The sequence below is a fragment of the Procambarus clarkii genome, chromosome 87 (genome assembly GCF_040958095.1).
Source record: "Procambarus clarkii isolate CNS0578487 chromosome 87, FALCON_Pclarkii_2.0, whole genome shotgun sequence".
Classification (NCBI taxonomy): domain Eukaryota; kingdom Metazoa; phylum Arthropoda; class Malacostraca; order Decapoda; family Cambaridae; genus Procambarus; species Procambarus clarkii.
This window is the reverse complement of record NC_091236.1, coordinates 19,018,049-19,084,838: the sequence shown is the minus strand read 5'-3', so window position 1 is coordinate 19,084,838 and position 66,790 is coordinate 19,018,049. Positions and strand designations below refer to the sequence as shown.

At 39.4% G+C, this 66,790-nt stretch overlaps 1 protein-coding gene across 1 annotated transcript; it reads right to left on the bottom strand.

Moving 5' to 3' along the window:
• Window positions 1-7,892: 7,892 nt before the first annotated feature.
• On the bottom strand, window positions 7,893-16,609 carry LOC138358860 (zinc finger protein 492-like). Its single transcript, XM_069317208.1, has 3 exons — window positions 16,318-16,609; window positions 8,183-8,557; window positions 7,893-8,014 (listed from the first exon to the last, which is right to left on the bottom strand). The coding sequence occupies exons 1-3, from the start codon at window positions 16,607-16,609 to the stop codon at window positions 7,893-7,895; spliced, it is 789 nt and encodes a 262-aa protein (XP_069173309.1).
• Between the last annotated feature and the right edge of the window lie 50,181 nt (window positions 16,610-66,790).

The following is a 66,790-nucleotide window of genomic DNA, read 5'->3' as shown; positions in this document are numbered from 1 at the left end:
ATTATTTCTTTCATTATTCTTTCCTCTTTTATATGTTCACTGTGCATGGTTGATTTGTAATATAATTTTATTGGGGGTGTTGTGGTTTCTGTTCTAGGTTCTGAACTATACCAACGGTCCAAGTGTCTTCTTATAGCAGCGTTTATTTCCGCGTTGCTATATCGTGGATACCGTGGATACCGTGGATATAGCAACGCGGAAATAAACGCTGCTATAAGAAGACACTTGGACCGTTGGTATAGTTCAGAACCTAGAACAGAAACCACAACACCCCCAATAAAATTATATTACAAATCAAACATGCACAGTGAACATATAAAAGAGGAAAGAATAATGAAAGAAATAATCCGTAAAGGAGTAAAAAGCACTACTCCTAACCAAAACATAAACCTGATAATATTCTACAAAACCAAGAAGACTTCCGAACTCCTTATCAAAAACAGCCAGAAACCGACGGAGAACCCTCTACAGCAGTCAAGCGTTGTATACATGTACACTTGCCCCCACGAAGGATGTAACCTTCAATGTAAGTACATAGGTATGACGTCGACCAAGCTGACGAGGCGTTTGACGTGCCATCTTCAATCTGGTGCCCCTAGGAATCACATGAGACAAGCCCATGACATTACTCTAACAAGAGAAATGTTGAACAAGAATACCTGCATAATAGACAAAACCCAAGATTCAAGAAGATTACAAATTCTTGAGGCAATTCACATAAGAATAGAGCGATCTACCATGAACACCCAAATCACGGAACTATTTACTCTACCCACCATGAGAGTAAGGACAAGACAAGAACATATCGATGCCAACACAGAAGACAATGTCCAACATAACAGGCCAATTACACTGGATTAATCTTTGTGTTTGGATAGGAGATGCCTCGTATGGGCCAATAAGCCTTCTGCAGCCCCTATGTTTATCCCTTATGTATCCCCCCATGTTTTCACCTTCATTGTATTATCATCTGACCTAATGCGGGTATAAAATCAACTAGTAATGTAAGATCTGTTCACTTGAGAATGAACCATGGAAGTTCGAAACGTCGTGCAAATTATACAAATAAGTGTAATACACTCTATAGTAAATCACTTCTTTTCTTCACCTTAAAAGTACGAAAATGAGTTTTGGAGAACTCCTATTTGAATTAAGCCCTGATGCTAAGAAAATAGTTAGAGGGATAGAAGCCCTAAACCAGAATATATATATATATATATACATATATATATATATATATATATATATATATATATATATATATATATATATATATATATATATATATATATGTCGTACCTAATAGCCAGAACGCACTTCTCAGCCTACTATTCAAGGCCCGATTTGCCTAATAAGCCAAGTTTTCATGAATTAATGTTTTTTCGTCTACCTAACCTACCTAACCTAACCTAACCTAGCTTTTTTTGGCTACCTAACCTAACCTTACCTATATATATAGGTTAGGTTAGGTTAGGTAGGGTTGGTTAGGTTCGGTCATATATCTACGTTAATTTTAACTCCAATAAAAAAAAATTGACCTCATACATAGAGAAAAGGGTAGCTTTATCATTTCATAAGAAAAAAATTATAGTAAATATATTAATTCAGGAAAACTTGGCTTATTAGGCAAATCGGGCCTTGAATAGTAGGCTGAGAAGTGAGTTCTGGCTACTAGGTACGACATATATATATATATATATATTTATATATATATATATATTTATATATATATATATATGTCGTACCTAGTAGCCAGAACTCACTTCTCAGCCTACTATGCAAGGCCCAATTTGCCTAATAAGCCAAGTTTTCATGAATTAATTGTTTTTCGACTACCTAACCTAACCTAACCTAACTTTTTCGGCTACCTAACCTAACCTAACCTATAAAGATAGGTTAGGTTAGGTTAGGTAGGGTTGGTTAGGTTCGGTCATATATCTACGTTAATTTTAATTCCAATAAAAAAAAATTGACCTCATACATAATGAAATGGGTAGCTTTATCATTTCATAAGAAAAAAATTAGAGAAAATATATTAATTCATGAAAACTTGGCTTATTAGGCAAATCGAGCCTTGCATAGTAGGCCAAAAAGTGAGTTCTGGCTACTAGGTACGACATATATATATATATATATATATATATATATATGTCGTACCTAATAGCCAGAACGCACTTCTCAGCCTACTATTCAAGGCCCGATTTGCCTAATAAGCCAAGTTTTCATGAATTAATGTTTTTTCCTCTACCTAACCTACCTAACCTAACCTAACCTAGCTTTTTTTGGCTACCTAACCTAACCTTACCTATAAATATAAGTTAGGTTAGGTTAGGTAGGGTTGGTTAGGTTCGGTCATATATCTACGTTAATTTTAACTCCAATAAAAAAAATTGACCTCATACATAGAGAAAAGGGTTGCTTTATCATTTCATAAGAAAAAAATTATAGTAAATATATTAATTCAGGAAAACTTGGCTTATTAGGCAAATCGGGCCTTGAATAGTAGGCTGAGAAGTGAGTTCTGGCTACTAGGTACGACATATATATATATATATATATATATATATATGTCGTACCTAATAGCCAGAACGCACTTCTCAGCCTACTATGCAAGGCCCGATTTGCCTAATAAGTCAAGTTTTCCTGAATTAATATATTTTCTCTAATTTTTTTCTTATGAAATGATAAAGCTACCCATTTCATTATGTATGAGGTCAATTTTTTTTATTAGAGTTAAAATTAACGTAGATATATGACCGAACCTAACCATCCCTACCTAACCTAACCTAACCTATCTTTATAGGTTAGGTTCGGTTAGGTAGCAGAAAAAGTTAGGTTAGGTCAGGTTAGGTAGGTTAGGTAGTCGAAAAAACATTAATTCATGAAAACTTGGCTTGTTAGGCAAATCGGGCCCTGCATAGTAGGCTGAGAAATGCGTTCTGGCTACTAGGTACGACATATATATATATATATATATATATATATATATATATATATATATATATATATAATATATATATATATATATATATATGTCGTACCTAGTAGCCAGAACGCACTTCTCAGCCTACAATGCAAGGCCCGATTTGCCTAATAAGCCAAGTTTTCATGAATTAATTGTTTTTCGACTACCTAACCTAACCTAACCTAACTTTTTCGGCTACCTAACCTAATCTAACCTATAAAGATAGGTTAGGTTAGGTAGGGTTGGTTAGGTTCGGTCATATATCTACGTCAATTGATGATGATGACACTTTTCAAAACGCTTGTGCTCTCTAGAGTGGAGTACTGCTGCACAATGACAGCCCCTTTCAAAGCTGGAGAAATTGCTGACCTGGAGAGCGTGCAGAGATCCTTTACTGCTATAATCCACTCGGTAAAACACCTAAACTATTGGGACCGACTAAAGAGCCTAAATCTGTACTCCCTTGAGCGCAGGCGGGAGAGATACATAATAATTTACACATGGAAAATATTAGAGGGGCTGGTCCCAAACCTGCACACAGAAATAACATCACGTGAGACCAGAAGACATGGCAGGATGTGCAGAATACCCCCGTTGAAAAGCGGAGGTGTAACAGGTACTCCGAGAGAGAACTCTATCAACATCAGAGGCCCGAGACTGTTCAACACGCTTCCGCTACACATAAGGGGCATAACTGGCAATCCCCTCACAGTGTTCAAGAGAGAACTGGATAAGCACCTCGAAAGGATACCTGATCAGCCAGGCTGTGACTCATACGTCAGACTGCGAGCAGCCGCGTCCAACAGCCTGGTTGATCAGTCCAGCAACCAGGAGGCCTAGTCGACGACCGGGCCGCGGGGACGCTAAGCCCCGGAAGCACCTCAAGGTAACCTCAAGGTAAGGTACACACTGAAGATACTGAGGGGCCAAGTACCAAATATACACGGTAAAATAACAACATTCTGGAGTGAACGATATGGAAGAAATTGCAGAATAGAACCAGTGAAGTGCAGAGGTGCCATGGGCACAATCAGAGAACACTGAATAAACATCAGAAGTCCACGATTGTTCAACATCCTCCTAACGACCATTAGAAATATTGCCGAAAAACCTCGGGTTCACACTCCCTGAGGTAGCCATCATATAACTATAAAAAGGCATATGTCTTCACTTTCACTTCAGTTATAGTTATGCTAAAGTATTAACATGCAGCTTATATTTCTGTCTTTATTACGACATAGAAAACTTCGTTTATTACAATATCTAGATTAAATTAACACTGATCTTCGAAAGGTCGTATTTCCCATTGATAGGGAAAGCGTCGGCAAAGAAACCTTGTTTAAAATATGAATATCTTTCCTCTCTAATAAGATATAATCACTGTGATGGATTCACAAAAACTATTTTATCTCTGCCTTTCTAATAACATATACAAATATAATCTTTATTTGTGAATCTTTGTTAATTAAGCAATTTATCAGAGAGCGTATGGGGTTCGGTGTTCAATGAACGAAAAGGATATAAGTAGTTTAAATAGCGAACGCATACCAACGAATAACGCTAGTATCTATATAACAAAATTCTTGTCCTGTGGAGTTTATTTAACTTCCAGACACATTTTTTAAATAAATATTAAATATTTAGTGGCTGTTTATGAAAGATATTATTATAAATATGCATTCTACTTGTTAATAAAACCAATTAAATTTGCAACAATTTGAGCCAAGAAGTACGACGACTGGATCACTGTGTACAGGAGGCTAATATGGCAGCAAACACTCTCTAGGCTATCATACATCTAGGATAAGTCGCTCCACAAAATGGTCGCTTGGACCGTCGACTTCCTATGGCGCCACCTGCCACATATTTACTTCTAACTTCGTTATGAAATTTGATTATTTCAGAGTAAAAATAGGTTTGATCAGTTCTACATGCAGCACCAACATTATAGTGAGTAAATATACCATATTTCTTCATTACTTTCGTTATGCTAGGAGGATTTGGGTAATTCTATGAACCCGCCCGAAACGCTACGCGTGGTCCGTCTAATTACCACAAGCTACACAAGCTTCAGAAAGCTTCCTGGCAATACGTTAGTAATGAATAAATATGATATATTTAATCATTATAATGTTGGTGCTGAATGTACAACACGAAAAAACATAATTTTAATCTGAAAAAGTATCTTTTTATAAATAAATTAGACGAAAATAAAAAGCTGGTGACGCCAAATCAAGTCGACGATCCAAGCTTCGGTTAGGTTACGTTAGGTTTAGTTTGGGTAAGTTAGGTTAGGTTAGGTTAGGTTAGGATAGGTTAGGTTAGGTTAGGTCAGCCTAACCTATCATATTTATACATTACTAACGTATTGCCAGGAAGCTTTCTGAAGCTTGTGGTAATTAGACGGACCCCGCTATGCGTACTAGTGGCTTTGGGTACTGTATTGTATGAACTATCTCTATCTTTAAATCCAACATTATGTATGTAACTCAATGAATGTACCTTTACCTGAATAAAAAATCTAAATCTAAATCTAAATAAATGAGGATGAAATTAGGTACATTTTGGTTTCACTTTTTAATAATGTATAGGTTGTACAGCTTTTGAATTCATTAGGAATTGAGTTTCATAGACTAGGTCCCATTATTTGAAAAGAGTGTTTGCACATATTTATTTTGACTCTGGAGATATCAATGATATATTTATTTCTGGTGTGGTGATTGTAAGTTGTATAACATATGTCAAGGAAGATGTTTCAGATCAGGACCAATATACAGTACAGTAATTGTTGATACTCTCTCAAAAATCATATATTATGTTCCTCACTCTTTTGTCCTTTCAATATACCACCCTGTAATCTATTCCCAATCATATGGCACCTGTGCATAGGGTTCAACCACTGCAAATTACTTCAAGCCCATCATCACCTAGCAAAAAACTTCTATCAGAACTATAACAAACTCTGTCTTTATAAAACACACAGATCCTCTGTTTAAATCCCTAAATATGCTAAACATTACTCACTCCACACATATTCTCTTGTGCTATTTAGATGTTCAAAACCTTATTCCAAAATGCTAATACTGATCAGTTCTCAATACTTATACTGATCTAAAACTCTTCCTTGATTGATGTAACAGTACCCTTGAGCATCCCACCAGAAATAAATATATCTATGATATAACTGACATAAAATATTAGTTTGATTGCCAGTAAGGATAATGTAACTGCCAGTGATGCTAATACTGAATAATGAACAGTCATGCTAATATAACTGCCAGTCAGTTATATTAGCCTGTCAAATAATTGACAGGCTGATGAAATCAGCAGACAATTATAGTGTAACTGATAGTTAGGCAAGAGAAATATAAGTTTTTGACTCGGTTATCAAAGCCAGGCTGTTTACTATAAACTCTTGCACAGGAATGTGATAAGGTAATTCCTTGATTAATATACATTTCTTCTACCAATAAAAAAAAAGACTCATCTTGAACATGTCTTAAACTATGTTCTTCACCAGCTCCAATACTAAATAATATCACAACAATAATGTCCAAACAGTACAGTGACTATATAAATTAAAATTACCCTAAACGCTATGCGTGTCAGTGGCTTTACAAGAATTTAAAATCATCAATGCTATGTTCTCTCATAAACCCAGTTTACCTTCTTGTATATAAATTAACAAATAAAATATATATTACATTTTAAATTAATTTCTAAAGAGAACAAATATAAAAAAACACTTTTGTTATTGAAATACTGTATAAACAAAAAACACATTTAAAATTTGGTTTAACCTTTACAAAAAGAAATAAATATTTCTTTACTTATAAGCAATTTTGAGTTTGTCTACAGTGACAGCTTATTTAGCTCTTGCTTGGTCTACGAGGAGTACCTAACTTCTACATTGACAGCTTCTCAAGTTCTGGCATGGTTTCTGAAGAGCATCTTTCATTAATGAACAAAATAATACAATACCTTTAGATCTTTACCTGTCATAGTGAAGCGTAATTCTCAAAAATATACACATTACAAACTCTGAAGAACATCCAACTGTGTGATAGCACAATGAAGCTAAATTTCCAAACTGTATAATATATTCAAAATAAAAAAGTTAAATCAAGAGGTTTATTCGGGTAAAATTACATAAATAGGAGATGCGTTACAAACATAATGTTGGATTTATGGATAAAGCTAGTACATACAATAACTCAAGCCACTAATACACATAGCATTTCGGGCAAGGTGTGGGGAAAACACTTAGACTAAAGCTTAATACTAATTGAGATTTAAGTATAAATTGTGTAGAAAAAAGAAAAAAAAGGGTGGGGGGAACATTGCAAAAGTCAGAAATTTTACAACTTGGTCAACAGTATTGTTTGAAAATAGCAGGACAGGTTGACATTAAGGGGGTGAGGTAGGTTACATGGAGTTTATTAGGTAGAACTTAGTTTTCTCTTAAACTGGTTGAGAGAGGTACAGCCTTTGACTTGAATGGGAAGGTCATTACACATTCTGGGTCCCTTGATTTGTGAAGCATTTCTAGTTTGGTTAAGGTGAACTCTTGGAATATCAAAGAGGTATTTGTTTCTAGTGAGGTGCCCATGAGTTCTGTTACAATCTTCTAGGAAGCATTGAAGGTCAGTATTGACATTACAGTTCTGAGTTTTAAATATATAGAGTACACATGAGAGGATGTGCAGTGACCTAATATCTAACATATTATTAGATTTAAGGAAGGGTACCGAGTGCTGTCTGTGTCCAGAGTTTGATATTGTTCTAAAAAAAATCAATGTGTTGAGCTTTGTGTTGAGTAATTAGAGGACATAGATTACGTTAAATTATATTATATTAAATGTAATTAAATGTATATTATATTTAAGTTAGTGTACTAACATGTGTCTCATTATAGTTCAACATTTTCTCAATCATCTCCCACACTGAAAGTGTTTAGCTTAGCACCTGAATGTATTAGCCTGTGTTTCTTCATATATCCCAGACGATTGAATCTCTTCCCACACTCAGGACACGCATGAGGTTTGTAACCTGAATGCACTAACATGTGACATATTAAATTTCCACGTTCTCTAAATTTTTTGCCACACTCGGCACATTCAAAACGTTTTTCATCCGTATGCACCAACCTATGCCTCTTCATATCTGCAAGACACCTGAATCTCTTCTCACACTCTGGACACCCATAAAGTTTATAACCTGAATGCACTAACATGTGAGTCTTCATACTTCCAAGTTGATTGAATCTCTTTCCACACTCTGGACACTCATGAAGTTTATGACCCGAATGCACCATACTGTGTCGCTTCAAACTTCCGAGTTGACTGAATCTCTTCCCACACTCTGGACACTCGTAAGGTTTATGACCAGAATGCACCATTCTGTGTCGGTTCAAACTTCCAAGTTGACTGAATCCCTTCCCACACTCTGGACACTCGTAAGGTTTGTGACCTGAATGCACCATCCTGTGTCTCTTCATACTTCCAAGTTGACTGAAACTCTTCCCACACTCTGGACACTCATTCGGTTTGAGACCTGAATGCACTAACATGTGACATATTATATTTCCACGTTCTGCAAATTTTTTGCCACATTCTGCTCATTCAAAACGTCTTTCATTCGTATGCAACATTCTGTGTTTCTTCAAATCTCCAAGACGTCTGAATCTCTTCCCACACTCTGGTCACGCACGAGGTCTATGACCAGAATGCACTAACATGTGAGTCTTCATACTTCCAGGTGGATACAAGACACTCCGTACATTGACAACATCGCACACTAATATTTTTACCACTTCGGACACCAGCTTTCGATGTTTCGCATATGTGTACGTGTTCCACATTAAAACGACAATATAATGCTATTAACAATTAAAATCTTCTATTTAACAGGCATATAGTTATTAAATGAAGTTTAGTGATGTAATAGACAAAATCCGGAGTTGGTAAGGACGCCGCTCGCCAGCGTAAACACAACACACCCGAATGCCCACAAACACGATACAACGCACGAAACACAACACTTCTGTCAGTTTTTAGATAAACTCCTTTTATATTTATTATGTGTGAGTTATACTTGTATAAAATGATAACTATTATAGGTAAGCGCCTAATATTTAATATTAATCAATAAAAAAGAAGTCAGAAGCCACACGCCTGTCTGTACATGTCTTTTGTGTAAACGTATTTTGGGCGCTCATGTACTTGTGCGCTAGCTGGCGTTCACAACTGTTCTCGCCTACACGCATTAGAATTAAACAAACGAATTTATTTTTTCATTTATATACAAGAAGAGAAGGCTACCCTTGAGTCTGTAATATTCATCTGATCACTGGTCTCCCATTTGGTCCTCATTGCTTTATCTTACTATTATTGAATGTCAATAACCGTATTATGCAATTTCAATTCCTTCTATTTCTTTCTTTATTATGCACCCCATACCCATCCCGTGGGCCGTGGTGTAAAGGATTACAGAGGCACATAATCGGTTCAGGACCTGAACCCTCTAGTTCGTTTAGCTAAGCAAATAACAATGTTTGACGCTAGTTACAAAATTATTAATGTTGTATACACATGTACACACACGTACACTCATACATACATATATATATATATATATATATATATATATATATATATATATATATATATATATATATATATATATATATATATATATATATATATATATATATATATATATATATATATATATATATATATTTCATTGAATATGACCGCATATTCTGTATTTATTATTTTCTGGTTTAGGGCTTCTATCCCTCTAACTATTTTCTTAGCATCAGGGCTTAATTGAAATAGGAGTTCTCCAAAACTCATTTTCGTACTTTTAAGGTGAAGAAAAGAAGTGATTTACTATAGAGTGTATTACACTTATTTGTATAATTTGCACGACGTTTCGAACCTCCATGGTTCATTCTCAAGTGAACAGATCTTACAATACTAGTTGATTTTATACCCGCATGTAGAATATTATCAGTAGAATATTACCTGATAATATTCTACAAAACCAAGAAGACTTCCGAACTCCTTATCAAAAACAGCCCGAAGCCGACGGAGAACCCTCTACAGCAGTCAAGCGTTGTATACATGTACACTTGCCCCCACGAAGGATGTAACCTTCAATGTAAGTACATAGGTATGACGTCGACCAAGCTGACGAGGCGTTTGACATGCCATCTTCAATCTGGTGCCCCTAGGAATCACATGAGACAAGCCCATGACATTACTCTAACAAGAGAAATGTTGAACAAGAATACTTGCATAATAGACAAAACCCAAGATTCAAGAAGATTACAAATTCTTGAGGCAATTCACATAAGAATAGAGCGACCTACCATGAACACCCAAATCATGGAACTATTTACTCTACCCACCATGAGAGTAAGGACAAGACAAGAACATATCGATGCCAACACAGAAGACAATGTCCAACATAACAGGCCAATTACACTGGATTAATCTTTGTGTTTAGATAGGAGATGCCTCGTATGGGCCAATAAGCCTTCTGCAGCCCCTATGTTTATCCCTTATGTATCCCCCCATGTTTTCACCTTCATTGTATTATCACCTGACCTAATGCGGGTATAAAATCAACTAGTATTGTAAGATCTGTTCACTTGAGAATGAACCATGGAGGTTCGAAACGTCGTGCAAATTATACAAATAAGTGTAATACACTCTATAGTAAATCACTTCTTTTCTTCACCTTAAAAGTACGAAAATGAGTTTTGGAGAACTCCTATTTCAATTAAGCCCTGATGCTAAGAAAATAGTTAGAGGGATAGAAGCCCTAAACCAGAAAATAATAAATACAGAATATGCGGTCATATTCAATGAAACATGTTTGAAAGAAAACCTGCTGCCAGTATACACCAATATATATATATATATGTATATATATATACATTATATATATGTATATATATACATATATATATATATATATATATATATATATATATATATATATATATATATATATATATATATATATATATATATATATAATTATACCAGTATAATCTAATAATATATACTGGTCTAATAAAATAATTAGACCAGTTAATACTCTCACTCATTGTGTTAGGATATGTTAGCTTGATAAAACTGACTGTTCATTGTTGAGAAATGTGTTAACAAACAATATATCTGACTTATCAAGACTGTAGCTTGCTTAACAAAAGGAACTTTTTTTAAATTTGGGTTCAGTTTAACTACCGCTCAAGGGATGAGTAATTGGGGCATAATAAAGGAACTAAGCTGATAAAATGAAAGATGGGAAAACAACATTAGAAAGATAAACTCGAGAGACGTTTCCATGTTAACTCGAAAATTATTTGAGGAGCAAGACGGACTGCGGGTCAAGCAATTGGTCTTTATGCTATCGTGATGGGGGATCAGCCATTACACGTGTTAATGACTCTTGTATAGTTGTGTAGTTAAGGACATCAGGGTAAAGGGGTAATGGGCATTGTGGTTGATTGTTCTACCTGGGAATCCTCCAATGTTTTATATCTTATGTATGTATGTATGTACTAACCTAGTTGTGGTTGCAAGGGTTGAACTTTGGCTCTTTGGTCCCGCCTCTCAACCGTCAATCAACTGATGTACAGATTCCTGAGCCTACTGGGCTCTGTCATATCTACACTTGAAACTGTGTATGGAATCAGCCTCCACCACATTACTGCCTAATGAATTCCATTTATTAACTACTCTGACACTGAAAAGTTCTTTCTATAATCTCTCTGTGGCTCATTTGGGTACTCAGCTTCCACCTGTGTCCCCTTGTGCGTGTACCACATGTGTTAAATAAATGTATGTATGTATGTATGTATGTATGTATGTATGTATGTATGTATGTATGTATGTATGTAAGGAGAGAGAGAGAGGGAGAGAGAGAGAGAGAGAGAGAGAGAGAGAGAGAGAGAGAGAGAGAGAGAGAGAGAGAGAGAGAGAGAGAGAGAGAGAGAGAGAGAGAGAGAGAGAGAGAAAGAGATGAAGATCGAGACAGAGAAATAGATATAGACAGAGTCAGGGAGAGAATGTTAGACACAGAGACGTATAGATAAGGATATGCAAAGTCAGTGAGAGAATGACAGAGATAGAGCGAGGAAAGAGACAGAGAGATAGGCTGACACAGAGAATGTCAGAAACGAGGAGAGGCAGAGACAGAGGGACAGGGAGAGGAGCAGAGGGACAGGGACAGACGGACAGGGCCAGAGGAGGGACGGGGGAACAGAGGGGGAGCAGTGGGACAGGGAGGGAGACAGGGACAGAGAGGGGGACATGGACAGAGACAGAGGGACAGGAACACAGGGACAGAGACAGAGGGACAGGGTCAGAGAGGGGGACCGGGGGACAGAGGGAGGAGAGGTGGGCAGGAGACCAAGAGAGAGGGGACAGAGGAGAGACAGGGGATAGAAAGAGTGGGCAGGGGGACAGAGGGAGGGACAGGGACAGACAGAGAAGGACAGGAACAGAGGGACAGAAAGAGCGGACAGGGGGACAGAAAGGGTGACAGAGAGAGGGACAGGGGGCAGAGATAGGGACAGGGGAAGAGAGACAGGGACAAGGGGACAGAGATGGATAGGGGGACTGGAGGAAAGGGAGGGGGACAGATGATGGACAGCGGGCACAAAGAGTGGGCAGGGGGACAGAGAGGTACAGGGGACAGAGAGCTGGACAGGGGGACATAGAGGAACAGGGGGACAGAGAGTGACAGGGGGACAGAGAGAGGAACAGGAGGACAGAGAAGAACAGGGGGACAGAGAGAGACAGGGGGGACAGAGAGAGACAGGGGGGACAGAGAGAGGGACAATGGGATAGAGAGGGACAGGGGGACAGAGAGATGGAAAGGGGGGACAGGGGGACAGGGGACAGAGAGGGGGACAGGGGACAGAGAGGGGGAAAGGGATCTGGGACAGAGGACAGAAAATGTGGGCAAGGGGACAAAGTGAGGGACAGGGGACAAAGATGGACAGGGGGACAAAGATGGACAGGGGGGACAGGAGGAAAGGGGGGAGATGTATGAGGGGAAATGTTTGCGGAAGAAGGAGAAGGGGTATTTAGAACGGTAAGTTAGAGAGGGTGCAACTAAGGCCCATCATTGAAAAACAAATGAGCTGCATTGCAATAGCAGGAGCCACGCACATCTTTAGCCTGCGTTGTTGAGACATTGTCAATTAAGCGGTGTCCAATAGCAGTATCTTCGGTATTTAAGCGATACCTTAAAAAATACTGGAAATATTGAAAGATATTAATCCAGATATTAATCCCCTTGTGCAACGCACACAAGAGGCAACAGCTTCTAGCTCTACAAGCGGCAATATAAAATAGAGAATAGGCGATTGTTTTCACTCATAGTGTAATAAACCCACGGACCCACCCACCCGCTGAAGCCGTAAATGCCAAGGTATTACTTCCGTTTAAAATTAAGCCGGAATAATCCTCAGGTATGTGGAGGATGTGGGAGGCCTTTGATCAACCACCGACTTCCTGCCCCGTCGACGGGGCCATCAGCCCTCAGTGTGCCCTAAGCCAAAATAATGTGAAACATGTATGTGGGTGTATTAAATATTTTAATTTATTATTTCCAAGATTTAGCTGTTAGCTCTTGGACCCCGCCTTTCTAAGCGTCGGTTGTCTAATGTACCGACTCTCGGCCTCTTTTCCTCCATCATATCTAAACAACATATATTTTTATCTAACACACACACATCCCCAAGATGCAGCCTTTAGCAGCTTCCTGACTTTCAGGTTCCTATTTACTGCAAGGTGAATAGAGGCATTAGTGTGTGTATGTTTGTGTGTGTGTGTGTGTGTGTACGTGTGTGTGTTTGTGTGTATACTCACCTAGTTGTGGTTGCGGGGGGTTGAGCTCTGGCTCTTTGGTCCCACCTCTCAACTGGCAATACACTGATGTACAGATTCCTGAGCCTACTGGGCTCTATCATATCTGCATTTGAAACTGTGTATGGAGTCAGCCTTCACCACATCACTGCCTAATGCATTCCATCTATTAACTACTCTGACACTGAAAAAGTTCTTTCTAACATCCCAGTGGCTCATTTGGGTACTAAGTTTCCACCTGTGTCCCCTTGTTCGCCTACCACCCGTGTTAAACAGTTTATCTTTATGTACCCTATCAATTGCTCTGAGAATTTTGTAGGTAGTGATCATGTCTCCCCTTACTCTTCTGTCTTCCAGTGTCATGAGGTGCATTTCTCGCAGCCTGTCCTCGTAACTCATGCCTCTTAGTCCTGGGACTAGCCTATTGGCATACCACTAAACTTTTTCAAGCTTCGTCTTGTGCTTGACAAGGTGTGTGTGTGTGTGTACATGTGTAACACACACGTACTTATGTGGTACGTATGTACTACATAATTGTAAGGCGTTTGCTGAATTAGAAAAGTCGGCTAGCAGTCCACCCTTAACGACACAATTAACTCATTACATAAAAAAATACGTGGCTGTGCAACAGTGTGTGGGAATTGGGGAACTGGTGTGCATTTAGACGACTGGTGAGGACCAACAATGACGTAGAAGGATGGCACTAGCGTCTGAATCAAAGGGCAGTGAGGGACAACTTGGCTTTATATATTTTAATCCCCTTACTATACCGTGAGGCGTCCCTGGTAACCTTGCAATACCAACTGGTTTCTGATCAAAAGCTAAAGTCCAGTCGCCGCAAGGGCAATAAAGAGAAACAGGAACATTTGTGGAAGCTTTGGGACCGTTACGAGGAAAAACAGATAAGCACCCCACAGTTCCTCAAGGAATGTTCGCGTTTTATCCCAGGAAGTGCCTGAACTAGAATTAGAAAACAGCAGTCTGTTTACTGCTTGTTATATAACTTAAGTTAGTTGTAAATGATAATGTAAAAATAGCCACTGAGAACTGATGAGTTGCCCAAGACTTTTGCTCGTAAAGAGGGAATTGATTACAAACTTGGACTGCCTTTGAGCAGCCTGAGGGCAGCAATATCCCAGGAACATCAACTAAATTTCGGAGACTTGAGGCAAAGTGAAATTCAAACCAGTTACTCCATCTATCATCATTCTATTATGCAGGAAGAACCGCACGTCTATGGGTCATCCAATAATGTTAGCAGACTTCTAGATGTTACCACTGCTAGACTTAGGCTCGGCTACAAGTACCTCTGGGAGTTTGTAACATCTGCTGATGTAGATTTGACTAAATGTAAACTCTGTCAGCAGAACTATTCGCATCCTTTGCGTCATTATATAATGGAATGTGAAAAATCGCGGAATTTAGAGATAACACCATCAATAGTGTCCAAGAAATGTGTAAGTACTTCATTCATAATGATGTGCTGCTCGAAATCTTAGCGAAGTATCCAAAATTTGCTTACTGTAGGTAATGCATGCACATGACTGTAAAGCTGCCGCCCAGTTGGGTGGGTGTGCAGCAAGACTAGTAACTGTGTGACTCACCATAGATGTAAAGTGCCTTGTATAGTGACTGTTGTGAGCCTCTTGTTGATCACTTGTGACACAAAGATTATTGATGTGTGTATTTGTGTAGGTGATTAGATATGTGTATGTATATATGTATACGTATATATATATATATATATATATATATATATATATATATATATATTTATATATATATATATATGTACATGTATGTATGAGAGTGTGTACATGTATATATATAATATTAATAATTTTGTAACTAGCGTCACAAATTGATATTTGCTTAGCTAAACGAACTAGAAGGTTCAGTTCCTGAACCGATTATGTGCCTCTGTAGTCCTTTACACCACCGCCCACGGGATGGGTATGGGGTGCATAATAAAGAAAGAAATTGAATTGAATTGGTCTGATTAAGACTTTATGACCATGTAATCTATGTTTTGCTCCACTACTTACTGGTTGAGTATGGGGTGCATAACAAATAATAGCCTCCTTCGGGGGCGCCTTGTTTCTAAAGGTGTTAGTCTTAAATCCTTTAATCTCAAATCTTGCTACAATGTACCTCTTAATATATGTTATGTACTCTCGCAACCCAATGTACCTTCTTGTATATAAATAAATAGATTTCAACTGTAAGGGGATATGGTTTGCACCTTGTTATTCTAATAATGGATAAATAATTCTAATAATGGAAGCGCTAATTATATGAACAAGTGCCATGTATTTATTCAGACGAGAACAACAGCGAACACAAACCAGCGCATATACGAACGGAATGGTTTGTATGTACAAACTTCTCAGTGAACGAAGTTATTTATTGCCCGGTATCCGAAATTGCAATATACGACTTGACCAGTCCCCTTCCTGGATAGACTGAATCTCTTCCCACACTCTGGACACTCGCGAGGTTTAAGACCAGAATGCACTAACATGTGAGTCTTCATACTTCCAAGTTGACTGAATCTCTTTCCACACTCTGGACATTCATGAGGTTTATGACCGGAATGCACCATCCTGTGTATCTTCATATTTCCTAGCACACTGAATCTCTTCCCACACTCTAGGTACTCATGAGGTTTCTGACCTGAATGCACTAACATGTGAGTCTTCACACTTCCAAGCCGACTGAATACCTTCCCACATTCTGGACACTGGTGAGTTTTCATCTTCTTTATGATAGGTGTAGTTTGCGTGTGAAGGTTTTTTCCTCCAGATGTCGTCAGGGTCCAGCGTCAATGTTAACGGTTAGACAAGGCTGGAGTGTTGTTTCTTAGAGTTAGACTTGATGTGAATACTTGGCGGTCAATGGTGGTACTTCTTCTTAATGATAGGTACAGTTTGTGTCTAGATTTTAAGCTCCTGTCTGGACACTGGCCAGCGGCTGCTGTTGACAAAATGGCACCCGCCTCAATTACAAGCGTTCTAATATTTGTTTTTGGTTACATTCTTTTATTTCCTGCTTCTTGTTTTTTGCTTATATTCGTTTTCTGCCTTTATCACCTATATTTTGATCATCTTTTCCAGTTAAGGAATGTACTTGAAACACTTTTTTAGATAATACCATACAATTTAATACTTTTTGAAGAAATCAGTTCTCTCCTGGTGGATGGAATCCAGTGGAGACAAACTCTGACTCCATTATTGATTATTTATTATATTTGTCTCTCTTTCTCTCTCTCTCTCTCATTCTCTCTCTCTCTCTCATTCTCTCTCTCTCTCTCTCTCTCTCTCTCTCTCTCTCTCTCTCTCTCTCTCTCTCTCTCTCTCTCTCTCTCTCTCTCTCTCTCTCTCTCTCTCTCTCTCTCTCTCTCTCTCTCTCTCTCTCTCTCTCTCTCTCTCTCTCTCTCTCTCTCTCTCTCTCTCTCTCTCTCTCTCTCTCTCTCTCTCTCTCTCTCTCTCTCTCTCTCTACCTTCTTCTCTCTCTGTTCTCCCCTACCCTCTTTCTTTCTCTCTCTCTCTCTCTCCTCTTTCAATCTCTCCCACCTTCTCTCCTCTCTTTCTTTCTCCCTTCCTCTATCTGCCCCTCCTTTCTTTATCTCTCTCTCTTCCCTCCCTCCTCTCACCTCCCCTTCCTTTGTCCCTCCTCTGTTCCTTTTCTCCTCTCTCTCTGTCCCTCCTCTCCCCCCTCTCTCTATCTGTCTCCTCTCTCTCTCTCTCTCTCTCTCTCTCTCTCTCTCTCTCTCTCGTTCTCTCTCTCTCTCTCTCTCTCTCTCTCTCTCTCTCTCTCTCTCTCTCTCTCTCTCTCTCTCTCTCCTCTCTCTCTCTCTCTCTCTCTCTCACTCTCTCTCTCTCTCTTTCCCAGGCGCCTGACAGCTGTGTGGACACCGCTTTGGATTCGTAGTCCTGAGGTTCCTGGTTTGATCCCCGTTGGAGGCGGAGACAAACGGGCAAAATGTTTCTTTCACCCTGATGATGCCCCTGTTACCTAGCAGTAAATAGGTACCTGGGTGTTAAAAAGCTGCTACGGGCTGCTTCTTGTGGGGGGGGGGGGTAACAAAAAGGTGGCTCCAAAAAGTTATATCATAACATTTATAACACGTTTTATACTCGTCTTTACAAATTCTCAAAACACGTATATTAAACGTAATTTAAAACGTGTCCAAAACAATGAAATGTCATTTTTAGCACGTTAAGAAAACGCGATAATGTTTGGTGGGATTACCTCTCTTTTTGGCAGTTCTTCTGCAATTTTATCTCCTCTTATTTAACTAAGAATTATTCTGGATTCTATCATTACCTCCTTTTACAACAAGGTATTAGTTTATTTTAACTGCATTAAACTGCAGTATGTTTTCCCGCAATTTAGTTTCCTCTCATTTCCAGAATCTTTTTTTTATTCCGCTTGATGCTGACCTCTGGTTAACCTCAGCATATTATTCTGCATTAGTCCCCCCCCCCTTCCTAACTCAACTGCATAAATTTTATGGATTTCTTCTTTATTCCAATTATCCGCAGTACTAATGTCCTGGCATTTTATACCCCTCTTTTCTGCAGCTCATGGATCCGCTTATGTTGGTAGGCCAAAAATTGCCTCCTTTACAGAGGTAGTATTAGTGCTCGCCTGCATTTTACTTCAGTTCAAGCCCTCTGGCAATTCTTACACAATGATTTATTATGCATTTCTTTTGCATTAATTCTGATTTGGTTCAAGTATTACACACTTACTTGTGTAACAGTCTCCTCCTTTGGTTTTCCTTATACGACCCCAGAGGGTTGTTACTGTTGGAAACCTTAGTATAACAATTCTTAAGTTATTATGGAACAGTATTAAAGAAATTCATCTTGTCATTTAGTTTATTCATTATTAATGAATTCCATCTGTCAGTTTAGTAGACATCTTCAAACAATTTCTTATTTGGAAATGTTTGAAAAATTTATTTTATCATTGAACAAGTAATATTGAGAAACTTTGACATTCCTATTCAATGCAATTTCCCTTTACACACATTCTAAAGGCAATTCTTTTAATGATGCTTATTATTTCAACGATGCGTGTTATTGAAGAACTATTGCTGTATACCACATCACTTGCATTTAAACAAACAGCTGCCCCATATTCGTTTGTATTGCAGGTCCTCCTTCAGTTCCCTGAGATGGACTAATCTGGAACGACAATGACTTCATGGCAAACACACGTGCTGCACACACCCACTGCTTCCTCAGTAAGATTCAGACATCTAAGAACCGACTACAGAACGCCCTCGTGGACCAGCGAAACCTGAATGGAGCCTGAGGGCGAGGAGTACACCGCAACTTCATACTGGAAAGATAATACTTAACTTACCGCAACTTCACCCTGCAACTGAAAGGACGATACTCAACTCACAACAGCTTCACCCTGCAACTGGAAGGACGATACTCAACTCACAACAGCTTCACCCTGCAACTGGAAGGACGATACTCAACTCACAACAGCTTCACCCTGCAACTGGAAGGACGATACTCAACTTACCACAACTTCATCCTGCAACTGGAAGGACGATACTCAACACACCGCACCCTCGATGAATGGTGAACACTGGATGGAACCCGAGGGCATGCCACCCTAAGGGCGTGTCACTACGGGCAGGCCTGCAGCAACAATGCCAGCCACGGGGTCGACCCTGGGCAGTTTGAATCTGTGTAGAGGAGTTTTCACCTCCCACACCCGCCCTGGGGCCAGCTTTGAGGGCTAGCCTCTGCGAAGGCGGGCTAGACCGACATCGACATCCACGAGGCCGACATGGCATACATACTAGGGGCGGAACACAGCAATAACCACTGCAGGACGACCGCCTCACAAGAACATACAGTAGTCTGTCTTGCCTATCTATACTCCAGATGGCAGTCTTGCCTATCCATACTCCAGATGGCACTCCATTGATCCCATCCCAGATGCTGCCTAACTATCAGCATCAGTCTCGTATGGCCGAATTTGTATCTTTTTTTCAGTTCAGGACAACCTATCTGTTTTTTAACGGCAGAAACGGGAGTATGGGCACGGATGCGCACACAGAACAGGCAAGTAGCAATTGTCAAGGAAGCAAGCAACTTCACACGGCAAGGTGGCTAACCCCGATGTAGTGGGGTTATTGCCTACGTTATCCTACCATACACCTAGCCACTTTGTTCTCATCTTGGCATACACACAACACCTACATCAGAAGGGACACTTACACTAACCCTGTCAAAGCAGTCAGCTAACGCTTGTCCTTCGGGGGTGAAGGTTGTGCGTGCTCCAGCTGCCTGGCAGATGGAGGTGCTCTGCCGGAACTCCCAAAGTCTTATAATATGTAATGCCATGAATAATGTTTACCTATAATAATTGTAATTACCTTCGTAAATACATTAGTGTAAATTTAAATAAAGGAACATGTAATTAGTTATTTTTAACTAATTACATGTTCCTTTTTTAACTAATGTTACATGTTCATTTTTAACTAATTACATGTTAAATTACAATTTAACTAACTATGTATTCATTTAATATAATAATATTAATAATAATAATTAAAAAATAATAATAATGGTAAAACTTACTGTAGTGTCATAGTGCTTGAGTGAAGGCGAAGGAAAGACCCAATAAATGTGTGTATTAATAACCAAATTTTCGGATTTAACCTTCATTCTTTCTCAATGTGTTATATACAATGATCTGATTATACATTGTTCTGTTGTGAACATTGTATACAGTGCCTCAGGATATATATCCCCACAACAGTTAACTAACTTCCGGGGCACCTACTTACTGCTAGATGAACAGCAGTTCACCTAGCAGTGAACACCACCTGCCAGCTCACCTAGTAATGAACACCACCTGCACATCACATGTGAGGTAAGATGGAGAGAGCAAAGTATACAATATTTCAAGTATTAGAATCAAGATATATTTAGTATTCAATGATTTCCAATAAAGTTTCAATAATATCTTTATTGCACTTTATCATCATCATCACTTACAGAAAAAAATTAACGTAAAAATGTAGTCATTTTTACACAGAGTATCACTATTAAGAACCTTTTTATAAACCACAATATGTTCTATATCATCAGAAATTCGGAAATTTAACATATATTTTCATATATTTGTAATTAAAGTATTTATTTAGGAAACATGTATTTTAGTTACCCTAGTTAGCTCTGAGAACACACCTCTGGCAGCAAGAATTTCTTCCCACCAGTCTGAGAGGTGCTAATGAGACCAGTCTCGACCCACTGGACAGGTCATGAACAACAGTGAACTTCAGCACCATCTATGCCAGAGGAGATACAGAAAGTTCTTGATATCATTCAAATTGTCAATACCAGAGCAGAAGACATAAGTTGAGTGATGTCAAAGGAATCATTTTGACTGACCGAGCCCAACTGCATATATTTGTGGCTTCCGTACCATAAAGTTACCGCCGCGATCAAGGATAAGAGACCAGATGTTCCCAGTATACAAAGCCACACTTGCTATTAGTTCATATAAGCTGACAACTTACCGAGATAAAAAAAACTTCCTAATGATATATATACAATTAATACAAGAAAAATGTTTAAAACGTGATTATAAATGTTTTATGTGAAACATTTTTAATGTAATTTTTGTCCCTGATATTCGGGCTCTTTATTATGCTTCACCTTGAGGCAAAGCCCAATACCTTACACCATATTGATGCTCTGTCCACAGATCATTCCCTCTCTCAAACCATATACACTAATGGTTCCCTACACTGACCCCGCGGGTGCAGCTGCAAGTGCAGCTGTCCTGTCAATGGGTGATATGGTATAATTTTCGCGGGGAGTCTATATAAACAATTGGGCTTCTACCCATCAGACAGAACTTTTTGCCTTGCTTCTTGCACTAGAATGTGTACAAATCTCCAAACTTGATGCATTAATTGTAATTGATTTTCTATCATCGTTAATTGCGCTTAACTCTTTAAGACACAATTGTAACATGACCGTGTCTGAAGCTAGACAGAGAAAACACAAAATTATTAGAGATGATAACAGAATCCACTTCATGTGAAATATATTTTTGTTGGCCTTCGAAACTTAAAGAATGGTCCAGAAAATAGCTACAAAAGTTTAACTCAAGTGTAAAGATATTTCAGTTGATACCTAGATACTTCCAATAAGTGTAAAGATAAGTGCTGCCGATTGTACCCTCATCTATTCAGATCCAAACCGAAACGCAGTGAATAATAATGTAAATAACAAATTTAAAAAGTCCACTTATGGAAGTAAACCAACAAACTAACACTAGCACTAACATACAAAAGACCGACTACATTTTATTTGGAAGTAAATCCTCAAACCAAATTCAACTTCAGATAAACAATCTGAAGGATGAAGGATTTTAACATTACGAATAAAAATTAAGGAAAGTTCCTTGACCTATACATAGACAAGAGACTGAACTTCAGCATCCACATACAACACATATGTGGGTGCTGAGAGAGAGAGAGAGAGAGAGAGAGAGAGAGAGAGAGAGAGAGAGAGAGAGAGAGAGAGAGAGAGAGAGAGAGAGAGAGAGAGAGAGAGAGAGAGAGAGAGAGAGTGAGAGAGAGAGAGAGACAGAGAGAGAGAGAGAGAGAGAGAGAGAGAGAGAGAGAGAGAGAGAGAGAGAGAGAGAGAGAGAGAGAGAGAGAGAGAGAGAGAGAGAGAGAGAGAGAGAGAGAGAGAGAGAGAGAGAGAGAGTGAGAGAGAGAGAGAGAGAGAGAGAGAGAGAGAGAGAGAGAGAGAGAGAGAGAGAGAGAGAGAGAGAGAGAGAGAGAGAGAGAGAGAGAGAGAGAGAGAGAGAGAGAGAGAGAGAGAAGAGAGAGAGAGAGAGAGAGAGAGAGAGAGAGAGAGAGAGAGAGAGAGAGAGAGAGAGAGAGAGAGAGAGAGAGAGAGAGAGAGAGAGAGAGAGAGAGAGAGAGAGAGAGAGTGAGAGAGAGAGAGAGACAGAGAGAGAGAGAGACAGAGAGAGAGAGAGAGAGAGAGAGAGAGAGAGAGAGAGAGAGAGAGAGAGAGAGAGAGAGAGAGAGAGAGAGAGAGAGAGAGAGAGAGAGAGAGAGAGAGAGAGAGAGAGAGAGAGAGAGAGAGAGAGAGAGAGAGAGAGAATGAGAGATTGAATAAGTGAGTATGTAAAAATATACACTGTGGACAGGAAGCTTATGCATGTCTGTTCGTTAGGAGTATATCGAGGTCCACCTCCAAGGTCGAACTACTGACCTTCTCCACATTCACCTGGGCAGTATTAGTGTCGAAACACCAATCATAGGAGCAGGAGACAGTAGCTCTATTAACTACTTTACATACAGCATAAGGAAGGATTCCAGAAACAAGAAATCGCAGTGGTTAACTGCTTCTCGAATCCTTCTTTGAATGTAGATGTTGCAAGTTTCATTGAGAATGTAAGTAAACAATAAAGAACTAAAGGTACAAATTAAATCTGGAGTAATAGATGTGTATGTTACTTATATTCATATAAGCACAGACCTTGCGGTGTTCAGAGTGGGGACAGTGTTTCCACCGACCCTTGCCCACAGTTGGTAGAAACCAGGACAATTTAGCAATCATCTGAAACTGCGGCATCTCTTGCCGAGTCCAATTTAGACAAACTATTTACGCATTTCTTGAACGTTTGTTAAAGAATTGTCTCTGAAGTTACATATCTTTTCGCATTCCATCACATACTAACGGAGGGTGTGTGATTAATTTTGGTAACACAATTTACATTTGGTCAGGTCTACATCAGCAGATAATGAAAATTCTCTGAGATACTTAGAACCTAGTCTAAGCCGAGCAGTAGTAATATCTAGGAGTCTGGTGATTTTGTTGGATGATCCATAGTTGATGTAGTAATTTAGCTCAACACAACACTTGAAGAGCGATAATGCAAATATTGTTGACAACTAAGTGGACATTCCATCACAGCTTAATATACATGTATCCCATATTATACGCTTTCGAATACATGCAAGTGAAATATATATATATATATACAGACATTACGTGTGCAACTTGGTCATAGTGCACAACAATAATGGTTCAATCAACTTCTTTTAGTTTGGTGTAATCCCACTGTCAGTAGCTATTGTAGAATACTCTGGCAAGTAAACAAGAGAGACGATGCAAGATAATTCATAAAAAAAAAATCATTCCATATGTTCGGACCAGCCCTGAAGTCTTAGAAAATATAGGCATGACGGTTAAGATCCAACCTCCACGAGAGGTTTATCAGAGTATGCTTATGGAAGAATCAGGTTTAGCCTCAAGAGACTTCCAACAGGTAATGAGTAAAAAATACCATGTCAAGAAAAAGGAACGTAAACCAATCCATAGTCACAATGTTGCTGATGACGTTTTAAATGTAATTAAAATAATAGATACACCTTATTATTTACAGGAGATAATTCATGAAAAGAACAATGTCCCTTGTGTGATATTGTATTCCAAGGAACAATTTGAAGATTTCAAACATTTGTGTACTGTAGGAAAAGAAAACCCTGATGTCATCAGTGTTGACAGGACTTTCAATCTTGACCCTTGTTATTTAACAACAATTGGGTACAAGAACACTACTCAAATACTAAGAGAAACATCAAGCAACCCTACATTCCTCGGGCCCATGTATTTACACTTGGATGGGGAATTTTTAAATGAAATTTCTGTAAGGATAAGAATTTTTGTGGATAAGTAAGTCCCATCCCACTGGGATGGGACTTACTTATCATTTTTCTCCTAATTAAGCAGCAACTCGCAGATTGTATTAATAACTCAAACGTAATGAGTTGTAGTGATCAGGAAATCGTTTTATGAAGAGGCACTTATGTGTTGTTTTCCGAAGGCAACATTGTTATTGTGTAGTAACCACTTGGAGGAAAATGTTCAACACTATTTGACTGATAATATTGGTTGTACAAACACCGAGAGGATTTAAATCCAAAACAGAATTTTTGGTAAAGCTGGACTAGTAAGAAGTGATTGAGAGGATCAGTTTGAAAGAGGAATCAACAATCTCATATGCTACTTTTACAAATACCCAAAGTTCAAAGATTATTTTGATAGTTAAATAATGATATACTACTTTGATTAAGTTCTGAATAGCGATCCTTCATCATAATTAACATATGTATATATATACACTTCTGCTTAGTGTATTAAAATGACTACTTTTTATGTTAATTTCGTTCTGTAAATGATGATGATGGTAGGTGCAATAAAGGTAATATTGAAACTTTATAAGAAATAGTTAAATTTTAAATATATCTTGGTTCTCATACTGAAAATATTGTATACTTTTCTCTCTCCATCGTACCTCACGTGCGATGTGCAGGTGGTGTTCATTACTAGGTGAGCTGGCAGGTGGTGTTCATTGCTAGGTGAACTAGGTAACTCGTCAGTCTCCGTGGTGTAGTGGTAAGACACTCGCCTGGCGTTCCGCGAGAGCTATGTCATGGGTTCGTATCCTGGCCGGGGAGGGTTTACTGGGCGCAATTCCTTAACTGTAGTCTCTGTTTAACGCAACAGTAAAATGTGTACTTGGATGAAAAAACGATTCTTCGCGGCAGGGGATCGTATTCCAGGGACCTGCCTGAAGCGCTACGCGTACTAGTGGCTGTACAAGAATGTAACAACTCTTGTATATATCTCAAAAAAAAAAAAAAAAAAACTGCTGTTCACCTAGCAGTAAGTAGGTACTCGGGAATTAGTTAACTGTTGCGGGGATGTATATCATGAGGCAATGTATGCAATGTTCACACCAGAACAATGAATAATCATACCATTGTTTACAACACATTGAGAAAGAATGAATGTTAGATCCGAAAATTTGGCTTTTAACACACTTACACATTTATTGGGTCTTTCCTTCACCTTTTTTCAAGTACTACGGCATTACAGTAAGTTTTCCATTATTACTATAATTAATATTATTATTTTTTAATTTTTATTATTATTAACAGGAGGAAGGGAGATTGGTTCACATGTCAACATTTCAATGCCCCCTTCTCAGGGCTGGGGGTGTGGGGGTGCACAATAAACTACCCACTTCCGACGTCAGTGTGTCGAAGGTGGAAGTAGAGTCTATGCCATTTGTCATGATCACGTTCAAGTACAAATATGTTTACTGAGACAAGAAAATACATCTCAAAGGGAGTAGTAGTAGTTCAAGCTATTTCTATTACCCCCCCCCCCCTCTACTTCAAATCCCTCAAGGAGCGCACAAATTCAGGCAGTACAAATCCTCAAATCACAATACAAGAATCCCATTTACACATTGCAGGTTAATATAGTAAGCACAGCATATAAATGTTCAACTCTTCAGGTAAAATGCTTATAGCTCCTAAGTATTCTGTCTATCTTACCTTTATTACACATCCAAACAATTTGATGTGGTACACTAATTATTTCCTTATTTCTATAGTTATCAATAAGTTGAGACTCTAATACATAATTATCTAAGGTGTGAGCGTGCGGCATACTACATAATTTACATTCCTTATCCTTTTTACTGACATGAACAGCGAATTGACAGATATATTTGTATCCTACTCTTATTCTCGTGTAAATTGAATCCTTTCAAGTAGACTTTCCTCAACCTAAAGTGAAGGACGAATTTGAATTTATTTTTCCGTACTGCTTAAGTGCGTTACTACTGTTCACCATTAACATTCTGTTAACCTTTTCTTCATCCTCTTGGATCATCTTGATTCTTGTTTAACTACAGATCACAGAATGAGTATGGGTTGCTCAAACTACTGGTGACAGGATAAGTATGGGTTGCATAATAAATTACCGTGCTGAGGATGAGTATGGAGTCAAAATCAAATCAAATCAAAATGCTTATTCAGGTAAAAGTACATATATAGAAGAACAAATCCTCAATGACCATGACGAGGGTTCGAACATCCGTCCGAGATGATCCCAGACGCATCCTTAATCGACTGAGCTACGACATGGTTAAAAGAATTGCAACCGGGATATCATCCAAATTTATCACAATTCCTGCAGCCTCTCCGAGACACAAACCAGGGTTTTACACAATTCCCCCCCATGCACCCGAGCGCTGTCAATAGGCTGTTCTACCTCTTTTCCTTTTACCGTTACTTTGCATATATGAAAATGAATTACACAAATGACTGGCTTGTGTGCAGGCCTTCACACTCCCTGAGCTAGCCATCAAGTAACTATAAAAAGGCATATCTTCACTTTCACTTCAGTTATTTTTATGCCAAAGTATTAACATACGGCTTATATTTCTGTCTTTATGATGACATAGAAAACTTCGTTTATTACAATATCTAGATTAACATGGATCTTCGAAAGGTCGTAGTTCCCATTGATAGGGAAAACGTCGGCTAAGGAACCTTGTTTAAAATATGAATATCTTTCCTCTCTAATAAAGTATAATCTCTGTGACGGATTCACAAAAAACTATTTTATCTCTGCCTTTCTGATAACATATACAAATATAAACTTTATTTGTGAATATCTATTAATTAAGCAATATATCAAAGAGCGTTTAGGATTCCGTTTTCAATGAGCGATAAGGAAATAAGTAGTTTAAGTAGCGAACGCATACCAAAGAATAACGTTAGTATCTATATAACAAATTATTGTCCTGTGGACTTGATTTAACTTCCAAGTACGTTTTTTTAAATAAATATGAAATGTTGTGTACGTATTTATAAAATATATTACAAATACGCATTCAACTTGTTAATATCACCAATTAAATTTGGCACAATTTGAGCAAAAAAGAGCGACGACTGGATCACTATGTACATGAAGCGATATGGCAGCAAACACTCTCTAGGTGACAATATATCTTGGATAGGTCTCTCCAGAACATTGTCGCTTGAACCGCCGACTTCCTATGGCGTCACCTGCTAAATATTTACTTCTAATTTTGTTATGAAATTAGATTATATCAGAGGCGTAATAATAGGCTTGATCATGTTCTGCATTCAGCACCAGCATTATAGTGAGTAAAATATATCATATATCTTTATTGCTTACGTAATGATAGCAGGATGTGGATAAATTTGGGTGGATTTGGGTAGATTTTGGTAATTCTACGGACCACTACAAAAAGCTTTACTCTTATCTAGCAAAACAATTTACTTAGCTCTTGCCAATATGGTCTCACACCCCAAAAAAGCCCTAATGATACACTGATTAGTATGATTAACAGTTGGTCGAGTGATTAAAGTGCCCGATACACCATAGTGCAAATTGCTCCTGGCTGTCTGGGTTCAAATCCTTCTGGGCTTTGGAGTTTTAAGTTGCATATTGGCTTGGAGACAATTCAAACTCGTTCACATTTGTGTTGCTCACGTGGCCCTACAAAGTGAGGTGATTCGATGAAATATCTATGCCCAAGCTTACCACCAGTTGCTGTCGGGTCATTGGGGATATAGCCTTGGCCCCCAATGAATTTTGTACAGTCACGGAGGTAGAGTGGTTAAAGTACTGTGTACGCCATGGTGCACAGTGATCCTTGCTATCTGGGTTCGAATCCTTCTGGGGTGTGGTGTTTTCAGTTGTATACTGGCTTGGGGACCATTCAAGCTTGTTCACATTTGTGTTGCTCACGTGGCCCAACAAAGTGAGGTGATTCGATTAAATATCTATGCCCAAGCTTACCAACAAGTCCTGTCAGGTTATTGGGTTATAGCCTTGGCCCCCAATGACTTTTGTACAGTCATTGTTAGTCGAGTGGTTAAAGCACCACTTGTAAAGTATCGAGTTTTAAAGTACTCTGGTGACGTCAATGAGCCTGGATCCCAATTCCTTGAGGAATCCCAAGGCACTCTTACCCCAGGGGCCATGCGTCTCAGATGTTATGAAAACAAAGATGTATTGACCTTCCAGTCGCCTGTACTTGAGTGATTTTGCTGTTTTCCTGTGATTGGCCGCCACACCTGATTGATCAGCACCAAAATGTACATAGGTGTCAGCCAGAGTGGATACACATGTGTAGTCTCACACCAATTGTTAGCTCATTTTCCAGGAGTATATGCCATCAGGGTGATGCCATCAGGCGAAGTGCGGGGTCATTCGGGTTTTAGTCCCCCTAGGAGGCGAGGTTCTCTGCTGGGCACAGTGCTGAGACGAAGCTCCTCTTGCCGACGTCATTGACCTCGTTGTGTCTTGCATGTCAGCCCTTTGTGCTTCCGCAATGCATCCCGTGCAGTCCGTATTGGTCGGCTTCCACCCTGTTGCAAATACACATGTATTCAGTGTGAATTGGGGCACCAAGACGGAAGGCCACTGCTACACGAAGGGATTCTGGATCTAAACGCGTGCCCATTGCCGACATGGGTACTGCCTGGAGGAAGTCTCCTGCATGGGGGGCCTGCACTACTCTGAGGCGGGGTTTCACCTTGTCTGATGTTGCGGCGCTGAGCATGGCATCAGCTACTTTTTCCACTAGAGGTTGGTCCCAGCTGGACTGTTTATGTTTTTTTTTGTTGGCTCTATAGTGGTTGCTGGGGCTGCAAGAGCATCCCACTGATTTGAACATTCAGTGAAAGCAGGATCGTGTTTTCCTGCTGAATCACTCAGGGTTCCAGGTAGGATATCTCTGACGAGGTCGTGCGATGCATGGGAGGAGGAAAGGAAGGCTGGTAGAGCAATCTGGGAGGCTGTGCGAACACCAAGGCCGCCGAGCCTTAGAGGGAGGGTTGCTTGCTCCCACTGAAAGTCGTCCAATTGCAGGTACATACCAGTTGCGTTGCTCCTGGGAGTATGGGTTCGAGTCACTTCTGGGGTGTGAGTTTTCAGTTGCATATTGTCCTGGGGACCATTCAGGCTTGTTCGCATTTGTGTTCCTCACGTGTGCCCTAAAAAATGAGGTGATTTGGTAAAATGCTATGCCCAAGATTACCATCCGAGTGCCGGCGGTGGGGTGGTTCAAATAGCTTCGGCTATCACCTCATTTTGTCCGGTCGTGATGGTCAAGTGGATTAAGGCGTCTTGTACATACCAGTTGCGTTGCTCCTGGGAGTATGGGTTCGAGTCACTTCTGGGGTGTGAGTTTTCAGTTGCATATTGTCCTGGGGACCATTCAGGCTTGTTCGCATTTGTGTTCCTCACGTGTGCCCTATAAAATGAGGTGATTTGGTAAAATGCTATGCCCAAGATTACCATCTGAGTGCCGGCGGTGGGGTGGTTCAAATAGCTTCGGCTATCACCTCATTTTGTCCGGTCGTGATGGTCAAGTGGATTAAGGCGTCTTGTACATACCAGTTGCGTTGCTCCTGGGAGTATGGGTTCGAGTCACTTCTGGGGTGTGAGTTTTCAGTTGCATATTGTCCTGGGGACCATTCAGGCTTGTTCGCATTTGTGTTCCTCACGTGTGCCCTAAAAAATGAGGTGATTTGGTAAAATGCTATGCCCAAGATTACCATCCGAGTGCCGGCGGTGGGGTGGTTCAAATAGCTTCGGCTATCACCTCATTTTGTCCGGTCGTGATGGTCAAGTGGATTAAGGCGTCTTGTACATACCAGTTGCGTTGCTCCTGGGAGTATGGGTTCGAGTCACTTCTGGGGTGTGAGTTTTCAGTTGCATATTGTCCTGGGGACCATTCAGGCTTGTTCGCATTTGTGTTCCTCACGTGTGCCCTAAAAAATGAGGTGATTTGGTAAAATGCTATGCCCAAGATTACCATCCGAGTGCCGGCGGTGGGGTGGTTCAAATAGCTTCGGCTATCACCTCATTTTGTCCGGTCGTGATGGTCAAGTGGATTAAGGCGTCTTGTACATACCAGTTGCGTTGCTCCTGGGAGTATGGGTTCGAGTCACTTCTGGGGTGTGAGTTTTCAGTTGCATATTGTCCTGGGGACCATTCAGGCTTGTTCGCATATATATATATATATATATATATATATATATATATATATATATATATATATATATATATATATATATATATATATATATATATATATATATATATACACAAAAAAGTTTGTGAGGGTACCACCTCTGGTTCCAATGTGGGGACCCATAGCCTCGGAGAAGAAAATAAAAAGTATTCAGAGGAGACCTTGTGGTTTCTCACTGAACACTAATATTATCTTCTCCTACCACCCCCATTCTTTTGTATGTACACATATATATTTACTTTATTTGAACTTTGTTACAAAAAAGGAGTTACATATGGGTTACAAAGATGGTTATCATAGGTTGTTGAGTTCCTCCAGCTCCTCAGATGGCGGGCAGGAACCCTGGATGCAGTGCGCATTTCCCCTGTGTATCGCCACACTGAGGCGCTGGAAAAGAAAGCTTGCAGCTCTTGGGTCCCTTGTTGTTTTAATGAGCCTAGAACCCAGTTCCTTAAAAAAACTGGTAGCACTTTTACCCCAGGCGCCGAGTGTCTCAGAAGCAATGGGAACAAAATTGTAGTGGTGATCCAGTTCTCTATACTTACGGGATTTGGCCGCTTCCCTGTGGGAGGCAGCGCCACCTGGTTGTGCAACACTAAGGTTAATGTAGGTGTTAGCCAGGGTTGATATGCACGTGTAGTCCCATACCAACTGCTTGCCATTCTTCCAGGGGTTCTGAGGGGTTTCTGAGGTGTTCACCATCTTACAGTAGCCAAAAACTAAGTGAGTATGACCGGTTACTGAAATCAATGCTAGTAAAAGCCCTTAACCTCTCTCTCGATGACCTACAGTTGAAACAAGCCTCTCTTCCCGTAAGACTTGGGGGCCTCGGAGTTCGAACAGCAACGCAAATCGCTGTTCCAGCCTTCATGTCCTCGTTATCAGCATCCGACGACCTTGTGAAGGAAATTCTACCTGCCCACTTACATCAGCTGGCAGGTGTACATGATCCCAATTTTACACGCTGTGCCACAGAGTGGGCCTCTCGTGCAGGCCAATCAACTCAACCACCATCCCCAAAAGCCCACAAGCAATCCAGCTGGGATGGCCCCATTGTAGACCAAGTTGCTGCAGAGTGCCTGGGTGCTGCAACAACACAACACGACATTGCTCGCCTCACAGCAGTAGCAGCACCACATGCAGGGGATTTCCTGTTAGCAACCCCAATGTCGGCAACTGGCACGCGTCTCACACCACACGCCCTCCGAATTGCTGTGGCCCTCCGCCTTGCTGCCCCAATCCACACCAGATATAGGTGTATTTGCGGCGAGGTGGTGGCTGACAGGTACGGCCACCATGGCCTACTCTGCCAAAGCACAGGGGGATGGCACTCGAGGCACAGTAAAGTTAACGACATCATATATATATACATATATATAATATATATATAATATATATATATATATATATATAATATATATATGTATATATATATATATATATATATATATTATACATATATATATTATATATATATATATATATATATATATATATATATATATATATATATATATATATATTTATATATATATATATATATATATATATGTATATATATATATATATATATATATATATATATATATATATATATATATATATATATATATATATATATATATATATATATATATATATATATATTAGTATATTTTGGTAGCAGTCTTTCCTGTAGACATATATTATTAAATATGACCGAAAAAGTAAGATTAATAATTCTAACACGAATTTTCTGTATCTTTCTTATGTTTCTTTTCACTGTTGATGGTAATTCAAAGATCAATTCTCCAAAATTAATTTTTATTTCTACTCTGACGCGACACTTGAACGCGTTTCATAAAACTTATTACATTTTCAAAGACTTTAGTTTACAAACACACAACTGAAACTGAATAGAGCTTTACACATCTTCGAGGTTTATATCTAAATTTGGGTAAGGTGGATGAGGTGAAAAACGAACTTTCAACAATGGGTATTCAATGGGTATTAAATTCCAACACAAGACAGAACACAAAACAATGGGTATTGAATGGAAGTAATTGTAGAAAGCCTATTGGTCCATATTTCTTGATGCTTCTATATTGGAGCGGAGTCTTGAAGTGGGTAGAATATAGTTGTGAATTAATTGGCTGTTGATTGCTGGTGTTGACTTCTTGATGTGTAATGCCTCGCAGACGTCAAGCCGCCTGCTATCGCTGTATCTATCGATGATTTCTGTGTTGTTTGCTAAGATTTCTCTGGTAATGGTTTGTTTGTGGGAAGAGATTATATGTTCCTTAATGGAGCCCTGTTGCTTATGCATTGTTAAACTCCTGGAAAGAGATGTTGTTGTCTTGCCTATATACTGTTTTTTTTGAGGCTTACAGTCCCCAAGAGGGCATTTGAAGGCATAGACGACGTTGGTCTCTTTTAAAGCGTTCTGCTTTGTGCCTGGAGAGTTTCTCATGAGTAGGCTGGCCGTTTTTCTAGTTTTATAGTAAATCGTCAGTTGTATCTTCTGATTTTTGTCTGTAGGGATAACGTTTCTACTGACAATATCTTTCAGGACCCTTCCCTCCGTTTTATGGGCTGTGGAAAAGAAGTTCCTGTAAAATAGTCTAATAGGGGGTATAGGTGTTGTGTTAGTTGTCTCTTCAGAGGTTGCATGGCGTTTCACTTTCCTTCTTATGATGTCTTCCACGAAACCATTGGAGAAGCCGTTATTGACTAGGACCTGCCTTACCCTACAGAGTTCTTCGTCGACTTGCTTCCATTCTGAGCTGTGGCTGAGGGCACGGTCGACATAAGCGTTAACAACACTCCTCTTGTACCTGTCCGGGCAGTCACTGTTGGCATTCAGGCACATTCCTATGTTTGTTTCCTTAGTGTAGACTGCAGTGTGGAAAACTCCGCTCCTTTCCATGACTGTTACATCTAGAAAGGGCAGCTTCCCATCCTTCTCCATCTCGTAAGTGAAACGCAACACAGAATTCTGCTCAAATGCTTCCTTCAGCTCCTGCAAATGTCTGTCATCAGGTACCTGTGTAAAAATGTCGTCAACATACCTGCAGTATATGGCCGGTTTCAAGTTCATGTCGACTAAGACTTTTTGCTCGATGGTACCCATGTAGAAGTTTGCAAACAGGACACCTAGGGGAGAACCCATAGCGACCCAATCTACTTGCTTATACATGTGTCCATCCGGGCTCAAGAAGGGTGCCTCTTTAGTACAAGCTTGGAGTAGTTTCCTTAGACTGTTTTCTGGTATGTCAAGAGGAGTACAGGCCGGATCACGGTACACTCTGTCGGCTATCATCCCGATTGTCTCATCCACAGGTACTTTGGTAAACAGAGATTCTACGTCCAACGAGGCTCTTATCCCTGTGGCCATATATATAATAATATATGTCTACAGGAAAGACTGCTACCAAAATATACTAATATTAAAACGCACGACCCAGCAGCAAGGAATCAAGCCTTCACGATAAAATATCGCCAGGATCTGATTCGTGATCAGATATACAAGGCAGAAAATGAAATCAAAGACAACAAAGCGCAATTACTTCAGGCCACAAACGAATGGAGAAACAGCAACATCGACGAAAGTCTCGGTACTCGCATTGAACAACACCTCGACATCCTCACAGACCGACATCACCTCAGCACTGAAACAAGGATAATCAAGAAACTAACAACGTTATATGGAGGACCTATGGCAATTCCACGACCAAGAGACGGCTTCCTGAACCTTGCAGGAATCAACTTCACTGAGGACCAAATCACTCTCCTAAATCTGGGTATAAACTGTCACGTTATGTCCAGACCAAGTGAGATGGCCCGGAAAGTGGAGTTGGAGATTCTGTTGGACGACATATTCGACCTCGAAGCACAAAAGAAGGTCACCACCAAAGATACCTTACAAGCAGAACTTATTGCGGAAGGAGGAAAGAATCGAGGCAACTACAGAAGCACCATACTGTTCCCCGAGCTCAAAGCGGCAGCTAAGAGCCTTCGTGAGAACAAGGAGATAGTTGTCAGGAGAGGCGACAAGTCGCCAATATACGTCATTCTTAAAAAAGACGAATATCTGGCGAAAATGAACCTAATACTCTCTGACCAAACTAAATTCCAAAGGGTAACGAAGGACACTACAGCCGAACTGAAAGCAAAGGTCAACAAATTGATCGAAACTGTGAACGATAAGAAATCTGGACTCCACCTGCCAAAGATTATTGGGGAATATAAACCTGGGTATGCGTATGGAAATGTCAAGACACACAAGCCTGGAAACCCACTTCGGCCAATCATCAGCCAGATACCCACACCCACGTACAGACTGGCGAAACGACTCAACGGCTTGCTGACCCCTTATGTCCCTTGCGCCTTCAGCCTGAAGTCTCCAAAGGAATTTGTTGACTTGCTGCGGGGAACACGGGCCACAGGGATAAGAGCTTCGTTGGACGTAGAATCTCTGTTTACCAACGTACCTGTGGATGAGACAATCGGGATGATAGCCGACAGAGTGTACCATGATCCGGCCTGTACTCCTCTTGACATACCAGAAAACAGTCTAAGGAAACTACTCCAAGCTTGTACTAAAGAGGCACCCTTCTTGAGCCCGGATGGGCACATGTATAAGCAAATAGATGGGGTCGCTATGGGTTCTCCCCTAGGTGTCCTGTTTGCAAACTTCTACATGGGTACCATCGAGCAAAAAGTCTTAGTCGACATGAACTTGAAACCGGCCATATACTGCAGGTATGTTGACAACATTTTTACACAGGTACCTGATGCCAGACATCTGCAGGAGCTGAAGGAGGCATTTGAGCAGAATTCTGCGTTGCGTTTCACTTACGAGATGGAGAAGGATGGGAAGCTGCCCTTTCTAGATGTAACAGTCATGGAAAGGAGCGGAGTTTTCCACACTGCAGTCTACCCTAAGGAAACAAACATAGGAATGTGCCTGAATGCCAACAGTGACTGCCCGGACAGGTACAAGAGGAGTGTTGTTAACGCTTATGTCGACCGTGCCCTCAGCCACAGCTCAGAATGGAAGCAAGTCGACGAAGAACTCTGTAGGGTAAGGCAGGTCCTAGTCAACAACGGCTTCTCCAATGGTTTCGTGGAAGACATCATAAGAAGGAAAGTGAAACGCCATGCAGCCTCTGAAGAGACAACTAACACCACACCTATACCCCCTATTAGACTATTTTACAGGAACTTCTTTTCCACAGCCCATAAAACGGAGGGAAGGGTCCTGAAAGATATTGTCAGTAGAAACGTTATCCCTACAGACAAAAATCAGAAGATACAACTGACGATTTACTATAAAACCAGAAAAACGGCCAGCCTACTCATGAGAAACTCTCCAGACACAAAGCAGAACGCTTTAAAAGAGACCAACGTCGTCTATGCCTTCAAATGCCCTCTTGGGGACTGTAAGCCTAAAAAAAAACAGTATATAGGCAAGACAACAACATCTCTTTCCAGGTGTTTAACAATGCATAAGCAACAGGGCTCCATTAAGGAACATATAATCTCTTCCCACAAACAAACCATCACCAGAGAAATCTTAGCAAACAACACAGAAATCATCGATAGATACAGCGATAGCAGGCGGCTTGATGTCTGCGAGGCATTACACATCAAGAAGTCAACAACAGCAATCAACAGCCAATTAATTCACAACTATATTCTACCCACTTCAAGACTCCGCTCCAATATAGAAGCATCAAGAAATATGGACCAATAGGCTTTCTACAATTACTTCCATTCAATACCCATTGTTTCGTGTTCTGTCTTGTGTTTGGATTTAATACCTATTCAATACCCATTGTTTCGTGTTCTGTCTTGTGTTGGAATTTAATACCCATTGAATACTCCTTGTTGAAAGTTCGTTTTTCACCTCATCCACCTCACCCAAATGTAGATATAAACCTCGAAGATGTGTAAAGCTCTATTCAGTTTCAGTTGTGTGTTTGTAAACTAAAGTCTTTGAAAATGTAATAAGTTTTACGAAACGCGCTCAAGTGTCGCGTCAGACTAGAAATAAAAATGAATTTTGGAGAATTGATCTTTGAATTACCATCAACAGTGAAAAGAAACATAAGAAAGAGTGAGAAAATTCGTGTTAGAAATATTAATCTTACTTTTTCGGTCATATTTAATAATATATATATATATATATATATATATATATATATATAATAATATATATATATATATATATATATATATATATATATATATATATATATATATATATATATATATATATATATATGTATATATATATATATATATATATATATATATATATATATATATATATATATATATATATATATATATATATATATATATATATTGTGACGATAATCTCTTTCAAGAGAGATTGAGCCTGCTCTTCCCTGCATAATTTTAGTCATTCAAGTACAAGATACGTGATACGTATTCAAGTAATTCAAGTACAAGATACTATATTGAAGATACATCCACCAGTATCGTCAAACGTTTTTCCCAGGAAGCAAAGCGTACCTTGCACCACCAGACACACCGGCTCCCGCCTGCCGTCAATGAGCAAACTACCCATTCTCCGCTTGCCTGCTCCTGATTGGCTGGTGTGTCGCTGCACCTGCACTCACGCCACTACCCGAGTCGACGTCTGGACCAGCACACGCCATACTCCTCAGAATATCTCTGTGCTCTTTGGAGTTGACATCTCTCTCTAGTAGACAAAGCTCTGGCTGTCGTGTACTAAGGGAGGTGGCACCTTAAGCCAGTATTCTCAGCACCTGATTTATATTACCACTATTCTTGCACTTCATTTTGTTTTAGAGTAAATTTTACAGCCAATAATTATTCATGTTGTTTTGTTTGTTGACTTCTTTTGAATTTTACGTAAGCCAAGGGATTGTCTTTGTTCATATCTTGTTTTCTAGAGTAATTAAAATTTCATTGTTTATACTTTGTGTTTTGTGTGCCTTCTCATTACCTTACCACAGACAAACAGGCAAGAAGTTCTCTTTTTTTCTGTAAATGTGACGAGGCACTGCCCCCTGCTATTGAAAACTGCCGAACATCAACACTCCAACACTTTACCGTCACATTTCATTGGGGCCTGTCCATGGAGCTTCACTCAGGTACTGGTACCAGATCGTAAATTTGTGGTAAGCGTACTTGGCTTCGGTAAAGTAGCTTTTCACTATTTTCAATATTCAATTTTATTTTCATATGGTGCTGTGTGTATTGTGCATTCCGAGAGTAGCATATGGTGAAGGTGAGACAACTTTGGATTACGTGGTGACTGTAGGCCTCAGTCATTCTCTTAATTGGTCATCTCTCCCTCCGTGTTATTACTCGTGTTTACCATCTTTTGTCCCTAGGATATTTCTCATATTTTCGGCAGATCATCATATTGGTATCCTGGTACTGTGGTCTGTCCCCGGGTCAAGAGCACCTAATCTTCTGCAATCCGACGGTAGGAGGATAAAGAGAGCCATAGTTCCTCTCGTACGAACATTGGTTGCTGAATTGGGACCTCAGCAGCAGTTCTCGTCACCAGCTGACTCCTCGCACCCCTACACGTCGGTCAGAGATGATGATATTTACCTAGGTAGGGAATTAGCTTTCTTTTTTCAGAGCACAAAAGTTCGCTAATTCTGTAAGTATCATATTTCATTTCAGTGGGAAAAACTTGCTTATGTCCTATAGAGACTCGGCAAAGTATGCCTACATTCTTGGACTACCTAATTCACTTTTGAGGCAATTAAATGTTTCATTTGTTTTAGAAACTCAGTTTCGCTTATTTAGTAGGATTTTCTTGCCCTTATCCTCTTACATTGAGTACCGGGTACAAGATTTCCTGCGATCTTGATTTATTAATCATTTACCATCTTGAAATTAACATTAATTGTTGACGATTCCACAGGATAGGTACCAGTGGCCACGTTGTCCTGTTTCTGACATTCACCATATCACAACAGTATATTCGTTGTGCATTTATTTGCTAATTTCACCATGTTTCGTCTCCAAGCTTTCCGTACAGATCCAGCAGGTGAAATAGGGACCTTAAGTCGTGCCAAGTGGATCGAATTACAAACTCTTGTACATGAGTATCAACTAGATGTTCCCTATGGAGCCAACAAAAATGAACTGCATAACCTGTTACTGTATCTTCTCTTAGAGGAAGGTAAGATTGACTCTGAAACTCACGAAACTTACTTGATTGCAGATAAACCTGATTTGGCAACGATGAAACTCAAACTAGAGCTTGCCAAGATCGAGCGCGAACAACAAAAAGAAGCTCTACAACTGAGGAAAGAGGAAGCCGCCTTGAGGAAAGAAGAACAGGAACGTGAAATCGCCCTCAAGGAACGTGAGATTGCAATACTCCGTGAACGTGAGGAAGTACAGCTTGAAGCAAAACAACGCCACCTGGAGATGCAACGCGAGCATAACAAACAACAAGCTGCTATGGCTATGGAATGTCGTCAACAAGAACTCGCGTTGGAAACTACACACCTCGCTCAACGCCAGCAAGCTACCGCCAGTCTTCCTGTAAGTTTTAATATCTCACATGCAAGTAAGTTAATGCCACCATTCGTAGAGACAGAAGTTGATGTATTTTTCACCACCTTTGAGACCCTTGCTAATCAACTTAGTTGGCCTGCCGACCAATGGGCAACCCTTCTCAGTGTGAGGGGATGGTTCACCAGCTCACTTACAATAGTGCTCTTATGCCTGTGGGAGCCAGTACACTTGTTAAGTGCACTTGTTAAGTGGGCGGACTTAAGTTTGGTAACCAGCAACCGAAACATCTAGTGTTTGGGCTCATGTGAGAGCCCCAGTCACCAGCAGTCCATAAATGTTACCCTGGCTGGAGTAACATGTCTGTGGACAGTGCTAGAGCCGATAGCATCATCTCCTTGTATAGCTTGGAGCGAGACAACTTTGTGCGGGAACAGCTAGGCCGCAGGCGTGGGGTGAGCTGTGGGCCTCCCGCGCTCGCTAGCCACTGAGTCGTCGTCATTCAAACAGCCGCCATCTTAGTAAACATCTTGAGCCGCCATGTTGGTCGGCCATCTTGGAGTTGCCCTAGTGGCTATGCTACACCGTCGCTGATTAGATGAGAGGGGTAGGCCGCTGTATGCCTTCCTCTCATTGGTTATTTCAAGGAGGACGCAGGGATCGCCGGTGTAAGCATCATTCTGAACCCAGCTGCCACCTTGTCAAGACGCTTCCTGTACTCAATTCGGCCAAATTGAAGTATAGGATGCCGTGGTGGCTGGACTACTCAACTGCTGATGCTTCCTGCTTCACCAACGACAGCGGTCGTCACAGAATCCGGCCGAAGTCGTCGCTTGGAGGGGTTTAAGACATTGTGTACAGTAGGTAGAGGTACAGTGATCTGGGATCATGGGGAATGTGCATACGAGCAGTAACGGACTCGTAGATCCCATACCAGTATTGATTAGACTTGCTAGTGCTCTGTAGCAGTCGATGGGAACGGGGAAATTCGTGTCAGTGTTAAGGCAGATTTCCCATGTTTGTGTGAGACGCTATCGTTGTGCGCGTCACCTGGGTACGAACGCTTCACTTCACCGGTGGGTCAAGGGTGCGAACTCAGCCGTGTTGAGTGGGAGGGGTTCGAGTGTGCGACAATTGTACGAAAAAATACCACGTAAGGTACTTCCGCCGCCTACGCCACCCTGAGTGAGCCAGCCACCGAAAACAGGGTGCCTGATGTATGGTAATGGTGTGTAGCCGGCAGTGTGAATGAGTAAGTACCTATGTGTGTATTTCTGGTGATCAGTTAGTCTCTAAAAGCTTGAATTCGAGGTCAAGTGTTCCGTCACATTGTCACGCAGCACCTGTGGAGGTGGAGTGGAGTGTGGGCGTGGAGATAATCACCCTTGTTGTCATCTTGTCAGTCCAGAGGGACTTACGTCTGGTGTACACAGACGTACAGTGTGTGTGTGTGTATGGGTACACACGGGAACAGAGTATACATAGATTAGCCAAGGACTGAGAGGATGTCCATGTAATAATTATATTATTATTGTGGTAATCATTTTTGGATCGTCCGTGGGACGGAGTGATATCATTTCCATATGTGGTCTTGCAGGTGTGGAATTCCAACCCTGAGCGCTCAGGTATGTGTAACGCCAGTGATTCCTGGCAATGATTATTGTGGAGTGTACCACAGGGTAGTCTAAATTTCTTGTATTGTTCCCAGGGCCGTGACAAGTGTGATTTATATTTATATATATATGTATTAACGTAATTTTGGTAGAATTTGGTGAGTAACGAGGCTGGCTGGAGAGACCGCCATCGCTCTATCGAGTAAGGTAACTCTCGAGTGCGTTTATCGACATGCGTGATCGATAAATCACTCACCCATGTGATTTAAGGAGTGCGAGTTCTCCTTAGTGTTCCCAATAACATTTCATAGCTGTAGGCTACATGTGTCAGCAGTAATCATATATATATATATATAACTGAAAACTCACACCCCAGAAGTGACTCGAACCCATACTCCCAGGAGCAACGCAACTGGTATGTACAAGACGCCTTAATCCACTTGACCATCACGACCGGACATAATGAGGTGATAGCCGAGGCTATTTGAACCACCCCACCGCTGGCACTCGGATAGTAAAAGATTACTATCCGAGTGCCGGCGGTGGGGTGGTTCAAATAGCCTCGGCTATAACCTCATTATGTCCGGTCGTGATGGTCAAGTGGATTAAGGCGTCTTGTACATACCAGTTGCGTTGCTCCTGGGAGTATGGGTTCGAGTCACTTCTGGAGTGTGAGTTTTCAGTTGCATGTTGTCCTGGGGACCATTCAGGCTTGTTCGCATTTGTGTTCCTCACGTGTGCCCCAAAGAATGAGGTGATTTGGTAAAATGCTATGCCCAAGATTACTATCCGAGTGCCGGCGGTGGGGTGGTTCAAATAGCCTCGGCTATCACCTCATTATGTCCGGTCGTGATGGTCAAGTGGATTAAGGCGTCTTGTACATACCAGTTGCGTTGCTCCTGGGAGTATGGGTTCGAGTCACTTCTGGGGTGTGAGTTTTCAGTTGCATATTGTCCTGGGGACCATTCAGGCTTGTTCGCATATATATATATATATATATATATATGTATATATACAAGATATATATATATATATATATATATATACAAGATATATATATATACAAGATATATATATATATATATATATATATATCTTGTGTTAATGCCACATCATCCTTCCCACCTCACTCAAATGTAATGCCACATCACCCTTCCCACCTCACTCAAATGTAGATATAAAATCAGGGAAACGCAAGTTCTAATCAGTTGTGTATTTGTGAAGTCTTTGAAAATGTAATAAGTTTTACGAAACGCGCCCGTGTCGCGTCAGACTAGAAATAAAAATGAATTTTGGAGAAGTGATTTTTGATTTACCTCCAACAGTGAAGCATAATGTACGAAGGATTGAGAAAATTCGTGTTAGAATTATTAATCTTACTTTTTCGGTCATATTTAATAATATATATATATATATATATATATATATATATATATATATATATATATATATATATATATATATATATATATATATATATATATATATATATATATATATATATATATATATAATCGTAGTGTCATGGTGCCCAGTGTTATTGTGTTATTTACTGTGTGGTGATTGAAATATATTGACCTATGTTCTAGGGGTTATTGAGAGCACTGGGGTCATTTGCAACAGTAAGAAAGTAAGTGTGTGCAGGACTCTAATACTTGGAAATTAGAGTACTTGCCGTGTGTGTTATTGCAAAGGGGTTGTTATTTGATGGTGATTGTTGCTAGTGTTGAGCATCACCGTATGTGATTGCAGTTCAGTAAAGTCATTGTGGGGCAGTGTTCTAGAGGGTTCATGTCCGGTATGTTATTTTACTAGGTTCTGCAGTATTGTCATTTCAACCGGATTGTAACGTAAATCACTGTGATTTGTCATTGTCGTGGGTGACCTCGGCTGTAGACGAGTACTTGGGTACACATATATTCTCCTGGTTATCTGGTAGGACATCGAAGTCCAGTATTCAGTGAGGTGATTGCGAGGCAATTAATATAACGTAACCAAGGGAACGCCCATTGCTTTAAGAGAATTTGTTCTTTGATAATTTGAGTAATGTAGAATACGTTTGGGTTAATTTACTTTCCTGCAAGCAGCTACGGTAGTCTCGAGGAGCCTAGCCATCAGCCAGATAAGAATTAGAGTATTGTCTGTCGTAATTGATGGTCAGTGGCCGGGTAATTGACGTGTTTCAGGAAGTCAAAGTAATTAACCTCGATCCTTGTTTGATCGACTCACACGAAGGCTACATTGTTCCATTAACGTAACGTCGTTATCTGCCCGGAAGTACCGGCACTTGATTGACTCGTGGGAGGAGTAACGTCATTTTAGAATAACGTAAACGTGGGGCTAATTACTGTTATTAGCCGCCTGAATTGGTCTGAGTATGGAAGGCTTAGACGGAATTCATACCTTAATGTAAATTGCTGAGCCAGTGTGAAAAGTTGCGCATTTTAATTGATTAATTATTGATCTTGAGGATAGTAATTAATTACTCTAAAGGTAATCACGAGTGATTACCGTTCTCTTAGCACTTTGGACATTGTAAATCGGAGTTTACCATCGCTGAGTGATTAGTAACCGATTAACGTAAATTAACGTGACTAGTAAAGAGATTAATCAGCTGTCTGGAAGTACAGGGATTAATGGGATTTTCTCACTGAATGCTCGACGGGTAGAGTGTTGTGTAATTTCCGCGTTACTAGTGAGAGTTGTAAGAGTTATTAATTTAACGTAAATGTTACCTTGTTATTAACGTAAATGCTATTTTGTTATTAACGTAAATCAATTGTTATTGATTGTTGATCGTCCGTGGGACGGAGTGTTAACGTAAGGATTAATTTGAGGAAGGGTGCTGGAGTTGCCAGTGATCCCATTAGTCATTGTTGTCATTGAAAGACTACTGATTTGATTGCATTGCAACCGCTATTGCAGGTGTTGACTGCACTGAGGCCTAGAACAGTTAGGAGGTTACTGGAGATGTGTTTCAGAACCTACTGTGTCATTTGTTGTAATTGTGATTATAGATCTGTTAGTTCTTGTTTCTTGTTGATTCCTCTGTGTTCATGCTTATGTTCGAGTTAGTTCATTATGCAGTCCGAGGGGCTGGTGTCTAGCTGGCATTGATAGTGTCACAGGAAGGATTTCGAGTAACATCATTGACGTTTCTTTTGTTTTGTTGTAGTAGTTAGTACTTTATTAAATAAACTAAGTTGTTATGGTTAACACTGTCTTTTCGTTACACCCCACACATTATTATTGTTATGCAAATGTTCTTCACACTCGACTAATAAAATTGAGACTGACTCTGAGCTTTGGACCAAATATACGGTACCACACAACAATAAATTATTGTTGTGAGAGCCCTTGACCTACTCGTTAGATTCGCTTCGGCAAATGGCGAAGGTCAGCGACCTAAGAGGGGGGATTTCAATTTTCATTGGGGTCTCGGCGTTTGCTCCCGCCTAGTCAATTGTTCATACATGGTCTCAAAGTGAGGAATGAGCTGCTTACTACACTGGTGTGTTAGCTAAGCAAGTCCTTCCTCAGGCGACCTAGTTGAATATCACGACAGGAATAATGGTTAAAGAATAAAGAAAATTCTTAGAAATTTTCCGAGCTCAATTCCTTATACCAATTACAATTTACTCCACAAATTCTCATCTCAAACTCTCACATCATGGCGCCCAACGTGGGGCCGTAGACTTTTGATTCATAATCAGAAAAGTAAGACTCATCAAGTTGAGAAACCTAGGAAGAAAGGTGTGCAGAACATTGACGAACAATATTGCTGTGGGTGTGTTTGTTGTCGGTTAGCACGATTAGGTACACACACACAGAATGGATGAGGATTATAGGGATAAGTACATAGATCTGTATGTGACTAGGTATGGCGTGCTGCCAAAGGATAGAAACATTCGCACAGATGAGGAATGTCGGCAGTATGTTGAGGACCATAAGGCCTATGTACGGCGTCTGCGTCTAGAAAGAGCATACAGAAGTAATCTAGGGGACAAGGGAGTTCCCCTAGCCGACCGTGGTATAGTCGGTATGTCAGGGGGTGTGGGATTGAGTCCACCCCAGGAGAAGGAAGGGGAGTCGCGACCCCAGCCTAGGCTAAGGACTGATTCCTTGGGCCACAGAAACGTTTCGTTGGAAGTAGTCAATCAGATACCAGAACAACCTCTCAGGATGGGGACTGAATAACCCCAGGAGGAAATTACTTTTGAGTACCTAGCAGCTCAAGCTGATGCTATGGAACTGCAAGGAGAGGATAAGGCCAAATTTGTGGCTGACATGTGGAATGCCCACCACGAGAGATTGACTAGATTGGAAATTGCAAGAGTGCAATCCCAGGCAAGGACGGGGAGTCAAACCCCTCCTGCCGCGCCAAGCTCAGAGGTACAGGCGCTGGAACTAGAGAAACCTCCTCTATTGCCAAGAGAGGAGAAGATCGATCCTAGGGATGCATACCTAGATCGATGTGTGACAAAGGTTGAACGGTTTACTCAAGCTCCAAGTCAGGGAGCCAAACCTAAAGAAAGTAAGTCTAAGGGACACCAACAGAAACCCAAGGTTAAGGGACCCAGGTGCTTCACATGCAACATGGCAGGTCACTGAGCAGCTAAGTGCCCGAGCAGCACTAGGCTTAAGACTAAGAAGGTGACCAAGGTGCAAGTTACAGGCATGAGTACCGTGGGAGGTGATGCCCTAAGAGACACACTCGAATTAACTAGAGGAAGAGTTAATGGGCAATGGACGAGTGTCTTTCGAGACCGGGGTGCTACAGTTAACATGGTCAGGAGCAGTTTGGTTGAGCCTGAGAGTAGAACAGGTCGAACCCTCCGTGTCCAGTACCCAGTTGGCACTGGTAAGGACATGCAAGAAGTGTTCGTGTTGGTAGACACCCCATATATCAAAGGTAAGATCAAAGCTGCGCTAAGTAGAAAGGCAGTGTATGGACTTTTAATAGGTAATACTCCTGGTATAGAGAACCAGGTGGGTCTGTCCTGTGGAAATGACCCAGAGGAAACAGGAACAGGTGAGAAGAAGGTTAAACCCGCTGGCGTTGACACCAAGCGTCAGCCGGCCGGTCGAGCAGAGATCACCGCCGCCCAGACAGAAGAAGAGGTGCAGCAGGTGAAAGGAAACCGGAGCCATCCTCCTCTCCCTATTGCACAGAAAACGAGAACTAATTCAGAGGGACTCAGATGGGTCTCACCAGCTGACGGCGATGTCACACGGCCGCCAGCTGAGGAAGTCATGGTCGCCTCTTATTAGGCGAAAGATCAGGTGCACGAGGTAAAATGAAAAAAGAGCAATTTTCCTTCTTTCATTTCACAGAAAACGGAGGTGAGCCCAGTGAGACGGGTGTGGGCCAGATCAGGTGATCCCACCACGACCTGTCAGCCAGCCAGACCCGCGAGGGTTAACACCACTCAGGAGAGTAAACGTCTGCTTGATGTTACCAGTGGTGAGGCTAAGGTAGCTGTGGTTCCCACAAGTGAAGTGGATATTCTGGACCAATCTTTCAGGCTGTTGGAAGATCGCTCAGACAAACGAACGGTCGCTGAGAGATTGAAGAACGAGCAGGTCAGTGACCCAGTGCTCAGTGAGGGGCGAGGTTTGACAGCTGCTGAAGAGGCCTCAGCCCAGTCAACTCAGTCAGTAGAGCAACCCGGTCTGAGAGTGACAGACAGACAGGAAGAAAGACCCTGTCACCTGGAAGTCATGACAGTCTGCTAACTTTCGGAATTGTGTCGGTAGAGTAGGGAAGGTGTGTAGTCTGTACTTCATTGGTAAGTCCATCCCAGTGTGCTACCTATTGTGTCCAGTATGACACAGACCTGTGGGGCGAGAGTGTGAAGGGACTGAGGAAGGGAAGCTGCGAGGCGTTGAGCCGGCTTAACCTGGACCCAGAACCTGAGCACGACCGCACTATGGTCAGGAAGTACCACCCTGGACGAGCCAGTGACATCACATCTTGTCCCGCCAGCCACCGACGTCAACAGAAAATGGATGAATCACCACCACCACCCAGCCGCCGTGCACTTAAGAGCACAAGTGTAAGTGGCTGGTGATTTAGATGAAATTTTCCTCCGGGAAATTTTATCTTCTGGTGGAAGATTATGTGAGGAGATGGTTCACCAGCTCACTTACAATAGTGCTCTTATGCCTGTGGGAGCCAGTACACTTGTTAAGTGCACTTGTTAAGTGGGCGGACTTAAGTTTGGTAACCAGCAACCGAAACATCTAGTGTTTGGGCTCATGTGAGAGCCCCAGTCACCAGCAGTCCATAAATGTTACCCTGGCCGGAGTAACATGTCTGTGGACAGTGCTAGAGCCGATAGCATCATCTCCTTACATAGCTTGGAGCGAGACAACTTTGTGCGGGAACAGCTAGGCCGCAGGCGTGGGGTGAGCTGTGGGCCTCCCGCGCTCGCTAGCCACTGAGTCGTCGTCATGGAAACAGCCGCCATCTTAGTAAACACCTTGAGCCGCCATGTTGGTCGGCCATCTTGGAGTTGCCCTAGGGGCTATGCTACACCGTCGCTGATTGGATGAGAGGGGTAGGCCGCTGTATGCCTTCCTCTCATTGGTTATTTCGAGGAGGACGCGGGGATCGCCGGTGTAAGCATCATTCTGAACCCAGCTGCCACCTTGTCAAGACGCTTCCTGTACTCAATTCGGCCAAATTGAAGTATAGGGCGCCGTGGTGGCTGGACTACTTAACTGCTGATGCTTCCTGCTTCACCAACGACAGCGGTCGTCACAGAATCCGGCCGAAGTCGTCGCTTGGAGGGGTTTAAGACATTGTGTACAGTAGGTAGAGGTACAGTGATCTGGGAACGTGGGGAATGTGCATACGAGCAGTAACGGACTCGTAGATCCCATACCAGTGTTGATTAGACTTGCTAGTGCTCTGTATCAGTCGATGGGAACGGGGAAATTCGTGTCAGTGTTAAGGCAGATTTCCCATGTTTGTGTGAGACGCTATCGTTGTGCGCGTCACCTGGGTACGAACGCTTCACTTCACCGGTGGGTCGAGGGTACGAACTCAGTCGTGTTGAGTGGGAGGGGTTCGAGTGTGCGCCAATTGTACGAAAAAATACCACGTAAGGTACTTCCGCCGCCTATGCCACCCTGAGCAAGCCAGCCACCGGAAGCAGGGTGTCTGATGTATGGTAATGGTGTGTAGCCGGCAGTGTGAATGAGTAAGTACCTATGTGTGTATTTCTGGTGATCAGTTAGTCTCTAAAAGCTTAAATTCGAGGTCACGTGTTCCGTCACATTGTCACGCAACACCTGTGGAGGTGGAGTGGAGTGTGGGCGTGGAGATAATCACCTTTGTTGTCATCTTGTCAGTCCAGAGGGACTTACGTCTGGTGTACACAGACGTACAGTGTGTGTGTGTGGGTACACACGGGAACAGAATATACATAGATTAGCCAAGGACTGAGAGGATGTCCATGTAATAATTATATTGTTATTGTGGTAATCATTTTTGGATCGTCCGTGGGATGGAGTGATATCATTTCCATATATGATCTTGCAGGTGTGGAATTCCAACCCTGAGCGCTCAGGTATGTGTAACGCCAGTGATTCCTGGCAATGATTATTGTGGAGTGTACCACAGTGTGGTCTAAATTTCTTGTATTGTTCCCAGGGCCGTGACAAGTGTGATTTATATTTATATATATATGTATTAACGTAATTTTGGTAGAATTTGGTGAGTAACGAGGCTGGCTGGAGAGACCGCCATCGCTCTATCGAGTAAGGTAACTCTCGAGTGTGTTTATCGACATGCGTGATCGATAAATCACTCACCCATGTGATTTAAGGAGTGCGAGTTCTCCTTAGTGTTCCCAATAACGTTTGAAAGCTGTAGGCTACATGTGTCAGCAGTAATCATATCTATATATATATATATATATATATATATATATATATATATATATATATATATATATATATATATATATATATATATATATATATATATATATATATATATATATATATATATATATATATTAGTATATTTTGGTAGCAGTCTTTCCTGTAGACATATATTATTAAATATGACCGAAAAAGTAAGATTAATAATTCTAACACGAATTTTCTCAATCTTTCGTACATTTCTTTTCACTGTTGGAGGTAAATCAAAAATCAATTCTCCAAAATTCATTTTTATTTCTAGTCTGACGCGACACGAGCGCGTTTCGTAAAACTTATTACATTTTCAAAGACTTTAGTTCACAAATACACAACTGAATAGAACTTACGCATCTCCGATTTTATATCTACATTTGAGTGAGGTGGAAGGGGTGATGTGGCATTAACACAAGACTGAACAAGATGTGGCATTAATAGGGTATTAATTTCATCAACACAAGACAGAACAAGAAGTGGTATTAATAGGGTATTAATTTCATGAACACAAGACAGAACACGAAACAATGGATATTGAATAGAAGTGTTTGTAGAAAGCCTATTGGTCCATATTTCTTGATGCTTCTATATTGGAGCATCTCCAATATATATATATATATATATATATATATATATATATATATATATATATATATATATATATATATATATATATATATATATATATATATATATATATATATATATATATATATATATAATCGTAGTGTCATGGTGCCCAGTGTTATTGTGTTATTTACTGTGTGGTGATTGAAATATATTGACCTATGTTCTAGGGGTTATTGAGAGCACTGGGGTCATTTGCAACAGTAAGAAAGTAAGTGTCTGCAGGATTCTAATACTTGGAAATTAGAGTACTTGCCGTGTGTGTTATTGCAAAGGGGTTGTTATTTGATGGTGATTGTTGCTAGTGTTGAGCATCACCGTATGTGATTGCAGTTCAGTAAAGTCATTGTGGGGCAGTGTTCTAGAGGGTTCATGTCCGGTATGTTATTTTACTAGGTTCTGCAGTATTGTCATTTCAACCGGATTGTAACGTAAATCACTGTGATTTGTTAGTGTGATTTGTCATTGTCGTGGGTGAACTCGGCTGTAGACGAGTACTTGGGTACACATATATTCTCCTGGTTATCTGGTAGGACATCGAAGTCCAGTACTCAGTGAGGTGATTGCGAGGCAATTAATATAACGTAACCAAGGGAACGCCCATTGCTTTAAGAGCATTTGTTCTTTGACAATTTGAGTAATGTAGAATACGTTTGGGTTAATTTACTTTCCTGCAAGCAGCTACGGTAGTCTCGAGGAGCCTAGCCATCAGCCAGATAAGAATTAGAGTATTGTCTGTCGTAATTGACGGTCAGTGGCCGGGTAATTGACGTGTTTCAGGAAGTCAAAGTAATTAACTTCGATCCTTGTTTGATCGACTCACACGAAGGCTACATTGTTCCATTAACGTAACGTCGTTATCTGCCCGGAAGTACCGGCACTTGATTGACTCGTGGGAGGAGTAGCGTCATTTTAGAATAACGTAAACGTGGGGCTAATTACTGTTATTAGCCGCCTGAATTGGTCTGAGTATGGAAGGCTTAGACGGAATTCATACCTTAATGTAAATTGCTGAGCCAGTGTGAAAGGTTGCGTATTTTAATTGATTAATTATTGATCTTGAAAATAGTAATTAATTACTCTAAAGGTAATCACGAGTGATTACCGTTCTCTTAGCACTTTGGACATTGTAAATCGGAATTTACCATCGCTGAGTGATTAGTAACCGATTAACGTAAATTAACGTAACTAGTAAAGAGATTAATCAGCTGTCTGGAAGTACAGGGATTAATTGGATTTTCTCACTGAATGCTCGACGGGTAGAGTGTTGTGTAATTTCCGCGTTACTAGTGACAGTTGTGTTATTAATTTAACGTAAATGTTACCTTGTTATTAACATAAATGCTATTTTGTTATTAACGTAAATCAATTGTTATTGATTGTTGATCGTCCGTGGGACGGAGTGTTAACGTAAGGATTAATTTGAGGAAGGGTGCTGGAGTTGCCAGTGAACCCATTAGTTATTGTTGTCATTGAAAGACTACTGATTTGATTGCATTGCAACCGCTATTGCAGGAGTAGACTGCACTGAGGCGTAGAACAGTTAGGAGGTTACTGGAGACGTATTTCAGAAGCTACTGTGTCATTTGTTGTAATTGTGATTATAGATCTGTTAGTTCTTGTTTCTTGTTGATTCCTCTGTGTTCATGCTTATGTTCGAGTTAGTTCATTATGCAGTCCGAGGGGCTGGTGTCTAGCTGGCATTGATAGTGTCACAGGAAGGATTTCGAGTAACATCATTGACGTTTCTTTTGTTTTGTTGTAGAAGTTAGTACTTTATTAAATAAACTAAGTTGTTATGGTTAACACTGTCTTTTCGTTACACCCCCACACATTATTATTGTTATGCAAATGTTCTTCACACTCGACTAATAAAATTGAGACTGACTCTGAGCTTTGGATCAAATATACGGTACCACACAACAATAAATTATTGTTGTGAGAGCTCTTGACCTACTCGTTAGATTCGCTTCGGCAAATGGCGAAGGTCAGCGACCTAAGAGGGGGCATTTCAATTTTCATTGGGGTCTCGGCGTTTGCTCGCGCCTAGTCAATTGTTCATACATGGTCCCAAAGTGAGAGAATGAATGAGCTGCTTACTACACTTGTGTGTTAGCTAAGCAAGTCCTTCCTCAGGCGACCTAGTTGAATATCACGACAGGAATAAAGGTTAAAGAATAAAGAAAATTCTTAGAAATTTTCCGAGCTCAATTCCTTATACCAATTACAATTTATTCCACAAATTCTCATCTCAAACTCTCACACTCAGAGTACATCTCACAGGTAGAGCTGCAGTTACACTCAGTACTTTGGCGTCTGAGAATGACTACCAGACTCTGAAACAAGCAGTGTTGGACGCCTACCTTCTCTCCACCGAAAGCTACCGAAGAAAATTCCGTGACCACCTAAAGGCAAGTACCACTACCTTTCTAGAATTTGCTAATACCAAAAGGAGATATTTTATGAAATGGCTGGAAGCAGCACATGTCTCTACCTTTGTAGAACTTGTCAACCTAATGCTAGTTGAAGAATTCTTGAGGCGTGTGCCTCCTCCTGTCCGTTTATATTTAGCAGATAAAGAAGAGACCGACTACCTAAAGTGTGCTAAGTCGGCTGACACTTACAGCCTCATCCAGCGGCTGACACCAGAACCACCTTCCAGTAAGAAGTCTTGGTACAGTTACGAGAAAGTGAGTACCGATCAAGCTGGCTCGCAATTGTACTGTAAGTATTGTAGACTCTATGGACATACCATAGATAAATGTGGTAAATCTCAATACAAAGGTAATACTGAATCAACTAAACCCAAACAGACTCCTCCTAGGTCCGGTAAGCCTGTGATGAATGTTGGTGTTCATGTTAATGATCTTTCTCTTTTCAGTAAACACCTGTATACTGGAACTGTCTCTACCAGCGGTTAAGATCCGGAGGGACGTTTCAAACTGAAGATCTTGAGGGACACAGCGGCTCTTCAGTCCATTATTTTGAAATCAGCTGTGCCCAATATCGCCTACACCGGAGAAACCGTCTTCATCACTGATCTCATTGCTACCACTCCTTATCCTCTCGCCAGAGTCCACCTGGATTGTCCCTTCGTGACCGGTGAAGTCCAAGTCGCCATCAGGGAAAAGCCTTTTCCCATGCCTGGAGTGCAACTTCTCCTGGGCAACGACTTGGCAGAAGACCTGCAACCGACCAACCTGATCGTCATGGACAAACCCCAGGTGTGTACCTCTGTAATGGATAATCCAATCTTTGAGTATTTTCCAGCAAAGGTTCAAGAGAGTGATGAAGTTTCTCCTCCGGTTTTAGTGACCACCTGTGTACAAGCTGCACGACCACAGCCAGCTGACTCTACTGCTACCGCTGTCCCTCAAGACCCTCAGAAACTACCCCCGAATCTGACCACTTTGGAGTTCCGTAAGTTACAGAGGGAAGATCTTACCTTGACACCATTATTCTTCCAGGCTGAGACTCAACCTGACAGTATTCCTGGGTTCTTCCTAGAGAACGAGTTGCTCTACCGCAGATATAGACCCAGTAAACTGAAGGAGGAGGACGATTGGGCCAACGTCGAACAACTAGTGATTCCTGCCAGCCTGCTGCCCACTATTCTACACCTGGCCCACGGAGCACTCTCACACTACGGATTTAACAAGACCTACCACGGAATCCGTCAAGACTACTACTGGCCAGGTATGGTAAATAGCGTCAAGCAGTACGTCAAACAGTGTCATACATGTCAGATGGGAGGTAAACCGAACATCTCTATCCCCAGAGCACCACTGACTCCCATACAGGTGCCTGCGGAACCTTTCCACAGACTTATTATAGACTGTGTTGGTCCTTTACCTCGGACCAGTTCTGGTAACGCCTATTTTTTATTGTTGCCGCCGAAGGCGGCTAGTTTATTGTGCACCCCATACTCATCCTGTGAGCGGTAGCGCAAAAGCATTACAGAGGGCACAAAAGGTCTTTATCAGACCTCATCTTAGATTATTACATAAACAATTTCTTCAATCCTTCACACCTTATAGATACAATGTCAGCTAGTTACAGAGAAAGTGCTATTACAAGAGCTACATATTTACAGTAAGTCATCATACATTAATGGTAGGTCTTATCGTTAATACATAATAGTTTGGCCAATGGGGATATTACAGAGTCATAGGGGAGCTTCTGTTTATTATTAGTCCTCACAATACACTACTTGTTTCTGAATCTCATATGTCGTTCATCTACTGGAAGCAAAATGTGGGTACAGTGCAAGGATTTCAGGTAATTTATCCATGGTAATAAGATAGGTTGCAATATCATACAGAGTGAGCTTAGATTTATCTCTAAAAGGCTCAATTTTACAACAATCCAAGATATAGTGTTCGAGTGTGTGTCCCTGCCTATGTCCACACACTTTATCCTGTGTCCTACCACCAGATTCCCCATAGCAGTTCCAGTAAAGAACATTACGGCTGCTACGGTTGTGAAACACTTATTGAAGATCTTCACCCAGTATGGATTTCCAAGGGAGGTTCAGAGCGACTGTGGCACCAACTTCACCAGTGATCTCTTCAAAAGGACACTGGAAGAGTTCAACATCACACAGGTATTGTCCAGCCCCTATCATCCTGCTTCACAGGGTTCTCTTGAGCGTAGTCATCAGACTATTAAAGCACTCCTGAAGAAGTTTTGCAATGAAACCTCTAAGGATTGGGATAAGCAAATTGATTTCATAATGTGCATCTTTAGAAGTCTTCCCAATGAGTCTCTAGGAGTATCTCCTTATGAGATGCTCTACGGACGTAAGTGCTGTACTGCTCTCAAAGCTTTTAAAGACACTCTACGTGATGCCACCTTCAGTGAGCATCAGAATGTGCCCCAGTTTCTTCAAAACCTACAACACATTCTAGAGAGGGTGCATAACTTTGCCAAGGATAATCTATTGAGAGCACAGGAGAGGATGAAGACTCATTACGACCAGAACAGCAAAGTAAGGAAATTTAAACCGGGAGACGTCGTGCTTGCCTATTTCCCTATCCCAGGTTCTCCTTTGCAAAACAGGTTTTCAGGACCCTACCGCATCAAGGAGTGCAGAAACAACCACAACTACGTTCTAGAGACTCCAGATAGGCGGCGGAAGACCCAGTTGTGCCACGCCAACCTCCTGAAGCTATATAACGGTACTCCTCCCACTGTATTGATAACATATTCTTCCTTTAAAGGACCATACATCCACAGTGAGACCTTCCCTGCTTCTCCTCCCGAAAGCACTGACACTGAGTCAGCGCTTTCCAATTCGGAAATCCTAACTGATCTTCATAATTATTTTCAGGACAATAATAGTGCACCTCTCATCAAAATCTCCAAAGAACATCAGGAGTTGTTCCGAGATGACCCCCAAGAGTGTAATGTTACCCAGCACGACATTCAACTGCTCCCTGACACCCGGCCGATTCGTCAACCCTTCTACCGAATCAGCCCTAGCCAGAAGGAAGTCATGCGTGCTGAGGTGCAGTACCTCCTGGATCATGGACTGGCTACACCTTGTGAGTCCCCCTGGGCCTCACCCTGTATCTTGGTGCCAAAACCCCAAGGTAAGGTGAGACTTTGCACGGACTACCGTAAACTAAATAACGTAACCGTCAAGGATGCATACCCCTTGCCACGGATAGATGACATCCTTGACGCCATTGGTAATGCCCGGTACTTGTCCCAAGTGGACTTGCTCAAGGGGTATTACCAAGTGTGTTTAACAGAGCGAGCCAAAGAAATATCTGCCTTTATCACTCCCTTTGGACTTTTCAGGTATGAACGCCTTCCCTTTGGACTATGTAATGCCCCGGCCACCTTTCAGAGAGCTGTCAACAGCGTCATCCAGGGCTTGGATAACACCTACGCCTATTTGGATGATATCGTTGTAGCATCCAACACCTGGAGCGAACATCTGCTCCAGCTGCAACGACTGTTCGCCAAGCTCCTGTCAGCCGGCCTCACCATCAACCTGGGCAAGTCCACCTATGCCAAAGATATCACCAAGCCTTTCATCCTCCATGTCGACGCCAGTGGTACCGGCATCGGGGGTATCCTGATGCAGCAACTAGGCGAGGAGGTTCTACCTGTCAGCTACTACAGCTACAAGTTGAAACCCAACCAGAGGAACTACAGCACTATCGAGAAGGAGCTACTCTCCATCGTCCTGAATCTACAGCACTTTGCAAAATACCTACAAGGTGCTAGGTCTACCACCATCTACTCAGACCACAATCCTCTCCGCTTCTTACATTAAGCCCAATTCAGTAACCAACGTCTTCTACGATGGGCTTTATATCTGCAAGATTTCAACCTGGAGATCTGCTATATCAAGGGTTCTGACAACATCATAGCCGACGCCCTCTCCAGAGTCTACAAGTAGAGGCAACTCCACCTATCACTCTACCACATGAAGACGTAACTTCTTCCAGAACCGCAGGCTTCGGGGGAGAGTTGTGAAGATAATCTCTTTCAAGAGAGATTGAGCCTGCTCTTCACTTCATAATTCACGTCATTCAAGTACAAGATACTATATTGAAGATACGTCCACCAGTATCGCCAAACGTTTTGCCCAGGAAGCAAAGCGTACCTTGCACCACCAGACACACTGGCTCCCGCCCGCCGTCAACAAGGAAACTACCCATTCTCCGCCTGCCTGCTCCTGATTGGCTGGTGTGTCGCCGCACCTGCATTCACGCCACTACCTGAGTCGACGTCTGGGCCAGCACACGCCGTACTCTTCAGAATATCTCTGTGCTCTTTGGAGTTGACATCTCTCTCTAGTAGACAAAGCTCTGGCTGTCGTGTACTAAGGGAGGTGGCAGCTTAAGCCAGTATTCTCAGCACCTGATTTATATTACCACTATTCTTGCACTTCATTTGGTTTTAGAGTAAATTTTACAGCCATTAATTATTCATGTTGTTTTGTTTGTTGATTTGTTTTGAATTTTACGTAAGCCAAGGGATTGTCTTTGTTCATATCTTGTTTTCTAGAGTAATTAAAATTAATTAATTTCATTGTTTATACTTTGTGTTTTGTGTGCCTTCTCATTACCTTACCACAGACAAACAGGCAAGAAGTTCTCTTTTTTTTCTGTAAATGTGACGACGCACTGCCCCCTGCTATTGAAAACTGCCGAACATCAACACTACAACACTTTACCGTCACAATATATATATATATATATATATATATATACATATATATATATATATATATATATATATATATATATATTTGCCTAATATATATATATATATATATATATACATGTCGTACCTAGTAGCCAGAACTCACTTCTGAGCCTACTATGCAAGGCCCGATTTGCCTAATAAGCCAAGTTTTCATGAATTAATTGCTTTTCGACTACCTAACCTACCTAACCTAACCTAACTTTTTCGGCTACCTAACCTAACCTAACCTATAAAGATAGGTTAGGTTAGGTTAGGTAGGGTTGGTTAGGTTCGGTCATATATCTACGTTAATTTTAACTCCAATAAAAAAAAATTGACCTCTTACATAATGAAATGGGTTGCTTTATCATTTCATAAGAAAAAAATTAGAGAAAATATATTAATTCATGAAAACTTGGCTTATTAGACAAATCGGGCCTTGCATTGTAGGCTGAAAAGTGAGTTCTGGCTACTAGGTACGACATACATATATATATATATATATATATATATATATATATATATATATATATATATATATATATATATATATATTTATATATATATATATATATATATATATATATATATATATATGTCGTACCTAGTAGCCAGAACCCACTTCTCAGCCTACTATGCAAGGCCCGATTTGCCTAATAAGCCAAGTTTTTATGAATTATTTATTTTTCGACTACCGAACCTACCTAACCTAACCTAACCTAACTTTTTCGGCTACCTAACCCAATCTAACCTATAGAGATAGGTTAGGTTAGGTAGGGTTGGTTAGGTTCGGTCATATATCTACGTTAATTTTAACTCCAATAAAATAAAATTGACCTCATACATAAAGAAATGGGTAGCTTTATCATTTCATCAGAAAAAAATTGGAGAAAATATATTAATTCATGAAAACTTGGCTTATTAGGCAAATCGGGCCTTGCATAGTACACTGAGAAGTGCGTTCTAGCTACTAGGTACGACATATATATATATATATATATATATATATATATATATATATATATATATATATATATATATATATATATATATATATATATATATATATATATACATATATATATATATATATATATATATATATATATATATATATATATATATATATATATATAAATGCTGTACCTAGTAGCCAGAACGTCGTACTCGGCCTGCTATGCATGGCCCGATTTGCCTAATAAGCCAAGTTTTCCTAAATTAATATATTTTCTCAATTTTTTTTTCTTATGAAATGATAAAGCTACCCATTTCAATATGTATGAGGTCAATTATTTTTTATTGGAGTTAAAATTAACGTAGATATATGACCGAACCTAACCAACCCTACCTAACCTAACCTAACCTATCTTTATAGGTTAGGTTAGGTTAGGTAGACGAAAAAGTTAGGTTAGGTTAGGTTAGGTAGTCAAAAAACAATTAATTCATGAAAACTTGGCTTATTAGGCAAATCGGGCCTTGCATAGTAGGCTGACAAGTGCGTTCTGGCTGCTAGGTACGACATATATATATATATATATATATATATATATATATATATATATATATATATATATATATATATATATATATATATATATATATATATATATGTCGTACCTAATAGCCAGAACGCACTTCTCAGCCTACTATGCATGACCCGATTTGCCTAATAAGCCAAGTTTTCCTGAATTAATATATTTTCTCTAATTTTTTTATTATGAAATGATAAAGCAACCCATTTCATTACGTAAGAGGTCAATTTTTTTTTATTGGAGTTAAAATTAACGTAGATATATGACCGAACCTAATCAACCCTACCTAACCTAACCTAACCTATCTTTATAGGTTAGGTTAGGTTAGGTAGCCGAAAAAGTTAGGTTAGGTTAGGTTAGGTAGGTTAGGTAGTCGAAAAGCAATTAATTCATGAAAACTTGGCTTATTAGGCAAATCGGGCCTTGCATAGTAGGCTCAGAAGTGAGTTCTGGCTACTAGGTACGACATATATATATATATATGTCGTACCTAGTAGCCAGAACGCACTTCTCAGCCTACTATGCAAGGCCCAATTTGCCTAATAAGCCAAGTTTTCATGAATTAACTGTTTTTCGACTACCTAACCTACCTAACCTAACCTAACCTAACTTTTTCGGCTACCTAACGTAACCTAACCGATAATGATAGGTTAGGTTAGGTTAGGTAGGGTTGGTTAGGTTCGGTCATATATCTACGTTAATTTTAACTCAAATAAAAAAAATTGACCTCATACATAATGAAATAAGTAGCTTTACATTTCGTAAGAAAAAAATTAGAGAAAGTATATTAATTCAGGAAAACTTGGCTTATTAGGCAAATCGGGCCTTGCATAGTAGGCTCAGAAGTGCGTTCTGGCTACTAGGTACGACATATATATATATATATATATATATATATATGTCGTACCTAGTAGCCAGAACTCACTTCTGAGCCTACTATGCAAGGCCCGATTTGCCTAATAAGCCAAGTTTTCATGAATTAATTGCTTTTCGACTACCTAACCTACCTAACCTAACCTAACCTAACTTTTTCGGCTACCTAACCTAACCTAACCTATAAAGATAGGTTAGGTTAGGTTAGGTAGGGTTGGTTAGGTTCGGTCATATATCTACGTTAATTTTAACTCCAATAAAAAAAAATTGACCTCTTACGTAATGAAATGGGTTGCTTTATCATTTCATAAGAAAAAAATTAGAGAAAATATATTAATTCATGAAAACTTGGCTTATTAGGCAAATCGGGCCTTGCATTGTAGGCTGAAAAGTGAGTTCTGGCTACTAGGTACGACATATATATATATATATATATATATATATATATATATATATATATATATATATATATATATATATATATATATATATATATATACCTAAATAAAAATGAATTTTGGAGAATTGATTTTTGAATTACCACCAACAGTGAAAAGAAATGTACGAAAGATTGAGAAAATTCGTGTTAGAATTATTAATCTTAGTTTTTCGGTCATATTTAATAATATATATATATATATATATATATATATATATATATATATATATATATATATATATATATATATATACATATATATATATATATATATATATATATATATATATGTATATATATATATATATATATATATATATATATATATATATATATATATATATATATATGTATGTCGTACCTAGTAGCCAGAACGCACTTCTCAGCGTACCATGCAAGGCCCGATTTGCCTAATAAGCCAAGTTTTCATGAATTAATGTTTTTTCGACTACCTAACCTACCTAACCTAACCTAACTTTTTCGGCTACCTAACCGAACCTAACCTATAAAGATAGGTTAGGTTAGGTTAGGTAGGGTTGGTTAGGTTCGGTTATATATCTACGTTAATTTTAATTCCAATAAAAAAAAATTGACGTCATACGTAATGAAATGGGTAGCTTTATCATTTCATAAGAAAAAAATTAAAGAAAATTTATTAATTAAAGAAAACTTGGCTTATTTGGCAAATCGGGCTTTGCATAGTAGGCTGAAAAGTGAGTTCTGTCTACTAGGTACTATATATATATATATATATATATATATATATATATATATATATATATATATATATATATATATATATATATATATATATATATATATATGTCGTACCTAGGAGCCAGAATGCACTTCTTGGCCTACTATGCAAGGCCCGATTTGCCTAATAAGCCAAGTTTTCCTGAATTAATATATTTTTTCAAATTTTTTTCTTATGAAATGATAAAGCTACCCATTTCATTATGTATGAGGTCAATTTTATTTTATTGGAGTTAAAATTAACGTAGATATATGACCGAACCTAACCAACCCTACCTAACCTAACCTAACCTATCTTTATACGTTAGGTTAGATTAGGTAGCCAAAAAAGTTAGGTTAGGAAGGTTAGGTAGTCGAAAAACAATTAATTCATGAAAACTTGGCATATTAGGCAAATCGGGCCTTGCATAGTAGGCTGAGAAGTGCGTTCTGGCTGCTAGGTACGACATATATATATATATATATATATATATATATATATATATATATATATATATATATATATATATATATATATATATATATATATATATGTCGTACCTAATAGCCAGAACGCACTTCTCAGCCTACTATGCATGACCCGATTTGCCTAATAAGCCAAGTTTTAATGAATTAATATATTTTCTCTAATTTTTTTATTATGAAATGATAAAGCTACCCATTTCATTATGTTTGAGGTCAATGTTTTTTTATTGGAGTTAAAATTAACGTAGATATATGACCAAACCTAACCAACCCTACCTAACCTAACCTAACCTATCTCTATAGGTTAGGTTAGGTTAGGTAGCCAAAAAAGTTAGGTTAGGTTAGGTTAGGTAGGTTAGGTAGTCGAAAAACAATTAATTCATGAAAACTTGGCTTATTAGGCAAATCGGGCCTTGCATAGTAGGCTGAGAAGTGCGTTCTGGCTACTAGGTACGACATATATATATATATGTCGTACCTAGTAGCCAGAACGCACTTCTCAGCCTACTATGCAAGGCCCAATTTGCCTAATAAGCCAAGTTTTCATGAATTAACTGTTTTTCGACTACCTAACCTACCTAACCTAACCTAACCTAACTTTTTCGGCTACCTAACGTAACCTAACCGATAATGATAGGTTAGGTTAGGTTAGGTAGGGTTGGTTAGGTTCGGTCATATATCTACGTTAATTTTAACTCAAATAAAAAAAATTGACCTCATACATAATGAAATAAGTAGCTTTACATTTCGTAAGAAAAAAATTAGAGAAAGTATATTAATTCAGGAAAACTTGGCTTATTAGGCAAATCGGGCCTTGCATAGTAGGCTCAGAAGTGCGTTCTGGCTACTAGGTACGACATATATATATATATATATATATATATATATATATATGTCGTACCTAGTAGCCAGAACTCACTTCTGAGCCTACTATGCAAGGCCCGATTTGCCTAATAAGCCAAGTTTTCATGAATTAATTGCTTTTCGACTACCTAACCTACCTAACCTAACCTAACCTAACTTTTTCGGCTACCTAACCTAACCTAACCTATAAAGATAGGTTAGGTTAGGTTAGGTAGGGTTGGTTAGGTTCGGTCATATATCTACGTTAATTTTAACTCCAATAAAAAAAAATTGACCTCTTACGTAATGAAATGGGTTGCTTTATCATTTCATAAGAAAAAAATTAGAGAAAATATATTAATTCATGAAAACTTGGCTTATTAGGCAAATCGGGCCTTGCATTGTAGGCTGAAAAGTGAGTTCTGGCTACTAGGTACGACATATATATATATATATATATATATATATATATATATATATATATATATATATATATATATACCTAAATAAAAATGAATTTTGGAGAATTGATTTTTGAATTACCACCAACAGTGAAAAGAAATGTACGAAAGATTGAGAAAATTCGTGTTAGAATTATTAATCTTAGTTTTTCGGTCATATTTAATAATATATATATATATATATATATATATATATATATATATATATATATATATATATATATATATACATATATATATATATATATATATATATATATATATATGTATATATATATATATATATATATATATATATATATATATATATATATATATATATATATATATATATATATATATATATATATATATATATATATATGTCGTACCTAGTAGCCAGAACGCACTTCTCAGCGTACCATGCAAGGCCCGATTTGCCTAATAAGCCAAGTTTTCATGAATTAATGTTTTTTCGACTACCTAACCTACCTAACCTAACCTAACTTTTTCGGCTACCTAACCGAACCTAACCTATAGAGATAGGTTAGGTTAGGTTAGGTAGGGTTGGTTAGGTTCGGTTATATATCTACGTTAATTTTAATTCCAATAAAAAAAAATTGACGTCATACGTAATGAAATGGGTAGCTTTATCATTTCATAAGAAAAAAATTAAAGAAAATTTATTAATTAAAGAAAACTTGGCTTATTTGGCAAATCGGGCTTTGCATAGTAGGCTGAAAAGTGAGTTCTGTCTACTAGGTACTATATATATATATATATATATATATATATATATATATATATATATATATATATATATATATATATATATATATATATATATGTCGTACCTAGGAGCCAGAATGCACTTCTTGGCCTACTATGCAAGGCCCGATTTGCCTAATAAGCCAAGTTTTCCTGAATTAATATATTTTTTCAAATTTTTTTCTTATGAAATGATAAAGCTACCCATTTCATTATGTATGAGGTCAATTTTATTTTATTGGAGTTAAAATTAACGTAGATATATGACCGAACCTAACCAACCCTACCTAACCTAACCTAACCTATCTTTATACGTTAGGTTAGATTAGGTAGCCAAAAAAGTTAGGTTAGGAAGGTTAGGTAGTCGAAAAACAATTAATTCATGAAAACTTGGCATATTAGGCAAATCGGGCCTTGCATAGTAGGCTGAGAAGTGCGTTCTGGCTACTAGGTACGACATATATATATATGTGTGTATATCACGAAAATAAACACGTGATTAAGAATGTGACAATGTCAGACCACGGAGGAAAAATGAAACAGGAAATTTCCTTAAGTACTTTCGTATATTAAATACATCTTCACCTTCTGAAGATGTATTTAATATACGAAAGTACTTAAGGAAATTTCCTGTTTCATTTTTCCTCCGTGGTCTGACATTGTCATATATATATATATATATATATATATATATATATATATATATATATATATATATATATATATATATATATATATATATATATATATATATATATATATATATATATATCGTACCTAGTAGCCAGAACTCACTTCTCAACCTACTATGCAAGGCCCGATTTGCCTAAAAAGCCAAGTTTTCATGAATGAATTGTTTTTCGTCTACCTAACCTACCTAACCTAACCTAACCTAACTTTTTCGGCTACCTAACCTAACCTATAAAGATAGGTTAGGTTAGGTTAGGTAGGGTTGGTTAGGTTCGGTCATATATCTACGTTAATTTTAACTCCAATAAAAAAAATTGACCTCATACATAATGAAATGGGTAGCTTTGTCATTTCATAAGAAAAAAATTAGAGAAAATATATTAATTCAGGAAACTTGGCTTATTAGGCAAATTGGGCCTTGCATAGTAGGCCGAGAAGTGCGTTCTGGCTACTAGGTACGACATATATATATATATGTATATATATATATATATATATATATATATATATATATATATATATATATATATATATATATATATATATATATATATATATATATATATATATATATAGTGCGTTCTGGCTACTAGGTACGACATATATATATATATATATATATATATATATATATATATATATATATATATATATATGTCGTACCTAATAGCCAGAACGCACTTCTCAGCCTACTATTCAAGGCCCGATTTGCCTAATAAGCCAAGTTTTCATGAATTAATGTTTTTTCGTCTACCTAACCTACCTAACCTAACCTAACCTAGCTTTTTTTGGCTACCTAACCTAACCTTACCTATAAATATAGGTTAGGTTAGGTTAGGTAGGGTTGGTTAGGTTCGGTCATATATCTACGTTAATTTTAACTCCAATAAAAAAAATTGACCTCATACATAGAGAAAAGGGGTTGCTTTATCATTTCATAAGAAAAAAATTATAGTAAATATATTAATTCAGAAAAACTTGGCTTATTAGGCAAATCGGGCCTTGAATAGTAGGCTGAGAAGTGAGTTCTGGCTACTAGGTACGACATATATATATATATATATATATATATATATATATATGTCGTACCTAGTAGCCAGAACGCACTTCTCAGCCTACTATTCAAGGCCCGATTTGCCTAATAAGCCAAGTTTTCCTGAATTAATATATTTTCTCTAATTTTTTTCTTATCAAATGATAAAGCTACCCATTTCATTACGTATGAGGTAAATTTTTTTTTATTTGAGTTAAAATCAACGTAGATATATGACCGAACCTAACCAACCCTACCTAACCTAACCTAAACTATAAAGATAGGTTAGGTTAGGATATATTACCTTAGGTAGTCGAAAAACAATTAATTCATGAGAACTTGGCTTATTACGCAAATCGGGCCTTGCATAGTAGGCTGACACGTGCGTTCTGGCTGCTAGATACGACATATATATATATATATATATATATATATGTCGTACCTAGTAGCCAGAACTCACTTCTTGGCCTATTATGCAGGGCTCTCATCTTACTTAACTAAGTTAGCAAGGACTCTGTTGTTTCTGGCTAAGTGTAAACATTTTGGCCTATTATGCAAAAAATCATACTGTTTTTTTGGCCAAGAATGCAAACTGGCGATTGTTTATTTGTTTATCACATGGTCACTGTAAAGTAAGATGTTGTCCATTGAATGTAGGAAGATATTTAGATAAAAATGTCAAATGGGGACGATGTACAGATTAATAATGGCCTTAGGAATTGTTTGTACTAGAAATCAGTAGCACGTGGAGCGATATGGTGCTTGAACACTTAGCCGGCATACACTATTATTTAAAACAATTTTGTGTTTATAGAGAGAAAGAGAGAGATAGATTAATAGTTCTCAACTCCTTAAAACATACATAACTGAAACATGCTCATGTCTGAACATTTTGTCCTGCCTCAAAATCACATTGAACAAATAATGTCTTATCCCAGGCCAGCATCCTCTCCGATAAGGATCCTTGGTGGCTCGACCACCAGAAGTTACATCCTGTATACCACTACATTCTCATTTGAACCTAATAGTACTTACCTAACCTAACTTTTTATATAGTCTGTATACGGTAGCTTATTACGAAGCGATAAGCACCCTCCCCTAGGATAGGTTAGGTTAGGTTCCCTAGGTTCAACGCAACCCCCTGTCCCATCATGCCTGGAGGAGACAGCTGGTTGCCCGGAGTAGATGGTAGCAGTGTCAGCTGAATTATATAAATATCAAGTAGTCGCAGGCTACTCTCACATTTTACATCCACTGACGGCCAACCAACACACGCGTCGCTACTCTTCCATCAAATAGAAATTTAGTAGCCACATTCTTACTAATATTTGGAATATTCAGGTGTACAAAGCTTTTAAAACCATGGTATCATTATTTCCCTTTAAATCTTTTACATCTTCGATTATATCAAGTTCCCAAATAAACAAATATGTAGACAAATATTGTTCAGTTGATATAAATATTACATTAGAACCATCTATAAATAAATTAACACCAACTATACACAAAATTGTAAATGTTTATGCTATTAAAATATGGATGGGATCTACTCAAGAAGGATATCCTGCGGCATCCCAATTACAATTTATACTGCGAGTCGTAGTTAGGGAGGATGAAAATCATTGTTCTTATATGTTTGTGGAACTCTTCTCTAACATTGACCAAAGAAGCATCATGTTCTGTGAACATAATTTCAGGCCGGATTACTTAAAATTGCCTATCAAGGGATATAGGTCCTACGCCAAAGATCCTTCCATATTTCTGATGACGATACAAGCTTCCAATCAGGAACGAGAAGCTCTGAGAGAGATGATGATAGCAGACGGAATATCGATTCCATCGTCATTTTGTAAAGTTGATCAGGGTGCGCTGAAAAGGCTTATGTCCCTCAAACAATATTTGAATCGGCATTATTATTTTAGGTACATGATGTTTAAAAATATACGTTGGGAATTAACCCGAGATTTGAGAGCTTACGAAGCATGGTTGAAAAATGAAAAATGGCTTAACTTCATTGATCGCAGAATGGAAGAACATAAACCCTATTGTTTAATAGAAAGTTGTCATAGCTACCCTCGTCAAGATATAATTTATAGGGACCCCAACCATAAACTTGAATCTAATTCTCGTGTTTTGGGGGTACCCGAATATCGTAATAAATGGCCTCAAAATTATACATTTCGGGTTTTCAGTGATGGTGATGAAAAGTGTGATGATATATGTTGTATTACGCTACGAAACCTTGACAGAATTTATCATTTAAATTTTGCGAAGAGCGAATTAATTGCTCGAAT

What these genes read in the sequence shown, in the direction of transcription:
- LOC138358860 (XM_069317208.1), bottom strand. Translation starts at nt 16,609, where the DNA reads ATGAAAACTCACCAGTGTCCAGAATGTGGGAAGGTATTCAGTCGGCTT. An exon ending in AGAGTGTGGGAAGAGATTCA is followed by an intron (nt 8,558 to 16,317) that starts GTCTATCCAGGA and finishes AAAAATTTGCAG; the next exon opens with AACGTGGAAATATAATATGT. An exon ending in TCACATGTTAGTGCATTCAG is followed by an intron (nt 8,015 to 8,182) that starts GTTATAAACTTT and finishes TAGTGCATTCAG; the next exon opens with GTTACAAACCTCATGCGTGT.